The sequence below is a fragment of the Chroicocephalus ridibundus genome, chromosome 10 (assembly GCF_963924245.1).
Source record: "Chroicocephalus ridibundus chromosome 10, bChrRid1.1, whole genome shotgun sequence".
NCBI classification, from domain to species: domain Eukaryota; kingdom Metazoa; phylum Chordata; class Aves; order Charadriiformes; family Laridae; genus Chroicocephalus; species Chroicocephalus ridibundus.
In genome coordinates, this window is record NC_086293.1 from 1,428,715 (window position 1) to 1,498,631 (window position 69,917).

At 50.4% G+C, this 69,917-nt stretch overlaps 2 protein-coding genes and 1 long non-coding RNA gene across 7 annotated transcripts; 2 read left to right on the forward strand and 1 right to left on the reverse strand.

The window, feature by feature from the left end:
- Positions 1-5,887: 5,887 nt before the first annotated feature.
- Positions 5,888-10,007, reverse strand: LOC134521519 (uncharacterized). Its single transcript, XR_010072800.1, has 3 exons — positions 9,625-10,007; positions 6,939-9,498; positions 5,888-6,489 (listed from the first exon to the last, which is right to left on the reverse strand). It is a non-coding gene; the product is annotated as an uncharacterized LOC134521519 (long non-coding RNA).
- Positions 10,008-11,938: 1,931 nt separating this feature from the next.
- PTPDC1 (protein tyrosine phosphatase domain containing 1) lies at positions 11,939-36,188 on the forward strand. 5 transcript variants are annotated; one of them, XM_063348076.1, is made up of 10 exons: positions 11,939-11,983; positions 24,515-24,607; positions 27,340-27,511; positions 28,319-28,399; positions 28,622-28,740; positions 29,521-29,658; positions 30,338-31,533; positions 32,272-32,457; positions 34,429-34,539; positions 35,375-36,188. In XM_063348076.1, exons 2-10 carry the CDS (start codon positions 24,523-24,525, stop codon positions 35,489-35,491), a joined length of 2,205 nt encoding a protein of 734 aa, XP_063204146.1. In that variant the 5' UTR covers positions 11,939-11,983; positions 24,515-24,522; the 3' UTR covers positions 35,492-36,188. The 5 variants fall into 5 exon arrangements, with proteins under 5 accessions (XP_063204146.1, XP_063204147.1, XP_063204144.1 ...); XM_063348077.1 differs by lacking the exon at positions 11,939-11,983 and adding an exon at positions 12,065-12,288; XM_063348074.1 differs by lacking the exon at positions 11,939-11,983 and adding an exon at positions 18,585-18,770.
- Positions 36,189-49,622: 13,434 nt separating this feature from the next.
- Positions 49,623-53,535, forward strand: LOC134521477 (protein tyrosine phosphatase domain-containing protein 1-like). The gene is made up of 3 exons (XM_063347987.1): positions 49,623-49,804; positions 51,776-51,886; positions 52,722-53,535. The coding sequence occupies exons 1-3, from the start codon at positions 49,694-49,696 to the stop codon at positions 52,836-52,838; spliced, it is 339 nt and encodes a 112-aa protein (XP_063204057.1). The 5' UTR covers positions 49,623-49,693; the 3' UTR covers positions 52,839-53,535.
- Positions 53,536-69,917: the final 16,382 nt, after the last annotated feature.

A 69,917-nucleotide genomic window follows, 5' to 3' on the forward strand; every position in this document is an offset into this window, starting at 1 on the left:
CAGGGATGGGGCCTCCACCCCCTCTCTGGGCAACCTGGGCCAGTGTCTCACCACCCTCAGTGTAAAGAACTTCTTCCCAATGTCCCATCTAAACTTGCCCTGCTCTAGTTTAAACCATTGTCCCTCGTCCTATCACTACCTGCCCTTGCCAACAGCCCCTCCCCAGCTTTCCTGTAGGCCCCCTTCAGGGGCTGGAAGGGGCTGGAAGGTCTCCCTGGAGCCTTCTCTTCTCCAGGCTGAAAACCCCCAGCTCTCTCAGACTGTCCTCACAGCAGAGGGGCTCCAGCCCTTTGATGATCTTTGTGGCCTCCTCTGGACCTGCTCCAACAGGTCCATGTCCTTCTTGTGCTGAGGGCTCCAGAGCTGGACACAGTGCTCCAGGTGGGGTCTCAGGAGAGCAGAGTAGAGGGGCAGAATCCCCTCTCTGGATCTGCTGGCCACGGTTCTTCTGATGCAGCCCAGGATGCCATTGGCCTTCTGGGCTGCAAGCTCACATTGTTGGCTCATGCCCAGCTTTTCATCCACCAGGACCCCTAAGTCCTTTTCCGCAGGGCTGCTCTCTATCACATCATCCCCCAGCCTGTATTGGTAACGAGGATCATGTAGTAATAGCTTAGCCTTTAACTACTAATCACAGAATCATAGAACCGTCCAGGTTGGAAGGGACCTTTAAGATCATCAAGTCCCACCATTAACCTTATGCTGCCAAAACCACCACCAAACCATGTCCCTCAGCACCACGTCTGCCCGGCTTTAAATACCATTGAATACCTCCAGGGATGGTGATTCCATCACTTCCCTGGGCAGCCTGTTCCGATGGCTGACAACCCTTTCTAATATCCAATCTAAACCTCCCCTGGAACAACCTGAGACCGTTTCCTCTTGTCCTAAACTAAGTATTAGCCTGCGGAACAAGGGGAGATACACAGAAGAGCAAACTCAAAGCATGTTGCCAGGAAGGCAAGCGCAGAAATGCCAGCAGGTGACGGCTGGGCCCCAAAGCCACGCAGTAGGGCAGCGGCAGGTGGGGACTGACCTTTGTGTCTCCCGTTCTACAGATGGTTTTACAGATTTGGTACGCTTCTCACCGAGAGCCAGATCAGCCTAAAGCCTGCCAACTGCCGGGCGCTTGTACTCACGCAATAGAGCTGAACACCAAAGTCACCAGGAAAAAAGTACAAGCGCTGTAACATTAGAGACACATTCAGCACTACAACACTACACCACTATTAACACAAACATTTCGACTAGTTTTAAGCAGGGAATTAGGCCCTTGGCTTACTCAGAAAAAGCAGCTGTAGATCCTTCTTATTCCCTTCACGTCCCAAATAAAGTTCTAGCAACAGGCTTTTTTTTTTTTTTTTTTATTAAGTCGATAACATCACAAGATTTTGGTTCAGAAAGGGAAAGCTCTACTTAACATATTTCAATGAATGGCAACATGAACACACAAAGGCTGCGATTTTAGCAATGAAATCATTGGGTTTGGGAAGGTTTTGCACAGTTTGGAAGGTTTTCAAACTGGAAGAAGGAATATTTAGATGACATCTCAGGAAAAAATTCTTTGGTGTGAGGGCGGTGAGCCCCTGGCCCAGGTTGCCCAGAGAGGTGGTCAATGCCCCATCCCTGGAGGGGTTCAAGGCCAGGCTGGACGGGGCTTGGAGCAACCTGGGCTGGTGGGAGGTGTCCCTGCCCAGGGCAGGGAGTGGCACTGGATGGGCTTTAAGGTCCCTTCCAACCCAAACCGTTCTATGGTTCTATGTAACTGGCAATACCAACGAATCAGCACATCCAACAGTTCTGACATTGGCTCTGGCAGATCATCAACAGCCTTTGCAAAACAGCAGGTACGTGCCCGCACGGCCCCGCTCAGCAACGAACCTCCTGCTTGGCTCCACAGGCCTCGGTGTACGCGGGGGCCGAGAGCTGATGCTTCAGCCCCGCAGCAAGCAGGATGCCGTGAAGGCCACGGGAGCATCTCCTCAACCCCACACCAGACCCTGCTTCTGCTCCCTCTTTCTTACATAGGACCTGCACACCACCTCACCCCTGTGGAGCTCCAGGTAGCATTACCACAGCACTGCCTTTCCAGTTCCGCCTCCCTCCCATCAACCGTGACAAGTAATTTTGCTCCTCCTAACTGCTACCGAGATCTTCCGCCTCAGAAGGCTGAGATCTCTCTACAACAGGCATTCCCAGGGAGATCACGTTTTGAATCGGGACACTAGTTTTCAAAGTCTTTTGTTATTTTGAAGCTCCTACGTCAACCTCAGTTCTCCTAAATATCTCTGTAGATTTAGATATTGCTGATATTTTATTTGATTCCAAGGGAGGAAGCTGCTCAGTCACCGCTGGGATGGTGCCTGATGACTTCGAAAACTCTCCCACCTCATCCTGTGACCGGGCATTGCCTTCCAGCACCTACTCAGAGCTGTCGGTAAACGGCAGAGACACAGGACAACTCCATGACTTTTAATGATTTCTCATTTGTCATGTTGCCTGTGGAAGAGCTGAGCTTTTCAACACCCTGCCGCAACGGACCGTTGCATGACTGTCAGCTGCACCACGCTCAGAGCTGCTTCATGCCGAGCTTCTAAGCCCAAACCAAACACGGGAGCGAGCAAGAGCTACGTGCTGGAGAACTCAATCATCCCACAGTCTGTTTCGCATCTTTTAAACCATGTCCAGATTTCTCTGGTCTTCCTTCAGCATGGCTGCTGCTGATGCTCTGCTGAGGGATCACGCCAGTAACTCACGGGGGGAAACTCAGGATTAGCTTTTCTCTCTGGAGGACTTCTTGAATGACTGGCTTTTGAGTCTTAAATGATAGCAATCCTCTAACAAGTTATGGAAGAGCCTTTGAGTTTGACGTTTTTATAAACACCAACCTTTTTATCCTCAGTGTTTGTTGTTTAAGGAAATCCCTTCTAGTTCTTACGCATGTATAACACATAAAACAATTGAATTAATACCATATGAGGGTAGAGGGGTGAAAAATCACGTCTATAGCCAAAATACTTCAGCAAAACCGTACAGCTGAGGTTTAAGATTGCCTATAGTGACTTTGTATTTTGTTTAGACATGGTGTTAATACTTCATATAGATTATGTGCAGTACAGATTACAACAGTATGTGCTGTGTGCTGTATAATTTATGAACTATTAAACTTAATTCTTAGGTTTTGGGGTTGTGAGTTACAACTAAACAGACTCTAAACTACCAGCAAATGAAGATAGTTTTTTTTTTGTTTTTTCACGTGTGGATTAAACTGTTCTGTGGGGCACAGGAGACATGGACCCAAAGCCAAACGCTTGCACACTCACCCTCGGCAAGCTGGAAAGCTCAAGCTTTATAAATTTAAATAGCTTTTATGTTTTGCCCATGTATAAGCTCTACTGGTGGAGTTCCAAAACAGGGGTCATCTAGCTGGCTTTGTGCTGAGAAGACGACCTCGGCAGCTGAGGAAGGCAGTGGGGAAACACTTCTGCTTCCCCTGAACTAGAGGGATGCCAGAGGAAGGGCTAATGGTTGCAGGACACAGGTAGCCCAGCAGCATTGACTACGAGTCTGCACTGCCCTCAAAAATGGAGTTGCAGCTTCTTGACTGTTGTTTTGATTGCCTAGCTCAATTAGACACCAAGAAACTTGTGACAGCATGGAGCTCAGGGGGCGTAACGCTCGCCCCGCTCCTCTCCCGGATTCTCAGCCCACGCTAAATTCCATCCACGCTGCCGCAGGTACCTACAGCTACTGCCACCGTACCCCAGCTGCGAGTCCACAGCCCCACTGCTGTGTCTGTGGAAGTAGTGGGCAGCCTGGGAATACCAGAGGCAGCTGGGAAGCATATAAGGAAATAGCTGTGCAAGTAACTAGGGGAGGGAAGAAAGGATCTTCCAAAGATTAACCTATTAATGCTGGTTTTCCTTGGTTCCCTATTGTCCTGGTTTCACCTGAGATAATTTTCATTCTAGTGGTTGCTGTGTTTTGAGATATGGTATGAACGGAATATCAATACTGCATATTGGTTTAGTTGTTGCTAAGCGATGTTTATACTAGTCAAGGACTTTTTTTCAGCTTCCCATAGAAGCTGAGAAGGAGCGTAGACAGAACAACAGAATGGCCAGTGGAATATTCTGTACCACAGACATCATGCTCAGTACGTAAATGAGGGTTGGCCGGCGGGGAGAAATCCACAGTCTCTGCTCAGGTCAGGCTGGGCAACCAGTTCACCAGGTGGTGAGAGTAACTTGTGCCTTGTATATTCTTTTACCATTATTATTATTATTGTTGTTATTTTCCTTTTCCATTATTGTTCTATTAAACTCTCTATACCTAAACTCATGAGGTTTTTTTTCCCCCTGTTCCCTCCTTTTCTCCCTCTTCTCCCTACCCTTCTGGGGTCGGAGGGAAGGGGGATGAGCGAGAGGCTACGTGGTCCTAGTTGCTGGCTGGGGTTAAACCATGACACCTACGTAGTCAATGGAGATTCTCAGGTGCAACCTGTAACTCCAAGAAAATGTCCTCCTACAACTCAAATCCTGTCTTTTGGGCTCTCTCTCTCCCCCTCAGTGGCGACAGCCCTTAGTGATAAGCAGGTCCTAGTCAGAGATGCCACGGTGCAATTAAGTTTAGAAACAGACTTCCGCTTGCAGGCAGCTGAAGAGTAGTATTTACCAACTGAAAAGGTCTTGTTGTTCCCTCATCTCAGCTCTCATATGTAAATACTACCTGCTGCTAGACTGCCCCAGACAAAGTTTTGCAGGGAAACACTTGCAGCTATTTTAGTTAATGGCCAGTATAACCAGAACCTTGCTGTCAGTCACCGCTTTGCAACAGAGCGCCAGGGACAGCTGGTCGAGGGTCTCCACTGAAGATGCTCAAATGATACTGGAGAGCTGCGTTGTTTGACTTGGGCTCGCGAGGAGGAGCGGTATTTTTCACTCCCGTGCCTGGAGTTTACACAGCAGCATTTAAACAAACAGCTTTACGGGGAGGGGAGGAAGGAGGAACCCAAATAAAGAGCAAACCTGGAAACCCTGAGGAGCTAACAGAAGGTGAGCACCGCCCTCGGGGCACGTTGGCAATGGCGGTGGACACACTCCTCCTCCAGCTGCAGACAGCTGCTGAGGTAGCAGCCACTACCTTCTCCCCTGCTTACAGCTCACTCGTCTATCCTCAGGGCTCCGGAAAAAACCCAAGTCTTGGCCAGATCAGTCTCTTATTCCTCATGGATACTCAGCGTCTGGGGCTCTATCCAGCAGCTGAATCACCATAAGGATTTTTGCAAATTACACTTTTCAATAAATTCTATTTTACTTTGACGCGTTTTATTGTTTACAAGGTTTGCTCGGGAGATGAAACAAAAGTTAATTACATCAACTGATACGTCAAGAAAACGGATTGATTTGCTATCCCTTCCAGATGGGCTTCCTTTGCGTGGCAGTGCGCATACCACATCCCAAAGCCAGGAGACAGGGGACGCTGGGAAGGCACATTTGAGCCATCAGACTGACACGTCTTTATTACAGTGTATTTATTTTTTATCATGTGCTTTGACAGAAGTCTCATAAAGTGTTATGCTCCTTCTGTAGGGTCAAAGTCTTGTGACCTTCCATGATTTTAGAGAGAAGGAACATAATTTTAGAGGGCATGTTTATTATTTCTGTAAACAGTCTGTTTTCCATGCCAAGAGAACAGTTTTTCTGTATGTACTTAGATGACAGCTCAACTTTTCTGGCTCACTTTCCTGACCATGTCTTGCCTGCCAAATGTTTTTGATCATAGTCTGGCAAACAAAACAATATTAATAGGAGAGCTGAGCAAATAATCTCCAGAAAACTGCTGATTTTTTTAAACCTCTTTTTATTGCTTCCATAATATCCCTGAATCAAATGCAGTTTCCTTGAGTTCAATTACAATTTTAAAGCACCCTATTTTTAATTAAAAACAAAGTAGCTCCGCTCCATGGAATCAGAAAAGCCGCCCGCAAAACAGTTGTGACCGAGCAGGTCCATCACGTTGTGTTGCTTACTTCCCCAAGAAACAAGTGTCCCTGCGGTTCCGGCATGAATCCACACGCTTGTCAATTTAAACTCCGGACAGACAGCTCCCAAATCTGTTGTTACTGGCACAAATGGTGGTAGACACGGTGGTAGACAAGACCACAGCCAAAACAAATTTGTTTTAAAATCTGAACAGTCCGCTTTTGCAATATATACTGATTTCTGATAAATGCACTTATTTTCCCTTCAAATGGTGAAGACGTTTTTCAAATACACCTTTCTGAATGTCCTGCATTCATGCATGACCCGATGCTTTGTTAATGAGGTTTTCGTACAATGTATGCTCCAAGTCTTTGCTCTCTGACGGTCCACAAAAACTCCTGCAGCACCCTGCAGATGTTGTGAGCCTGAAGCAAACGGACTCCTTACCTAAAGGTTTTGGGGTCTTTTGGAGTGGCACAGAGCTCACAGAATTTCTCCACGAGTACTATGTCAAGAAAGGGAGAATGACGGTACGTACATTTGGCTGTTATTTGTCAAACAGCCGCCTGGAAACCAGCACAGCTGAACACAAGACAAGCTTTAAGACAGGATGACAGTACTGATGGCACCAAGCTAGACCATGTCCTGTTTTACTCCTGTTCCTGCACAGTGAACAATGGAAGAGGGACGAGGCTTGCTACCCCCCCACAAACACCACAAACATTCAATCTCTTCTAAGGACGACTTTATTCAGGGACTTGGATGGGACTTAATGAAAAGCCTAACTAAATGCATGCAAATCACCAGGCAGCTGTAGCTGGAAGGACCCTGCTTCTTAGACAATCTGTGATACAGCTCTCTAGAAATAATAATTCCATACCTATCAAGAGCCGCCACCTTCCCTCTGGCCACCCCGCTGCAGGCGTACCAATACATTCCTATTCCAATACATACCTGCAATTCTCTTTGTCGAAGTCCGACCCCTCCTGAGGTCCCTTTGGGTTTTGCACAGTGCCTTCATGGTCAGAAACCACAAGACTTCACTTCTGCAGCTCAGTCTTCCTGATCTACGTGTTTTGCCTTCTTCCTACAGCAATCTTCTGGCGGGCAACCAAAAGGTTCACATTGACTCATTGCCTGACTCTGCTCCTTGGCCATTCCAGATGTTAAAAAGTAATTCATCTTCTTAGTCCTTATTCTTTCTTTCCTAACAAAAAAAAAAAACCAAAACCCCCCAAAATCCAACTCATCGCTTGGGTGAGTTGCTTCCATCCCTCTTCTTCCAGCATCTCCTTCAGGAAGCAGCTACTCCATTCTGCCAACGTGTTCTTCTTTGATGGAAAGAAAACTATTGTTTAGTCAATAATTGTTTCTAACCTGAGATACAGATAATACTGGCAGCACATTAGCCACTTCAGTGCACACAGTGGCCCATGGCAGCCGATCACTTTAAGAAATCGATCAAATTTTGTACAGATATGATTCTGAATTTTCACTGTCACTTATTACCTGTAGGTCAGAAACACCAATCCAACCTAATGCAGAATTCACTGAAAATCCCCTTCAATTGAAGACTTGTGATGTAAAAAGAAAAAGCTATAGACTGATAAGCTTTAAATATAAAAGAAAATTACCACTAGAATTACGACCAAAATGAACTACATCTCACTTAAGATATTTCTTACTAATGCTCGAGGCAGACTGGTAAGAGTGTATGGTTTAAATTAGCTCCCCGCAAACTTACAGCTGCTGTGTATGCTATTAAAATTTATTTTCCTCCATTGTGGCTCGTATTAATTTGCAGCTATAGAGCTGCACGTAACTTCAACCATTACAGGCTTTATAACATGAAAAATACATAAGCATTTGTTTTAGAAAGTAAAATGGTTACACACATTTTGCGTGTAATGACAAATGATGAAAAGAGATTATTGAAATAAATGCAGCAGGTTACACCTTCAGCTACTGCAAAGTTATTTCTTTAACATCTTTCTGGAAGAACACAGACCGCATGAGAGGGGAGAAGAGGGTCTCAATGTCCCTGTATTCCCTACCCTGATCTGGGAAAGAATTCACCATAGTCAAAGCTGTAGACTTTGGCTATCAAATTTCTTAATCATCACTTTAAAGTATAGCCACTCGAAGCCCAGGACACTCAGACCTTTCCCTTTACCTGTGCTGTTGTAAAACGGGGGGCAGCTATTAGCTCTATGCTGAGGTATAGTTATTATTAAAAAAATTCCTTTAATGAAAAATGTGGGTAAGGTAAACTACAGAAATACCTACCCTTTTGTGACAACAAATTTACTTGGAACAACTTTTCACTTGACTTACCAGGCTACCGCAACTATAAAGGCCAAAGTACAGTCTTAAGGTCTTGAAGCTAAGAAATGTAAAGCACATAAAAACTGAAAAGAGAAGTAGAAGGAAATTCAATACAAAATCCCATTAAAAAAGTCAATTAAAAAAAAAAAAGCAGTGAGAATAAGAAATCTCTACAGAACAGGGAAAAGACTGGTTACATGGCAGAGAAACACATCTTTCTAGAAGAAATAGGAACCAAGTCCCCACAAAACCAAATGAAAGGACATGAAACGGGCATGACGGGAAGCAGAAGAGTATCTGCTGTGCTTGTCCCGCTCTGAAACCAAACCCAGCTCGCAGTGAGGGGTTTCCAGCCTCACGTTGTTGTGTGCAGGTCAGGAGGGAAGAGCGGGAGGTGTCACCAACACAGTACCCAGGCAAAATGTCTTGGAAAACCTGCGGCAGCAGGCATCACTCGTCTTTTCCAAGAAAAGGCAGAAAGTTAAAAAGATGGATGAGTTCCAGCAGAATACTCAGTATCTAGAAGATCCACCGGCTCCAGTGAATCTGCATATACCACATCCCACTGAGGACTCTTCTAACCCCAGAAGCTGCCTCTCCAGCTATTTTCTCTTGCCATTGGCATTGTTTCATTGCATCTGCTGATTATCCCTCCTAGTCTTTTGTTCCCTTCCCATCACGCTGACGCTCATCGCCAACAAGACAGATATTGTACAACGCGTGATGTGCCTGCATAAACAATGCAAATGAAAGGCTCGTAGTGAACACCGAAATCATCTCTGTAAAGGCTGTGTTTACGCTGGAAAGGAACACTGCTATCCCCAGCGAGCAAGTGAGATGTCAGAAAGCAAAAAGAGGCATACAGCATTTAAATCCAGTGCTTGTGCAAGAGAGGTAAGCACCACGAACAATTTGGATGGAGACATGAAGGTAAAAGGTTAAAGGTAAACGTTCCACGTTCTTTACGATACCTTACTTTACGGATTATCCCCATACGGTTATTCTTCAGCCAGCTGCTCGCTTGGAATCGGAAAGCGCTGAGAGCACCTTGCTGAAACGGTTGGCCTAACATCCAGGTGCAAAATACCACCGTGTTGAACAGGTGGGGGTTACAACAAAGCAGGAACTTCGGAGATGAAACCCGTCTTGCCCCCACAGCAATCCAAGGAATATAAAGAGAGGGCAGAACCTTAATAAAGAAAAAAAGTGGTTTAGAGAGCTGGAAAAAGAGCAGATGCACCACGTTAATTTGCCACAAGGTGGCATGTGCAGATCTAAAATAAGTTCCAGTCAGGTAAAATCTGTAAGGTCTAACCAGCAAAACTCCGATGTGGGGTGAGGAGGTTCAGCTTCACCGGAGTTACTCCATTTGCGTCAGGTTTGAACTCGGCCCTATGGTATTAGAGAATCTCATCATATCCCTAGGATTACCACCGAACTTGATTTCACACTTCCTCCTGGAAAAGCAAAAAGTTTCATTTTCTCCGTTTCGCCCCTTATATTCTAGAGTTGCTCTAAGCAAAACCAACCTTTTCCTGGCTGTATCTGGGCACCCGTATCTCATGTTCAATCTCCGTGAGTTTTCTGCTGGTTCTGGTTCATTCTCTGAACCAAAAAAGAAACCCCGTATCTTTCAAAATACGACATTTCTGAGTACTCCTGCAGCACGGATTTCTCTGTGCTGCGGGACTGAGGGGGCCCTTCATGGTCCAGCCTGCGGAGAGGCACAGTGACGGAGGCGGACTCGTTCCCTCCACACCACCGTGCTGGCACAAGTGTTTATGCCGCTCCACCACGAGCCGGACTGTGGACGTGGGGTGGGGAAAACCAAACCTTTTTCCTTATTTCAGACAGAAAGGAGCAAAGCCAGCGTTTATTTTCAAGAAGTGCGGTATGCCTCTGTGGTTGTATCTTTTCAACAAAACAAAGAAAACGTTAAGCTTTCCTCTGTGAATTTTATAAATTCTTTCTGAAGTGCACAGGAAATTTGTTTATTCGTGTAATTATGTAATGATAAACACAAATTTTGGGAACAGATATCACATGGCGTGCTCACAGCTCAGCATTCCAGCCCTGAGCCAGCAAAACCCTAAACACATGAGAATGATAATCGATGGCAAAGGCACAAATCACACGCAGCGGGACTGAACACTAAATGTGTGTCCTGTAGTTAATTTAAAAAATGAAACTTGTAAACTTTAGCAATAGTTTCTGACAGGTAAACACAGGAAGGGAAACTGCATTGGAATCTTTTAAAGGGAGAGAGAGGTAAGAGTCACACTGCCATTTTTTTGCTTGTTTAGAAATCACCGTTATTGTAGGAAATGCGGTACGCTAATGCTGTCAAAAACCAAGACACGTTTAAGACACTTCAGTACGAATAAGACTGACAGGTTTTAAGAAGCAAGCCCTGTCTCTCCAACACTGACAGCTCCTTTAGCTTAGGAGAAAGAAAAAGAGCAAGAGAGATCTCTTCAGTGCCTCCACCAAGTTCCCGAAACAGTTTTTATCTTTAAAAAAACATAACTTGAAAATTATATATGATATACTACAGACACTAATTCTCCAAGCTAATTTACTAATGTGGCTAATGAGACAGACACGTAATACTGTCAAAAACCTGCAAGTATTTTGATAACCACAACTTAACTTCACAAGTGTGTTACAAGGACACTCGCTCCAAAAATACCCTTATTACCCAGCAGACAGATGTTTCGGCCTAGCAGCACACAGGTTTACAGCTCTTATTACTCCTTTAATCAGGAACTGTGTATTCAACTCTAATATTAAAACAAACCATTACAAAGCTATTCTGCTCTGTGTCCAAGACCCAACCACCTTTTATGTCTGTTAAAAATGCTAAAAAAAAACCTAACTAAGCCTCTCAAAACCCTAACCGATGTCTGTTTGGCATCTCTTTACCACCGGCACCTTTAATGAGTAAAATATAAAACAACCAAGAGAGCAGTTAGCTGGAGCTGAAACCCTTTGGGGTATAAATGTGGCTAATTCACCCCCCCACCCTCCCCCCCCAGCCCCATCAGCTGTAGGCACAATTTACCTCCATGGAAAGAAACTTTTGAAAATTTTCAATGAAGTCCCCAAATTTTAACCACTAAGAAGAATCCACGAGTCACGATGATGCTAAAAACATTAAGCCGTGCCAGTGAATTTATTCGCTATTGTTTTGTGTACTTCTCGGTGCGGGGCAGCTACAGGAGGCCCGAGCCTGGCTGCCGGGCCGGGCTGCGGGCGGCGGCCGAGGGCGACACCGACCCCTTGCCATCCCCGACCTGGAAGAAAACGAACAAGGAGACACCTCTGACAGCGCGGGTGCCACGCTGCGGCTGTCAGCGGGCGGCAAGTTCTCCCTCGGGCAACCCTCCTCTGCCAGAGGAGGCCTGTGCTCCCCCGGCTTGGTGCCACGCCGCCTCAGCGCCTCTGAGGCCGCCATGAGGAGGCGGCTGCGCGGGGAAGGCTAAGGACAGCAAGGGCGTCTGGGACCGGGACAAGCCCCTGCCAAACCGCCGCCCTCCCCTCAGCCCTCAGCCCGCCGCCATCGCCATCGCCCGCCCCTCAGCCCGCTCCCTCACAGCGGCGCATGCGCCCTCCCCCGCCACCGCCTTCCCCCCATGTCGGGCGGCGGAGCGGCGGCCTGAGGCGGCGGGAGCCAGGTGGGTCCAGTGCCGTCCCCACGCCCCCCGCCCGCAGCGGCGGCCGCCGCCGGCGGGGAGCACCGCCCCGCTCACCCCTTTCCCCCCCGGCCCGTCAGGGTCGCCCCGCTGCCGCCGTCCCTCGGGGCCCGCCCCCGTCGCCATGGCAGCGCGGCACGCCCGGCGGCGGCCCCTCGGCGGGGCGGCGGCCATTTCCCGGCCCCGAGGGTCCCGCTGCGCGGTGGGGGCCCGGCTGCTCGGGCGCTCCCTCTCCCCCAGGCCTCGCCCCCGGCCGCGGGGGGCTGTCCCCTCCCGCCCCCGCTGAGGTAAGCGACTGCAGTGTGCTCAGCACGGGCAGAAAAGCTTTAAAATACGCTTCCTTAGCTAGCGACTTTAAGTTCTCCAGCAGCTCCACGTTTTCTGCTCGGTGACACCCAGAGCAGAAGCCCTCCGTTAAGGAACAGAGACCCCCAGACGCCCCTCTCTGCCCCCCGAGGGGGTGGGAGCTGCCCTGCTCCCTCCGGGGGGCTCGCCCGGCACCCGCAGCTCAGCGCAGCGGCCTGTGCCCCCCCCTCGTTGGTAGCACTGCGGGGTAATCCAGCCCTTCCTGCCAGCCTTTGCTAAATTCCGCGGGGTTCAACCTCCGCCCAAGGCGTACGCCTGTCAGGGACTGAGAGGGCTGCGGATGAGGGCAGGGGAGCGCGGCTTCTGTAGGCGATACCTGCGACGGAAAAGGGACTTGGCAGCAGCGTCTGCGTGTTTGGTGGCCGTTATACCCTACCTCTAATCGTCACTTCGTCACCTTCGGAAAAGGCAGCTCATCCAGTCCCCTTTGGAGTTGAAAAGGCAGACGTGCCTATGGCATATTCTTCAAACGCAGGATACTAATTTTTAGATGTAGCTATTGCTGCTTTTGCCAACAGACTGTAACTATGCTCTTCAGTATCCCGAGAAACAATTACCTGCTATATTAGTAATCTAGACTTAAGTATTTCCTTTTTGCACAGCTCCCTTGCTTTTCTGTTCTTCGAAAGAGCCGTGTTTTCAGGAGGCCTGCACCTCGATTAGTAAAACGGAGCACCACATCTGTGGAGTAATTAATCCCAAAAGAACACGTACAAAATAAGTATTTGCAACTACGTATCGCCTGAAAGCATCTTCCCGTCTCTTGTTTTGATCAGTAGTTTGTGTACCACATGTGTGTTACTTCCACGTAGGAGCCACACGTGCAAGACAACAAAGACAAAATAAGTTAGGGAGAGAGTCTTCAGGGCCAGATACTGTAAGAGTATAACCTCTGTGATATAATTAGCAATGTAATCCTCTCTCGTTATGTGACTGCTTGGGTGGCAGCATAAACGGATCTGAATAGATTTCTTCCCCATGTTTGAGTAAATACTTTATTCATTGTAAATCCAGTTATACCACTATGAGTATTTTTTGTAACAGTAGTAAAATCACAAATGAAAGCCATGAGTAGAAATTGTGAAATCTGACATGTGAAGCTAGTTGCTGGGAAGGAATGTGCTACAAATACTATAAAAAAAATGGATTGCAAGTGCTCAGATAAGGTGCAAGATTGCTTGTATCTTTTTGGATTTTGCTAGCTGGCAAATACATTCCCTCTTTCTGGCAATATATTCCTACTTTTCTGAATGGAGAATACAGTTTGCTGGCTTACTTTAGTGTTTCTTTCTCCTAGTATGTAATTCAGAATTAAAGGCTGACTTGTTTAAAGAGACTCAGTTCAACTAGGCAAGGTAAGTTTCTCATTTACTTCAGCGGGTGACTCAGAAGAGTCCCTGGTTGGGTATTTTTCTGCCTTGCTGCAGAGGCTGCTCAGCTGCTGCCTCCCAGAGCTGTTGCAGACTGCCACCCTCAGCCAGTTCACCTGTACAGGAAAATTAATACCTGTGGCTCCTTAAAATAAGTACGTTTCAAAAGGAACTCAGTCTTCTCTTGTTACAGCCACGTACGGTTAAAGACCACCTGCCTACTCTAAGCGGTTCATTGAAGGTCCTTTCCCGCTGTGTGAGGAAGGGTCCTGCCCGCAGCGGAGCTCTGTGGGAACCCCGAGCAGCTCCGAGGTGCAGCGATCTTCTGCCGTCAGCAGGGACACAGTGACGCCCTGCTCCTTCCTCAGACACGTTGCCTAGGCATAGGTTTTCCGTTTCTTTGTGAGACAAGATTCAGGCTCCAGCACTGCTTAAGCAAATGTACAACAAAACGCCAATTATGCCTGACCTTGTATTCTGTAGTTGTTTTTCCAAGAAAATACAGAAATTTGTAAACATTTTTACTCCTGATCTCGGGTAGCTTGTTATTGCTGAAAATGATGAAAACATAAAAACATATCCATTTCCTCAGTTTTCTCTCAACGCTGGAGTTTTTCTTGGATTTAATTCTGTCACAGGAACACGAGGGAGATAGAGCCACCTGCAACTCTTGATCTCTGGCTACTTGGATTAAATTCCCTTGACCTTTTTGGTTCTTTAACTCAAACAGTTCCCTGTGTTACGGAGCTTGACCATTTTGTTCCTTAGCAAAAAGCACATGATAAAATGCCTGAAAGGACTGTCTGCCTTAGTGCTGCTTATTTTTCTTAACATTTCCTCGTTTCTTTTACTTAGTCTGCTGTTTTTGAACAGCTCAGTTTTATTGTGCATAAACTCGACAACCGTTCTGCATACCCACAGCAGGTCCAGTGTTTCTTAGAGACGATATGTACGTTAAACAGTGCTTTTGCAAAGGTCATCACAAATGGCCTTCATATATGGTAGCTCTTCAGAAGTTCTAAAATTTGGGAAAGGATTTCTTCCTTACTTCTCTGTTTTCCAACAGCCTGACGTGTGACGGCTATTTCAAAGGCAGAGCTACCAACCCCAAGTAGACCGTTGCTGGACGAGGGCTTTGCAGCCGCACGGGTACCCCTGTGTCAGATATTGAGAGAATGAGCTCTCGCAAAGCAGAGCTAGGCAGGGTTGCTACAGCTCTCCTTTCCTTTTTATGGCTATATCTAGTTTAAGTTGTGAATTTTTCTTTCATTTGAAAGACTGTGGCTACAAAGAGGTTCTAGACTATTTTCCTAGCCTTGCAGTCACCCTCTGCGTTGCAAGTCCATTGAATGACCTGCAAGTAATACCCGATAAATGTCTTCAGTTTTAGAACTGGCTTTTGAATCGAAAGCTTCGTATTGCTATGCTGCCTTTACCTAACATTTCACTATCTTTCCATTTTATCATTTATTGGCAATTTTAGCTAACAGGGGAACAAACAGAAAAAGAGAGACTGTCAGAATTACAGAGGATGAAAGAGGATAGGGATCCCAGGTGGGCTGCTGCTCTGGGATCTCATTAAGCAGCTAAACATGTATATTTATCTCACAACTGTAACACTGCCGCTGTAGTCGAGGTCTGCCAAAGATAGGCTGTGACCCTGCTTTTCTGTTTGCTTTGCAGTGGTACTGCATGATGCTTTAGGGGCAAAAATAAATGTCTATATGTGTATACGTATAAAATCTAAAAGCAAAACTTACAAAAAGTCTTTAATAACATTTCATACAGTTTTAAAGTTGCACAAAACTAAAGCATTGCCTGCAGTATTTCAATACAAGCTGAAAGTAAAGCCACATTGAGCGATTTTTATTATCCAAACCATGAGAAGAGCAAAAAGCAAAAGGCAAAGCTGGAAATGTCCAAAGCCAGCTAGGAATCTAAGTACATAGTTTGTACTAAATTAAAAATAACCTTAATGTAAATTAGGTTTGAGTAAATTTTTTTAGAATAGTTTTGATGTTTTGATTCTGTCTACGTACCAGTGAAAACAGTGCAGCCTAAGCAATGGTCAAACATTTTAATTGCATCCAGCTCCTTATGAGACGATTTAGAGAGTTTTCTACCTGCCTAATCTGATAAATTAGTACCTGAGGTCGCGGGACAGGTGGATTTGCTAAGTCTGCTGTAAAGTAGCCATGAGGCAGCCCATGCAGTGCAAGAGGAATAAGCTGCCAGAAGCCTAGTGATCCCGTTCTACTTACCTAAAAAGCTTGTTAGTGTCTTTAAACGACAGTCACAGTTCAACAGAATTTTCCAGAGGATTTGGGATTCTTCATTTTGTTTAAACAGGAAAATGCCGAGCGCAGCGAGATGAAGATTATTAGTTTAGTCACTAGCATCCCACCTACTGTGTGTATTCTTTCCTTGGAAATGGCAAATTATTTCAACCTAATGGTTAACTCCCCCAAAAAGTCATCTCAGTTAGCGCAAAGCCTTGTCTTGACAAAAATATGATGTTTGAACAAACATGTTTGGCACCAGTTCCTGGAACTAGCTAAACTTTGCAGATCACTAGAAAAAATTAGTTCTTTAGCTGAATAAACTGCCATTAATACCAAAGAGTACAAATGTAGGAACAGATATAAGGGGCAACCCAGCAAACCTCTTAACACCTACAAACTGGTACAGCAGATTGCACCGAGAATCCAAACCGTCCAAGAATTACCCCCCTCTGGAATCAAATAGGTAAATAGTGTTATTTTATTATCCATATGAAAAGAAACACTAAGTATGTAACAGCTTCTCAAATGTGAGCATTTAGAATGCTCCCCAGAAGAGTATGCTTATATTAAGAATGTAATTTAATTAATATTTCTTAGTTATCCAAAGCTGCTCTTTGTTCTTTAGTCAACTAAAAAAAAAAATGCTAACCTCCTCCATGTCCTCCTACAAAATGTAGGATGCTCCGTTTGTTTAACACATTTTTTTGTGTGCTGACACTTGAAAAATGCATGCGCCCCTTTACTCTCATTTCTTAGATTCTGATTTCTAGAACCACTTCTGTAATGACTACGAACGATGCGTGATGAAACCAAGAAGCGATGCTGCTGTCGGGGAGATCTTCAGAGAGGGAATCTGCCAGTGCTTGATCTGAGTTGGGAGTCAGCCCTGCCTTGAGCAGGATGTGGGACTAGCTGACCTCCAGTGCTTTCTGCCCTACATTTTCCGTGATGCTAATACAGGTTCCTACGGAATTAAGTCCCAGGAAGTCGACAGTGCGTTCTGCTGGGCCTCTAAAGCAGTGACTTTGGTTACTGCTTGGGGTCCGCTCTCACAAATACCTGAGTGAACGCCTCATTCGTGTGCTCACAGCCCGGGGCTGGGGCAGTAGGGCTGCTCACCAGTTCTTGTGACACTGGGACCCGCGAGGACCAGGGTTGGGGAGGCTTTGAACCCTCCAGTTCCACCTGCAGGCTGGGGGAGCTGCGGGTGCTTGGCACCTCTGGAACCCAAACGTCTACCACTGTACTAAAGAAAGATGTGCAACCGAGGATTTTAGGCTCCACAACCTGTTCGGGTTTTTAATTACTGAAGGCGTGTTGTTTTCCAAAATTGTGTACAAATCTTTTGAAGCCCCATTAAAGGTTTTTTCTTCGTACGAACATCCATACATGTATCTAAAAATGATATTTGCTGCTTACTAAAACGACTGGGTGAAGTTTAGTTCACTTTATTTTTTATTGTCCCTGCAAGATTAGTAAGAAACTGGGTGTGTAATTTTAAGGATTACTTTGTTAATTTGTCTCTGTTCTCAGTAAATTACCTTTTTTATAGAAAAGAAGTTGGATTCTTCTTCCTTCCGATTTTTATTAGCAGTATACGGCAAAAACCTGACTACAAAATTGTTTCTGAAAATTAACAAAAACAGTTTAGTCCTGTTATATGCTCCATCTTTCTATTAGCCAAAATTAAGGCAAGTGTTTAGCCAAGATGATATTTCTGGAATTAATAAGGTTGAGTTGTCTCCTGTAGCTTGCTCTCCTTGCTTGTTTAAATAATACACATCCACAGAAGCTTGCACAAATATTTTGTTTCTAAACAATTGGGAGACATTTTTAATGATGAGCAGTGAGTACTGCTTAATTAATGCTAGGGATTTTTTAATAAGACGTGCAGGGAAAGTGATGGAAATAGTTGAAAGCCTTTTTTTTTTTTTATTTGTCAGCTAATAGTTAGTGGTTGAGATTGATTTAGTAAGATAGAATAAAATATTGCATCCTATTTTATTTAGCTTGTTTTATTATTTTATCTGGTATTTACTGAAGTCGTCAAGGTCTTTGCTTTGGTTTTTAGTAGATTACATCCTTTACGTTCAGATGAACTTATTTTTGTTACGGTTTTGAGATACTGCTTTTACTGCAGTTAATTACTACTCAATGTAAATACTTTGCTGATAATCTGTGCTTTATTGGGTGAGGAAAAACAAGGTTTTGTTCAGGGTGTAACCACAGATAACAATGAAACATTCCTCTCTGATATTCTTCTCATGGCATTTCAGAATTAATAATGTATTAGTGTAACTGTCATTAATGTACCTTCACAAAATTGTCTCTGTAGCTATGTGCTTAGTTGTCTGATGCATGTAGACACGCACATATCTATCTATACTGGGGGTTGATAGTAGGAAAATGAGGTGAACAGAAAAAAAGAGGCGGAAGAGTCAGTTATTAAAACAGCAGCTTGACGTGGCCTGTTTGCCTCAATCCCTTGAAAATCTAGGCACACCCAGAAAGCAGTTTATGGGATGATTATCTGCAGAGTCCGTAAGGCACTCTTCATACAGTCTTAAGAAAAGATAGTTACTGGCTCCTCCCAGATTACCATCACGAATCCAATTAACTACAGGAAATACCGCGGCAACATCATCCACCTTCTCTTCTGTAAAATGTGAACTCCCTGCAACGCGCTTCTTGGGGGCGATACCGCAACAATGAAGGGGTCAACAATCACTTATTCTTTTTGCAGGGTAACAGGTAAGGTATTAAATTGAAATTATTGAAACTCTGTTAAAACTCACGTAAAGTTGCTGTGGTTTTGACTATAGGAGATTTAAAAATAATTCCTCTTAACTTGCAGAGTTCTTTTTTAAACTTTTCCGCTTCTGAAAGCTGTTAAAATGCATTATGGACAATGCTTCATTCTTTTGTATGTAGTCAGTCTTACAAGTCTGATAGCCTCTTAGTAAACATGATATTCATGATCAAGAGTATCTGAGTCACCAGTTTTGTTTGCAGAACAGTTAATATATTCATTTTACACCATCTCCTTTATAATTCTCAATAATAATTACTGGCTGCCAGCCTGTTCAAGGTAGTTTAAAATAACTTCTGTTAACTATTGGGTTAACGCTACCAAGGAAAGCTGAATTGACTTAAACAACATGAATCAAGTCAATTGGTAGAGCTGTCCATCACTTTAGCATGCCATTTCTTGCTATTTATGTCAAAAAAATCTATGAATAGCAAATACTGACTCACCAGAGCAACACCTACATAATCTTCTAATGAATTATATTCTTTTGTCTCTTTAGGACGTGAAAGCACTTACAGTCCTTCTTAAATATCAAACTTAATGATTAAATGACATTCACCTTTTACTAAAACAGATGGGGAATATTTTTTTCCCGAAGGGGGAAAAAACACATGCAGAAATAACAAATCCGTTCTGGTTGTGGTCCCAGTGCAATCACTGGAGTTTTACAACAGCCGTAGTATTGTTCTGCTCCGTGAATTACATCTCACTAAACTACCTGGTCTTCTCGCTGTCCTATATCTTTGTGTTTATTTTCTTTTTCCTGTTTTGTGGCGTTTGCTTCTAGGTAGCAAACATTTTACGTTTCAAATAAGCCTTGGGAGTTGAGGTGCGTGCCTCCCGAAAGGTGTGTGCTCAGTGCTAAAACTGCCTTAACTGGAGCTTAAGTATTTGTGAAATATGTAGTATCGGCGAGCGTTTTTACTGATCTATACGTTAGAACAACAACCTTTGCATTTTGTTTCATTATTCATAATTTAACAAAACCCAGTTATCTACCATTTTTACAAAACTTTACAAATAAATGGTTGTTATTCCCGGCAATGTTAAAATTAGATAGTCTGCTGTAATTTAAAACACAATTTCCTTCACCAGTCCTTCCTGTAGAAGTGACTAACGGTCTCAGCAAATTTAGATTTTTCTTTTAAAAACTCCCGCGATCTGGCAATCTTAAAACATTGGTTTTAAAGCCTGAATTTCGAGACCACTTCTTTAAATATAAACAGTCCTCCTTACACTATCGTGTATTTGCTTAGTCTTAGTTATCTAAGTTTAGTTATGTATCTACAACGTTGTAATTAGTGCAGTTTACAGAACTTTGCGTTTTGGCAATGAAACTTTATCCCGTGTGATCTTATCTTTAGGCAGATACCCTGTGGACTTCTGTGGGGCTGCTCCCAAAAGCAAAGCTTCTCAGGGAGATACGCACCTGCGGAATCGGGCCACGGAATAAATTTTAGAGGTGTTACCTGAGTGCTTAGGTGCTGAGCTGACACGGTCCCTTACCTGCCTCTGTAGTCGGCTACCCTCCGTTAAAAACTTGGCGACCGGGTAGTTACTTACACGTGGCTGCAACAGGGAGAAAACAAATTCACTTTAGAAGACAAGAAAACAGTAAAAATAACATCAAAATCCTATGTGACAGGCATCAGCGTTTGCCTATTGTATGCATGTATTTGAGGTTTAAAATAGCGTTCCTTATACACTGGTATTTTAAAATTGAAAGCTGATCCAAGCTCTTTTTTCATGTTAACGCATAAAAGTAATCTTTTGAAATGTGTGGTCGGCTGCCGTAGCCTTGTTTACCGAATCCACACGAGTCTGGCGAGACAGGACCCCGCTGTCCGTAGGTAGTTCGGCAGAAGCGCAGCGGGGAGCTTCGCCAAGGGCATTACCCTTCCCCCTGAACCGCCCCAACTGGAACCGTTCCAGCCTGGAACGCGAGCTCTTCTCTCCCTTTCGAAAACGCGTTGTGAAGTAAAAGATAATAATTGCATTTCTTAAATAACCATCCTGACTGCTAAGGTGGAGCGGGACCAGCGTCTTCTTGTCTCATCGCTTTTTGGCTGTATAATTGTTTTCTGGCTGCTAAAACGCTAGACATTGCTCCTTTCTCTCATTTCGTTCTCGGGGCAACCTGTAACTTTACGAGAGAGGAGTGCTTTTGTTCCAGAGGAAATGCACGTGGACAAGAGTCTGCTTCCCTCCTTAAAAGAAGGTGGCTGAGCCCGCGACAGCGCGGTGTCCCTGTGCTGTCTCCTCTGCGAGAAGGTCACCTCCTTGCCCGTAGGAAGCAGTGAGTGACAGCTGTCACGTCACCAAATGCAACACGTGAATAATCAAGGGGGCACCTCAACAGGATGCAAAAAATATTACATCCTTTCTGTTAGGAATTGGTCTGCTCAATAGTGGAAAAAAATAATCCACCTCAAAAATACATAGAGACATCAAAACAAGTCTAAGATCCAGGAGCGGACCTCCTGAAATGTCCCCCTTAGTGCCTGACATCTGGCAGCATATCACGATTTCAAGACCCTTGTTCCCTCGGGCAGTGTGGTACTGCTATTTCCTTCAGTCAGCCAACAACCCAGTCGTTATTTTTACTATGTTTTGCTTCGTTAGCTGTGGTGTTTACGCACGCTTCATGACATCGCTTCCTGTGATAAAGCCTAAAGAGATGCAGCATCACCTGAGACACCGTTCCACTTCTTGAAGGGGGAAAACGGGGATTAAAAGAGCAGCTTCTTTGCTGTCATGGCGATAGAAATGTGGGCCAGAGATAAGGGAGAGGATCTGATTAAGGTGGTGTCGGGACTGCCACGAGGCACGTGACTTGGCTCCCTCACACCGCTCAGGAGGACCATGACCTGGAATAACGCTCCAGGCTTGGGTTTGTCTCCAGCAGCTATCAAGTGCTCGTGTGATGAACAAAATGCCGAAGAGGACCTTTTAAAAACTATCTGGGACATAGAAGAATCGGGAGAGAGTTGTTTCTGTTAGCCAAGCACTATTTTGACTTTCAGCACTCTTTTTTATCTGTGCAGGAATGTAATATCCCTCTCTAGTAACATCAACACCGAAATCGTACTTCCTCTCTCGAATGACAACATTTTCCATCTGTTTGAGGGAGCGCAGTACAACTCTGTGATTTGTCGCAAACTTACTTTTCTTTTCTTTTTTTTTTTTTTTTTTTTTCAGAAACCAATATAAGGGAATCGGTCACGTTGATCGCACTGTGCAATGCAAAACACCTGTCAGGGCATAAATTTAGCAAGCCGAAAGGCAGGCAGACAAAATATTTTAAGTCAATTGGAACTGCCTGGTTATACAGACCAGGAGATAGGGATTTGCTGTATCTTTGTTAATAAAACTGAGGGAAGGCTAGTTTGTTACGCAGCAAATAACCGCTTTGGTTACTTCTGCCGTTTAGAACAATCTGTGGGTGTATTATCTTCTGCCTGAATCTCCATCTCTTCCCTTTTCGGTTAAGAGGCCTCGTTTGCCTTAATTCTGATTTAAAAAAAAAAAAGAAGTTTTCGATGATAGAAATGTCTCTGATATTTCATCTCATTTTTTCTAACGCTTGAGTGCAAGGAAATAGAAAACCTAAAGAGTCATACTGGTGGGGATTCTGCTGCCCAGATAATGAGACATGTCTTTTTCAAATGCTTGTCTATTATCCGGACAAGCTATTAATACTTTTTTTTTTCCAACTCTATTAACTCTAAAAAGAATTTCTGGGGGTAAAATAAAGTTATTTCTTTAGCTACAAATTTTCCTCTGATCATGAAAGCCATCCCAAAGTCCGCTGGAAAAAAAAAAATAGAGGTTTTGGAGCTTCTCCAAATAGAATGCAATTATATGCAAGTATTCCTGCATATTTATTAAAGGATCGGCGTTTGAAAGTGCAGAGTCTAGTAGCTGAGTAAGAAATGCTCCAGATACTCTTTAATCTCTATCAAGATTCATCTTAATTCATCTTCTTCTCGATATGTTTACGTTCGAAATGCATTTCTGAGCATCACGGAAGTTCCAAAAGGCCTTTTGGCTTTCACAACCAACCGTAATCCTCGCCTCTGAGGGGGCTGATGGAGCAGCATTAGCGGGTTATTCACGTGATGTGTGTTCCCGTCCCACCTTTACGCATCTTGGACAGGGCAGAGCTGCTCTAGGTGACTTTGTGGAGTACAGCCCGCTAGCATTATTGGAAGACTAATTTATTCAAGTACGTGGTAGGTAATGTAATCTCTAAATGAATGAAATCCTATTTGACTCTATTTAAATATTTACTTTAAAAACAATTATGCAGAGTTATAGATAAAAGGTAGACAATGAGCAGCAAGCAGTTAACACCACACTTCAACGCAGCCCAGGACTGTTATACCGCCTAATCCCCACAATGCCATTTTATTAATATTTTTTTTTTTTTTTTTGGGCAAATCTGTCTTTTAAAACATTATTTGTGCTGCCGAATCCTAATACTGGTTTTGCAGAATTTGGGACCTAAGGTTTGTCTATTTAGTAAAGTTTCCATAGTTATACATACAGCAGAGACCTACTTAGTTTGGTATAAAAAATGCTTTTTTGTTATACTTGCAACTATTTTCCTACAGAGATAAGAGAAGCAGGATGGTAATCTTACACTGGGTAAGAATTTGCACTCAAGATCCATGTAAATGGTTTATTTAAACATCACCGTGACCGATTAATATGTTCACATTTTCAGCTTTCCTTTACCTCCCTTTTTGTCAGATAGAAGGTCTTCAGAGCAGGACTTACTGTGTATTAGAAATTATATTAAAGCATGAGAAAAAAAAACGTTTTCTGCTTAGACAGACTCTTGCGTTCAATTTTCTTGTTAGAGGAGAATCGTTACGTATTTGACTTCAAACTTGCCAACGGAGTGAAAACGAGGAGGGGAGGGAAGGGAGCAGAGAACGCATATAACTCATGGACAGGCTGCTTGGCAAGCGTCGACGAAAATTACAAACAGGGGGATCTAGAAATTGTGCTGCCATGCCCCTTGCAAGATTGCAGTTTGAGACCTCTGGCTGTAGGTTTACTTTCAGGAATTTGAGAAAATCAAGCTGGCATTACATGAAACGCTTTGAGTTGAGTGATTCCTGGCCATCTGAAAGACACAGTTCTGAAGCACGTAATCGGCCAAACTCTAGAGCTTGAAACACCCAATCGACTAAACTTTTAATTGGTAGGACAGTCAGAGAGGCCGTTGACTTTTAAGATGACTGCACACCAAAAAGAAAGCACAGTCCATGTTGTAGAATCATAGAATACCGTGTTGGAAGGGACCTCAAGGGTCGTCTGGTCTGACCTTTCTTGGCAAAAACACCGTCTAGACAAGGTGGCCCAGCACCCTGTCCAGCTGAGTCTTAAAAGTGTCCAGTGATGGGGAATCCACCACTTCCCTGGGGAGATTGTTCCAATGGCTGATTCTTCTCATTGGGAAAAATTGTCCTTTTGCGTCCGATCGGAATCTCCCCTGGAGAAACTTCTACCCATTACCCATTGTCTTCTCCGTGTGACTGCGCGTAAAAAGGGAGTCTCCATCTTCTTTATCTGTCCAAACCTTCAGCAACTCTCTAACCAGGTGCCAGGTACTCAGCTTTATTTCGCATTTTTGAGCTTCCGTTGTAGATTTTCAGTGAACGTATTCCTGTTTCCACAGGTACCGCCATGGCTGCAGGAGTTCTGCTGCAAAATGAGCTACCGTATTCTTCGTTGCTAGAGAGCAGTGTACATCTTGCAAATATGAGTTCAGGTAATACTTTTTCTCTGATACGCCATTCATAAAAAGTACTTAGAGAAATTCTGGGAAAAAAAAATAATATTTTCCATAGAAAATTAAAAACCCCGGAAACATTGGCCCCAATTATAAACATAAAGTGTCTCAAACCAAACGGCGTTACTTTATCATCACCACAATGTGGTAATATGTCTCTTTAACATTCATATTGTCAGATCTCTTAATTGAAGAAACTGTGTGATTTTTGTGTTCAGAAACTGCCTAGCTCTCTGAAAATAGAAACAGGCCTTCAGCAAAGTCCCCTTTCTAATAAAGCATTTAAACTCTTGTAGGATGTCATCCTCTCTTACTGTTTTGGGTGAGTACTTGCAAATCCTGCTAGATTCAGTCGGAAAATAATGATGTGCAGCATTTTATTTTGCTCATTTCTGGCCCCACTGTCATTTGATGTATCCTGAAGACAAGTTTCTGGGAAGAGAAGGAGAAAAAGCATTAAATATGAGGAAGCAATATAATTAATTAGAAAATATTTTTCACATTTCTTGGATATAGGTAGCACTTGAAATAGCCTTTTTCATCCTTTCTTCCACCCTACCCCCAAAATAAAAGCGTATTTAAATACCTCCTCGCCTCTTGCTGCCAGCTTTATTGTTGAATTAGAATAGTCAGAGTTTTGAGACAACAGCTAACAGAGTCAGCTTTAATGTTTTCCTTTTCTCTACGACATCCCTGCTGATGTTTCAGGCCCGGTATCTCCAGCAAACCTTACCGCGGCTCCTTAGGAGCTGGGGCGCAGTATTTGAAATTCAGTCACTCGGTTCCTCTTCAGTACCTAGAGGAAACAGTAGATTTTTGCCTGATGAGTTTTTATCAGAAGAGAGCTTTCTCTTAACGCAGATTCCTCTGTAAAGTTACTGGTTTTGCAGTACAAAAAGAAACAGAGTATACATATAGCTTTAGGAAAAGCAATGTGATTCATTTGCTTATTGAACAAAGTTTTGGTGGGTTTTCTTGATTTCCGCAGTCTCTCTCTTCAACGCGCAGTCTCGTGCGCAGGCAACGGGGCGACAGAGTTTATTTAGCATCGCTGTAGTCTGTTCTCCACCTAGCCGCATGGGAATTTTGCGCTCCTGAGAGCGTTGCGATCTTTCTGGCCAGCTCATTCTCCGTCTTGGCACACTGGAAGCAAAGTGGGAGGCAATTTGCCACCTAATATCTACCTTCAAAAGCCTGAAGCACTCAACTGATACGTCTTCTCCTCCCCGTCATCTGCTTTATCTGTAGGGCTAACAGCTTTGCTTAATAAAATAGCTGCGCCCTGAAAAAATATATAAAAATAAGCCTTTTGTTTTGAATAACAAATTGTGTTTTGTTAGAAGATATGAATGGTCCAGAGCGAACAGTCTACAATTCATCATGTACTGAACAATTTCAGTAGGAACACACTAATCCCAATCATTACAGAGCTAATGATGCATTTTGGAGCGACTGAGTGGAGGAGGAGAGGTGGTTATGGAATGTTAAACCAAGAGGTGGGGGAGTATAATGTACTTACAGATTCCTCAGGAAGCAGAGCCTCCAGCTACATTTTGATTGTTCTTTTGACTCTCGCATTTTGTGTCGTAGCGAGTTCTGAATGCGCGTTATTTACAACTAGCTCAATGCTCGCATTGTTTATGGAAAGCGTTTTGGTTGTTCTCAGTCCGTTTTCAAAATTATCTGCTTGAAATGCGACTATTTTCATCAAGCGGTGGTACAGTTTGTCCCAAACAGACTCGATTCCTATCGAACGGAGCGGTCCCGAGCTGGCAGCGGCGCCTGCACTGTTAGTTACTATGGAGACAGCTCAGCCCATGCTGACGAGCTGCTGGAGCGGGCGAAGGATGCTCAGCTCTCCCCAACTTCAGCGCCGAGCAACTTGAATTCCCCGTCAGTGCGTCCTCAGCAGCCTTCCCAGACGGTAGCTGGGGCTGCTCAGTCATGCAGGGTTCACCCCGAAGGCGGTCGGCAGTGAGTATTTTTAGCAACTTTTTCCAGGGTCGGAGGCATTCTTCCTCCGATCCCCTTCTTCGCATAATCCAGAGGCGCCGGAGCTCAGTCGTAGAGCTACTCTCGTCATCGACTCACCGGGTTATGGTGGCCGTATCGTCTCTGAGCCCCGAGGAGCTGGACGCAACTTTTCCTGAAAAAAAAAGTAAAGTACTTTTCCTTAAAGTTGGCAGTTCTGTGTATTTTCTTGCTATTAAATTAATATACTTTTGTTCTGTTAACTATCTTTTATATAGATATGCATAAAATACCGGGTCTTAATTTTTCCCCGTGTTTTATATTTTGTTAACTGATTCCTTATTCAAGGATTAATATATGCTTTTCACTCTACCGGCTCGGTTATAAGGAACAGATACAACAGAAGCACACGTTCACACATACACCGAGTATACGGCGAAGAAGAATTTTCCCTTTCAGGTGGAAGAGGACTGTGACCTTTTGTTCTGTTGCAAAGGATATCACACACCTCTAACGTCATCAGAAAAAACGAACTTACTCCGCGAGAAAACAACTTCTGCAGTGACGCAAGAAATTTTTTCCCCTCAGAATCCTTACTTTGTGTTGAAAAACGAGCCTGAAGTGCACGTTCCATATATTTATGCTGTTTGTAGCTTCATCAATTTAAGGTCGAACCTTTTAAGGTGGAGACGAATTTCTAAGCTTCCTTACGAAACGTGGGTTTTTTTCCTGTGTTCTAGGGAGTTCGAGGCGTCCGACAGCAAAATACACGAAAGTAGGGGAGCGCCTTCGCCATGTCATTCCTGGCCACATGCAGTGCTCGATGGCGTGTGGTGGACGTGCTTGCAAGTACGAAAACCCGGCTCGATGGAGTGACCAGGAGCAAGCCATTAAAGGCCTCTACTCTTCTTGGTAACCAGCAGCATTTAATCCCACTAAATGTAGCCACATTGATCGTGTTTATGTAAAAAGAGAATTCAAAGGAAAATAATGACCTTTTTTTCTTTTTTTTTTTAAATCAGCTACTGCTAAGTTAAGCATAAAACATAATGATGGCTTGATTCAGAATTACAGCTTAGCAGTAAACCATAATGGCTATTGTACGTAGCCCAGTAAAGATGATGAAAGATTTCTGTTGACTTACAATAAGTCTGGCTCAGATCCAAAAGAATAAATACCTGTCTGCCATGAATTATAAAAAAACAAAACAAAACAAAACCAAACCATTCCGGGTTATAGACAGTTCTTGCTAAGGTTTCAAATGCAAATTAATTAAAACATGTTCCTAATAGGATTTAAAAGTAAAAACATCTACTGAAGATGAACTAACAGAAGGTGTGTGTTCCAAAACATATTCCTGTGCAGTAATATTCACATGAAATGTATCTTTACATTCTTAACTGATTTTTTTGTAACAGCAAAAGCATACAAAACCTTACAGGGCCAGAGAGATTTCTAGTCAAAGGAATTTTTTAATATGTTCGTTGGCCTGGCATTTCAACAGTTCTAGTAATGGTCTTTTGGTATGTCCCATCTGTATCAGGTTAAGAAGGTTTATCACTAACACTAATAGAGTAGAATTTTTTCAAAAATTGCTTCTAGTTGATCAGCAAGTTATTTGTGTCTTTCTTGAATACGACATAGTATTCTTATTTTGGTAGATTCATGCCCGGGAAATTATTAATAACAACATTATTTTCTACTTTTCTAATTTCTCAGGATAACAGATAACATACTGGCTATGGCTCGACCCTCAACAGAATTAATTGAAAAATACAACATTATTGAACAGTTTGAAAGGTAACAAATTTATTCATTGTTTATTGTGGGTATTACCAGTGTAATTCCTGATCCATTTTCTCTTTCGACGTAGATCGGGATTGTTGATAAAGATCCTTTCATTTTAACAATATACAGGTAAAGATTTATCCTCCACTGAGAATAAATGTGTGTTTCAGAAAAGAAGGGATAATGAGATTTTGGCTGCATATAATACTTTGACTCATCTGTTCCTTCCTTAAGATGTGGCATAAAAACCGTAATTAACCTCCAGCGTCCTGGGGAGCACGCGAGCTGTGGGAATCCGCTGGAACAAGAAAGCGGCTTCACCTACCTTCCCGAAGCTTTTATGGAGGCTGGAAGTAAGTTCACTCCTGCTGCTGCTCCTCATTAAGTATTGATTTGGGCACTTAACGATATTCTGACTTGAATTCTTGTGCGTTAAAAGCAGCTATGCAAGAAACGTTGCACAAAATGGGACGTAAACATGAAACTTGGCAAATATAATCAAGAGTGAGTAACATATTGTTAGGATCGTGTATATGTAGGGTGAGATGGAGGGTTTATGTTCAGGTGTTTGGAATAAAGAAAGGACAACAGCTACTTCAATATTTCTTTTTCTTCTGAGTTCACAAATATATAAAACGTTAATGGTGTTTCAAATTCTGGTACAATCCATGTTTTCTTATCTAGACCATAAAAGGTTATTTCATTTGAGGACATCTGTATCGACAGTATTTCTGTATTTTCATATGACGGTGAGATGAGAAAAAGCGCCTCTCTGTAGGAAACAGCTTTTGACTGAAGAAGTGCTTTCATTTCTAAAAGGAAAAAATTACCCTCTACCTATATATAGCTCAGTAATTTCTGTGTGAATCACTCAGTTTTGTTACACCTCTTACATTCTAGCTGAACTTTAGTTTGACAAATCTTTCCTAGCTTCGTGTATTTATCAAATTTCAACAGCAAGCGTCCACTGGAATGGGAAAACCTCTTGCAAACAATACGTACTCACATTCCAAGATCCCTTGTTCGATTTTATACTATCGCTTATTATTAGTCATCTCTCCTCTGCCTATAGTCCTGAAAAACTCACATTCGGCATGGCAGAAGATAACTCTCTCTCTCTCTTTTTATTTCAGTCTATTTTTATAATTTTGGGTGGAAGGATTATGGAGTGGCATCTCTCACTACTATACTTGATATGGTGAAAGTCATGGCTTTCGCCCTGCAGGAAGGGAGGGTGGCTGTTCATTGTCACGCAGGACTTGGTCGGACAGGTATGTGCTCTACTGCATTTTGGTTTTCTAAAACTGCAAAACGGTCTCGGGTTATAAATGATTCATAATTGGTTTAGATTCTTTATCCTTGCAAGGTGTACACGTATAAAATGGTTAAAAATGCTAAACAAATCTGTGAAAATCATCTGAATGTCTAGAGGGGATCAGCTTTAGTATATTAAAAACAGAAACCCGTCAGGTTAGAACATTTTGAATCTGCGTAATAATTCCCTGTTACAAACAAATGGGACAGCTTCTTTTTGATGGGAAAAATTCCCCTAGTACACCTGCATCGTCCACTATTTGTGAGACGTTTACAAATGTGCCACTTGTCGTTAGATCAGGTGGGCTCGGTCGAGCAGCTAAAATCTCACGTACTCCTTTCAAGACCTTTTTGGCTGTGCCTTCCCGTGGAAACCACCGTTGCTCCCGCGTTCGTAAATGGTGGAACTCTTAGAGATGCTGTGGTGGGAAACCAGCTCCCACTGACAGGGTAGTGAGAATGGGTTTGCTGTCTTGTGGTCCAGCGACTACAACTATACTTAGGTAACAGCGTCGCCTAATAGAGGGTGTGAAGCCTCTATCTTTAGCTATATTATTTTTTTTATCCTATAGTTCCACCGAGTATTTGTTTTGGACTGAGAGTTCTTCAACTAATGCTTGTCTTCATATTTTCCAGGTGTTTTAATAGCTTGCTACTTAGTTTTTGCCACAAGAATGAGTGCTGATCAAGCGATTCTTTTTGTCAGAGCAAAAAGGCCTAATTCTATCCAGACTCGAGGGCAGTTGTTGTGCATCAGAGAATTCACTCAGTTTTTGGTTCCTCTGAGAAACGTATTTGCGTGCTGTGAGCCCAAGGCACACACAGTGACACTGTCCCAGTACCTGACCCGTCAGAGGCACCTGCTCCACGGCTATGAGAGCAGGCATCTCAAACACGTGCCAAAACTTATTCACCTGGTTTGCAAATTGCTGCTAGACTTGGCTGAAAACCGACAAGTGATAGAGGCGGAATTGTTAGACATACCGGATCTCTCCGCTGAAATTGAAAAGACTGTTTCTCAGCTGGTGTCCACCCAGCTAGACAGAGAACTCGCACGGCAGGACAGCGATGCGTCGGACTCCTCCCACACCCACTTGTCCGCTTTTGAGACCCAGGATTCTCTTTTCTCCCTGGGACATGAATGTGACCCTCTTTGGAAAAGAAGGAATGCTGAATGCCTCCAGCCTCTTACCCATCTGAAGAGGCGCCTAAGCTACAGTGATTCAGATTTAAGGAGAACTGAGTTTCTTCTAGAACAAGGAGAAACCGCATGGACAGTACCTGCTCAGATACTGCTGTGCAGCAAACTTAAGCAGAACAGCGGTGAGGAGGGCGAACAAAAGCCACAGCTGGATTTAAACAAAGAAGCGTTGGTGCGTAATACATGTATGTTCTGGAGCCAAGGGAAATTTAATTTGGATGGACGAAAAGACGGATCCTCACTTTACCACAGAAGGAACTCCACCAAAGAAGTACAACGCAGCAGAACCTTTTCTTCAGGTCTAGCATCTATCCACAATACCAGGGAGCCTGGAACACCAAGGCATAAGTTTGCCAATGAGGTTGGTCACAGAAAAGACCACAAGACTAACATGTATGGCAGAAGAGTCTATGTCTCCGAGGACTCTGATTCTTCTTCTTCTTCCAAAGTGAACTTTTCCATTGGATACGAAAGCCAAGGTAGCAAAGATGTGTCAGAGGCAATTCCACACATTGTTGTGCAGTCAGAATTAAGTTTGGAAGCCCGAAGAGTTTTGGCAGCGAAAGCACTTGCAGATATAAATGAATTTCTGGGAGAGGATGAAGTGAAGCAGAAGGTAGAAATGTGGCAGGTAATTTTTAACTCGATTCAATATTACGGGCTCTGCATATTTCACCTAGGCTAATTCCTAGAAGGGCAAAAATGCCACCATGTGCTTTGAAGTGGCCCGTTGGGCCACCAGTGTATACTGTTGGTTCAGTAAATGATTATATTTGGCAGTTACGGGCCAGTTCTTTCAAAGGCAAGCAGAATGCACCTACAAATTTTGGTCTCTAGCAGGAGATTAGAACATAGTTTCTGGTTGTGTTCATTCATTTACTAACTAATGACAATTGATGTAATTATCTGTGGCTGTAACTTGGCTACTGGTAGCATAAAAGTCCTAGAGATTTTAAGGTAGAGCTGTGTTGGTTTTAAGCAGAGCCGTCTCAGAAGTCATCAGAGGATTCCGCGTGTAAAAGTAAAATAATTTAGTGGAAACTTAACTGCTTATCCTCAAAACCAGATCCTCCTCGCAATGTTTGCTTTGCAGTTGGAATCCAAAGCTGTTTTATGTATTCTAGGAGATAATTGGGAGGTTCTGAGCTGCACTGTTTATGTCATGTGCAAGAATCGCTTGTATTACTGCTGATTCATGTTGATGCTTTGGAAAAAACTAGAAAAAAATTTTTTTGTGACTCTGAAGTCTTGTTTTTTTGCGGAAAGGTAAACAGCCAAATACTGCTACAGTCAAAGAGGATGTCGGCAAAATTAATAGATGATGCATTTTCAGGGTTTTCTTGTTTTGTTTTGTTTTTGCTTTTTTAAGAAAGAACTGAATTCTCGAGATGGCGCTTGGGATAAAATCTGTACCGAGAGAGATCCTTTTATCCTGTGTAGCTTGATGTGGTCCTGGATAGAGCAGCTGAAAGAACCCATTATATCCAAAGATGACATTGACATGCTGGCAAAAAATTGCACGGAATCACAGGACGCACTTTATTTACTGAGAAAGGTACATGTGTCAATTCATTCTTTAACTGCCAAGTACATTTTGTTAATGCGTGTTAAACTATTGATGTATGGCTTTTAGGCGAGGGAATTGAACTTTTAAAAGGCAACTTCGGTCTCTTTGAAAATCAGAATGAGGATTGTTTTGGTATTGAATAGTGTAAGTTGTAATCAATACTGTGACGATGAATATTAAAAGAGAAATACCAGATATGACCTTTGACCACCATTCATAGAAGCTCAACTTCAGCATATTTCCCTGCAAATTCTGCAGTTTGAGATCCAGAGGCAAAGATGAGAAACTTTTTCTCTGTGACTCCATCTATGGCTTTCATTAACGTCACATCAGGCAGCTGCGCTCAATGGTTGTGCTGTTTGCTGTGCAACCACGTTAATCCATCAGCTTTGGATGAGCTGGGGCAAGGAATAGGAAGAATTTGCCAATTCAAGGAATCAGAAGCCAGGGCAAATTATTCTACCTAATTCAGAACTGCGGCCATCTGTATTCTGAAATTCCTACGAGAAACAGGTACTTCTGATCCAAACTGTTTAATTGTGCTTTCCCCAAAGGGCTAGATGAGGGGTAAATTTAAAAAAAAAAAACAACCCCCAAACCCCCCTCTTTTCTTGATCTCTTAATTACACAAATTCATTTCCTAACTCTCTGGGAATTCTTTGTTTCCAAAGTATTTATGAGGAAAATAGGGCCCCTTTTAACAGCTTCCAGATATCCAAGAATACACCTTCAGAACTTTATGTGCAGTCACCATCTTCATGACCTGACATTCAGAATTCCCAAGTTCATCTAAAAATGTCATATTTCTTCCTGACGCCTTCTTCCTCGCTGTCGGAGTTTTAACTTTCTAATTGTATTACGTAAAAAAATAACTGCTGGACACCTGTTATAAATGAATGGGAAAGGAATAATAATTATGTTTTTTTTTTAATTTAAAATGTTCATTTTAGCTTACTTAATCTTAAGCTATATTATTTCAGAATCACAGCATAGTTGAGTTGGCAGGGACCTCTGGATATCTTCTAGTCCAACCGCCCTGCTCCAAATGGAGTCAACTAGAGCAGGTTGCTTGTGTGTTGGATGCCCCAGTCCCTTAATCATCTTTGTGGCCTCTCGCTGGACTAGTTCTAGTATGTCAACGTCCTTCTTGTACCAGAGCTGGACCTGGCACTCCAGATGTGTCACCTCAATTGGCCTCTAGTGCAGCCCAGGATGCTCTTAAGCTGCCTTGACTGCAAGGGCCCGTTGCCGGCTCGGGTTCAACTTTGTGTGCGCTGGGACACCCAGGTTCTCCCTGCTGATCCGCTCTCCAGACAGTCAGCCCCCGCTACGTACGGGTGCATATTTACCTGCCCTTCCCAGAAATCCCTCAAGTGTTAATTGAGTTTTCACTGATAAGTGAACTGCCAGCGCGGAGATCTGTCTCCCTTGGAAAAGGGCCGGGAACCAGCAGCCACAAAGATACCGTCGCTCACTTTGTGCATCCTTGCTAGCACTGCCCAGGTGTCTTTCTGCAAGCTTCCTTTAATGGCGAAGGAGATCTGGTAGGACGGAAAGATGCAAATCATCCTGTGTTAATTGGGGAAAGAGCCCTAAACACGCATAGCTTCTTGGGCTGAAAAGATCAAATCTCACTTTTTCTATGCCGATTCACATGAATGCTACTGGTTGTGTAGGGGACCTTGAAAAATAAGTCTCCAGCTGCATGCCTGACCTCCTAGAAATTTCCAGAGCAGTTTGTGGTACGCTACAAGGGAAGAGTTTCTCCCATCACGACGGAAATAATTATGTAGAGGCTCTTTAGGCTTGGGAAAATTCCCTCCCCAACTCCTGCACCTCGGGGTTTCAACACAGGAAGGCGCAGTCTGATAGTTAAACAGCGGTTAACAAAAACGGAAAGCGAGATGTTTTTCAGGAAAATATTTCTTCTAATGAGCCGCTGATCCTTTTACCCGCCAGGAACAGTGTCAGACCATCCTTTGTATTTTACACTGCGTGGTGAACTTGCAGACGCTCCCAGCCGACGTGGAGGAGGCCTTACTTGCTCGTGCTATTAAAGCTTTCACTAAGGCAAGTAACCATTTGTCCCTGACATCGCGTTTAGTTGATTTAAATCACGAAGGGTGAATCGACAGAGCAGGCCTCTGTGAGAAAAGTTGCAGTAATTCCTTCACACTTAGTGTCCTCCGGCTTATCTGTTTCGGAGTTTGCAGTTTATAACAATCGGCCTACATAAAGGATAGGAAATATTCTCACCGTAATTAAATTCTGCCACTACAGCCTTAATCTTTTAGTATCTTTTTTTTTTTTTCTGTTTCTGGATCACTGCCAATTCATGGACTTCTTCAAATTAGGGAAAAGATAATTTTTAAGCGGTGAGAATAATTAGTCACTGGGAGTAGTTTACCAAAGGCCTTGGTAGATTCTGTACTACTTGGAGTCTTTCCATCAGATTAAATCATTTCCTGAAGTTACGCTGCAATTCAAGTTATGTTTCGGGCCCTTAGTATAGGATGTGTATAAATAACTTCTGCTTTTGGAATCATTTAGTCACAGTGACAGGTGAAGCTTGCTGTTGCTCGGCTCGGAGCTGCTTTCTTCTCAGATTCGGCGGGTGAAATGATTTGAACAGCACGTTCATCCCGCTGCTTCCTAATCTCTGCCGAACCTGCAGACGTGTCACCTGTTAAAACACTCACGGCATTTCTCCTTCTGCTAGTTTGTTTTAACGTCTGGTCAGCATAAAGTTGGAAATACTTAGCGTTAAGTACTCCAGTGTGACGCGCATACTTTCTTTGATAAACCTTAAAACTTTTTTTTTTCTTTAAAATGGTGGTTATCTACTTTGCATTTTGCCGTGTGACATCTATTTAACAACTGAACTTAAATTTCTCCCTTTTATTAGACAAGCTTCGACTCTGAAAATGGACCATATGTTTACAATACCTTGAAAAAAGTATTTAAACAAACGCTGGAAGAAAAAAGAAAAAAGCTTAAAGAAGGAACAGAGAATTCCTCCTGATACCTGCACAGCTATGCCGAAGAACTAGATGGGCCTACCAAATTATTTTGCATTTTCCAGCTACTGTATTTTGTGCTGTCTGGCATGATTTACCGAACTTTAGGTAATACTAGTTATTAACAAAGTATTTTATTTTTTTAGAGGGAGTTTTAGTGACAATTGTTCTATCTACACCGTTGTAAAGAAGAGCTCCTGTGTGACCGTACTGTAGCGTTTGGGTTCAGGTACTGTGCTTTTATGTTGTGAACCGCTCTTGTGGTTTCAAATGTATTTATTGATTTAGAAACCTCTGTCATTGGCAAGCAACGTTATTTTCAAGTTACACAGTTGCCATAAGTTCAGTGCCATGCTACACAAAGGTTTAATAGATGGAGTTAATATTTATGTATCATCAAGTGCGTTTACGTTCATGTTATTTGATTTTACTTTGCAGAAAATAAACACTGACCGAACTTACTAAATTCCTCTTCCTTTTAGAAATTTTAAAATAAGACTAAGAGTAATAATGAACAGATTTTGAGGTCTCCTATTAATGGCAGATAATTTTTTCTTTTAGATCTCTTAAATAATTGTCACCAATGTGTTTCTAAAAGGTGTTGCAGTAAAGAAATACATGAAGTGTATTAAGTTATCAAAAGGCCTTAATTTAGACTTTTTTGGCTAAGAAAGCTTTAAAGTGGTTTTGACAGAATATCGATTGTGGCATTGTAAGTGATTTCAATAAGAGTAAAATTATACCTTATTAGCTAAACTTTTATAGATTTTATTTTAAGGGAGAAAAAACAATTATCAAAACTTAGTAAGGTTCTAATTCAGTCCGTACTTATGCGAAGCAAAAACTTACATAAATAAGAGTTACATAATACAACTAAAAAATAGAAAATTATGTCAAGAAAAACTGCCCATCCAGCGAGATGGCGGAGGGGGATCTGTCACCGCCCCAAGCCCCACCCTGGTGTGGCTGGCTTCAGTCCTCGCTGGTGGGACGGAGCAGGGGGCTCATGGGGCGGGGGGGCCGTCGCGGCTCGCTGGAGGGATGGAGCAGGGGGCTCATGGGTCGCGGGGGCCGTTGCGGTGAGCTCTGGGGCTGGAGGCCGCTGGGCTGGTCCTGCTGTCGGCGCGGGGTGGCCGGAGACGGGCTGCGGGGGCGTGGGGGCCCACGGGAGGGTGGCCGTGCTGGTGTTTCTGGCCACGGCGGCGGTTGCTGGCGCCGGGTCGATCGCTGCGGGCTGCCGGGGCGGCTGGTCCAGCCTTCTGGGTGCGAGGGGCGTCCGCCGGTTCCCAGGTGGGCTCTTGAAGCTGCCGAGGAGGATCTGTGGGGAGAGGAGGTTGCTGAGGCCTCAGCTGCAGATGGGACACGGGGACGCTCCTCCACAGCACGGCACGGCACGGCACGGCACGGCCCAGCGCTGGCTTCGTGGCTACAAGCAGCCATCGAAGGAAGCAGTGTGGGGAAAAATCGACGACTCACTGCATTTTCTTTCTCCGCCGCTTGATGATGACACAGCAGAGCAGTATTGTCAACGGCACGGAAACCACGACTGCTGCTGTGTCTACCATACAGCGCCTTCGCACGTCTTGGGGACAGACGACGCTTGCGGTGCTCTGCATCCTGTTAACATTTGGGATTGCCTGGCCGCCCCTATCTGGAGGAGCAATTCGGAACGTTAGTCCATCCTGCGCACCCCTGGTGAGCTTGCGGCACGTTGGATGTGGCCGGAGGGTCTCTGTGTCCCCAGTGCCGGCGCCTGGAGGCACACTCCCACCCTTTGGGACAGGGTGTCCCACCAAACAACACTCAGGAGAGCGTGGCGGGGAGCGCAGCTGCTTGACCAGTCGCTCCTTCGAGGGACACGGACAAAAGCCATCCCTGCAGCAGGCAGTGACACCCGCAACTCTCCCTCCCCGCGGACACGCTGCCACACCCCGAGGGCACGGAGTCAGGCCCTCTCAGGAGACGCTCGAGCCTTGCTCTCCCCTGCTGCCTCTTCTCCAGCACGGGCGCCGCCTGCAGCCGCTCCCAGGTTTCAGGACATGTCTCCCACTTAGGGACCCAGCCAGTCTGCTCAGTACCTGAGTCTGATCGATAAAATTCATACACGCTGCTGTGGTGGTGCTCTGCGGGCTTTGACAGCGCTGCCAAAAAGCAGAGAGGACAGGTAAAGGCTCAGCACGGCTCAGGCACAGAGGATGCAGGAGGACGGGGAGGTTCCCTCAAAGCCCCTGCCCAGGCTGGGAGTCAGGGCATCGCTGGGGCCCTCAGCTGACGGGAGGCATCCCGCCCTGAGCTGCTCCTCCGCCTTGGGCCTCCAGGGACTCCCGGACAGCTCTGGGATGCAGCTACAGCAGGAGGGACCTTTGTGCGAGAGTCACATTGCCCATCATCTGCAGAATGCGGTTCACATGCCTGGATCCCCAAAACACTTTCAGCTTTGGCTGCTGACGTGACGGGCAGGAGCGGGCACTGGGGAAGAACCTGCTGACACACGGTCATCCTCCTGGGTGACACCGGCTCACCACGGGACAGCAATTACCTGGCATCGCCTCTGATTCTTCAGCAGAGACCGGCAGGGAGCCGCTGCTTCCTTCCGGAAACGCCACCTCCTGCGCAGCCTCTTGGTCCGTCTCTTGAGAAAGAAAGTGGGACAGTTGGATCAGATGGGAGCGTTGCCCATCAGGGAGATGGCATCTTCAGGAGACAATACTTCTCAAAGACATCCATGAGGGTTGGAAAGAATGCCTGGGCTGGGGGAAAAACCATCACCCACACTTCTCGGGGAGAAAAGCCCACCAGCCCGTTGTTGAAAGGCTGCACCAGCGCCATCTGCTCACCTGCTCCCCAAGCTGGCAACGGAGCAGCTCAGGCCACCCTGATGTGCGGGGCCACCAGGAGGAAAACAACGAGGAGGAGGCGTTGGGCAGGCGCCATGGCCTCTCTCCCTCTTGATATGGAGAGAAATGGCGGATCCCGGAAGCTGTGGGTGGTGGATCTGTGTCTGTCCCAGGCTGTACCCTGGTGTGGCTGGCTCCAGTCCTCGCTGGAGGGACGGAGCAGGGGGCTCGTGGGGCAGGGGGTCCATTGCGGTGTGCTCTGGGGCTGCAGGCCGCTGGGCTGGTCCTGCTGTCGGTGCAGGGTGGCCAGGGACAGGCTGCGGGGGCGTGGGGGGCCCACGGGAGGGTTGCCATTTGGCTGCTGACGTGACGGGCAGGAGCGGGCACCGGGGAAGAACCTGCTGACACACGGTCATCCTCCTGGGTGACACCGGCTCACCACGGGACAGCAATTACCTGGCATCGCCTCTGATTCTTCAGCAGAGACCGGCAGGGAGCCGCTGCTTCCTTCTGGAAACGCCACCTCCTGCGCAGCCTCTTGGTCCGTCTCTTGAGAAAGAAAGTGGGACAGTTGGATCAGATGGGAGCGTTGCCCATCAGGGAGATGGCATCTTCAGGAGGCAATACTTCTCAAAGACATCCATGAGGGTTGGAAAGAATGCCTGGGCTGGGGGAAAAACCATCACCCACACTTCTCGGGGAGAAAAGCCCACCAGCCCGTTGTTGAAAGGCTGCACCAGCGCCATCTGCTCACCTGCTCCCCAAGCTGGCAACGGAGCAGCTCAGGCCACCCTGATGTGCGGGGCCACCAGGAGGAAAACAACGAGGAGGAGGCGTTGGGCAGGCGCCATGGCCTCTCTCCCTCTTGATATGGAGAGAAATGGCGGATCGCGGAAGCTGTGGGTGGTGGATCTGTGTCTGTCCCAGGCTGTACCCTGGCGTGGCTGGCTCCAGTCCTCGCTGGAGGGACGGAGCAGGGGGCTCGTGGGGCAGGGGGGCCATTGCGGTGTGCTCTGGGGCTGCAGGCCGCTGGGCTGGTCCTGCTGTCGGTGCAGGGTGGCCAGGGACGGGCTGCGGGGGCGTGGAGGGCCCACGGGAGGGTTGCCATTTGGCTGCTGACGTGACGGGCAGGAGCGGGCACCGGGGAAGAACCTGCTGACACACGGTCATCCTCCTGGGTGACACCGGCTCACCACGGGACAGCAATTACCTGGCATCGCCTCTGATTCTTCAGCAGAGACCGGCAGGGAGCCGCTGCTTCCTTCTGGAAACGCCACCTCCTGCGCAGCCTCTTGGTCCGTCTCTTGAGAAAGAAAGTGGGACAGTTGGATCAGATGGGAGCGTTGCCCATCAGGGAGATGGCATCCTCAGGAGGCAATACTTCTCAAAGACCTCCATGGGGGTTGTAAAGAATGCCTGGGTTTTGGGGCTCCTGCACCATGCCCTCCTGCCGTGCCCTGCAAGCCCCAGCAACGCTCACATCTGTCCCATCCCACCTACTGGTCTGCAGACGGGAAATGGAGGACAACCCCAAAAGCTGCCGCATCTGCATCTCCCCCCGACTTCCAGCACTAGGGAAGGGCAGCCAGCGTTGCCGGGGACCTCGCTCCCCCTGGCAGTGGCCCAGCGGGCGAGCAGAGCTGCGTGGGAGCTGAACACAAGTTCAGCACGTGCCAGGCCCTCCAACCTGCCCACCCACCTCTGCGCAAACAGCTCTGAGCCGCAATGGCCAAACTGGGGCAGCGGCTGCCCCTGGCGCCCGGCCTGAGCCACAACTGGCAGCGGCGGCCCTGGACCATCTCTGGGGCTCGGCAGCGCCTGCAAGGCCTGAGACCCAGCGTGGCTGCAGCCAGGCTCTGATGGAGCCCTTCCCGCTCTGCAGGCTACAGCCCGGCCAGACGGGGACTGAAAACCTCTGGTGCCCGAGTCTCGTGGCTACCGCAGAGTGAAATACACCCACCGTGTCCTCTCTCCAGTTCCTTCACAATGTCCCTGAGGACTTCATTTGGCTCCGGGGGCTTTTGTCCTCCTTCAGCTTGGTACTTTGCTCTCGGAGGACCTTAACAGAAAGCATCGGTTTGATTTCACACCACTAAAATAGAGAAAACCAGTGCACAGTCTGTGAGGTCGGCAGAGACAGACGACTCACCCCTGCGACGCCAGCCGGGCTGTAGCGCACGCTCCAGTCCAGGAGCTGGAAGAGCCTTCCCTACGGACACATCTGTCAAATAAACAGCCAGGAGAAGCCTCCGTCATCTCGTGGGATCTGCACTGGCAGAACCGAACCGCAGATGGGGTAAGGGGATCGGGTGAGGAGAGGGCACACGCCTGCAGGTCTCTGTCCTCACACCTGCAGCTCCCCAAGGGAGGAAAAAGCCGTGACGTACCCACGGGGGCCAGCAAAGAGCTTTGCAAGGCAAAGCGCCCCAGGGCACGTCACTGAGCCCGGCCCCGTCCCTCTCGGCTCTTCTCCGTGTGTGCCCATCGGCCACGGAAGGAGCAACGGGCATTTCACAGGAAAAAAAGATGGAAAGGTAGATGCTCCTTCCTCCCACTGACTTAGCTGTGGGATTGCTCTCAGGCTGGAGGACAGCAAGGGTGCAAGCAGTCAGGAAGCCGTCGGCCCTGCGAGGGTCTTCAGGAAAATTGCACCGGGATAATCGCTTGCCGCAGTGTCAATGTTTCTGCTTGCAAGGAAAGGGACATGGAGAACTTGCCTGCAGGATGCCCTAAGGGCTCCAAAGCAACGTCCAGCTGAGAAGCAGAATAACCATTGCCACCATCCTCATCTAGAAGCAAGCACAGAGGAGGAATGTTTCCATTGCACGTTGGGACCCACTTCTGCCTTAGGGACCTGCTGGCACTGGAAGGAGCTGGGCTCCCCAGGTGGGAGCCAGACGGAGGTGGAGATTACAGAAGCTGCAGATGGGGCTGGGGAGCTCTTGGCTGGCTCCTGGCACCTCTCCAAACACTCCTTCCAGGCCATGGGCAACAGCCCTTCAGGAGCCGGTGGACCAACATACGGCCCCTCGGGGTGTTCTTCCCGGGAGAGCTCACGCACACAGAGGAAGCCCCTGATAAAGCCCTGGGGGACAAACCATCACCCACACTTCTCGGGGAAAAAAGCCCACCGGCGTGTCGGTGAAAGGCTGCACCAGCGCCATCTGCTCACCTGCTCCCCAAGCTGGCAACGGAGCAGCCCAGGCCACCCTGATGTGCAGGGCCACCAGGAGGAACACTACGAGGAGGAGGCGTTGGGCAGGCGCCATGGCCTCTCTCCCTCTTGATATGGAGAGAAATGGCGGATCCCGGAAGCTGTGGGTGGTGGGTCTGTGTCTGTCCCAGGCTGTACCCTGGTGTGGCTGGCTCCAGTCCTCGCTGGAGGGACGGAGCAGGGGGCTCGTGGGGCAGGGGTCCATTGCGGTGTGCTCTGGGGCTGCAGGCCGCTGGGCTGGTCCTGCTGTCGGTGCAGGGTGGCGAGGGACGGGCTGCGGGGGCGTGGGGGGCCCACGGGAGGGTTGCCATTTGGCTGCTGACGTGACGGGCAGGAGCGGGCACCGGGGAAGAACCTGCTGACACACGGTCATCCTCCTGGGTGACACCGGCTCACCACGGGACAGCAATTACCTGGCATCGCCTCTGATTCTTCAGCAGAGACCGGCAGGGAGCCGCTGCTTCCTTCTGGAAACGCCACCTCCTGCGCAGCCTCTTGGTCCGTCTCTTGAGAAAGAAAGTGGGACAGTTGGATCAGATGGGAGCGTTGCCCATCAGGGAGATGGCATCCTCAGGAGGCAATACTTCTCAAAGACCTCCATGGGGGTTGTAAAGAATGCCTGGGCTTTTGGGGCTCCTGCACCATGCCCTCCTGCCGTGCCCTGCAAGCCCCAGCAACGCTCACATCTGTCCCATCCCACCTACTGGTCTGCAGACGGGAAATGGAGGACAACCCCAAAAGCTGCCGCATCTGCATCTCCCCCCGACTTCCAGCACTAGGGAAGGGCAGCCAGCGTTGCCGGGGACCTCGCTCCCCTTGGCAGTGGCCCAGCGGGCGAGCAGAGCTGCGTGGGAGCTGAACACAAGTTCAGCACGTGCCAGGCCCTCCAACCTGCCCACCCACCTCTGCGCAAACAGCTCTGAGCCGCAATGGCCAAACTGGGGCAGCGGCTGCCCCTGGCACCCGGCCTGAGCCACAACTGGCAGCGGCGGCCCTGGACCATCTCTGGGGCTCGGCAGCGCCTGCAAGGCCTGAGACCCAGCGTGGCTGCAGCCAGGCTCTGATGGAGCCCTTCCCGCTCTGCAGGCTACAGCCCGGCCAGACGGGGACTGAAAACCTCTGGTGCCCGAGTCTCGCGGCTACCGCAGAGTGAAATACACCCACCGTGTCCTCTCTCCAGTTCCTTCACAATGTCCCTGAGGACTTCATTTGGCTCCGGGGGCTTTTGTCCTCCTTCAGCTTGGTACTTTGCTCTCGGAGGACCTTAACAGAAAGCATCGGTTTGATTTCACACCACTAAAATAGAGAAAACCAGTGCACAGTCTGTGAGGTCGGCAGAGACAGACGACTCACCCCTGCGACGCCAGCCGGGCTGTAGCGCACGCTCCAGTCCAGGAGCTGGAAGAGCCTTCCCTACGGACACATCTGTCAAATAAACAGCCAGGAGAAGCCTCCGTCATCTCGTGGGATCTGCACTGGCAGAACCCAACCGCAGATGGGGTAAGGGGATCGGGTGAGGAGAGGGCACACGCCTGCAGGTCTCTGTCCTCACACCTGCAGCTCCCCAAGGGAGGAAAAAGCCGTGACGTGACGTACCCACGGGGGCCAGCAAAGAGCTTTGCAAGGCAAAGCGCCCCAGGGCACATCACTGAGCCCGGCCCCTTCCCTCTCGGCTCTTCTCCGTGTGCGCACATCGGCCACGGAAGGAGCAACGGGCATTTCACAGGAAAAAAAGATGGAAAGGTAGATGCTCCTTCCTCCCACTGACTTAGCTGTGGGATTGCTCTCAGGCTGGAGGACAGCAAGGGGGCAAGCAGTCAGGAAGCCGTCGGCCCTGCGAGGGTCTTCAGGAAAATTGCACCGGGATAATCGCTTGCCGCAGTGTCAATGTTTCTGCTTGCAAGGAAAGGGACATGGAGAACTTGCCTGCAGGATGCCCTAAGGGCTCCAAAGCAACGTCCAGCTGAGAAGCAGAATAACCATTGCCACCATCCTCATCTAGAAGCAAGCACAGAGGAGAAATGTTTCCATTGCACGTTGGGACCCACTTCTGCCTTAGGGACCTGCTGGCACTGGAAGGAGCTGGGCTCCCCAGGTGGGAGCCAGACGGAGGTGGAGATTACAGAAGCTGCAGATGGGGCTGGGGAGCTCTTGGCTGGCTCCTGGCACCTCTCCAAACACTCCTTCCAGGCCATGGGCAACAGCCCTTCAGGAGCCGGTGGACCAACATACGGCCCCTCGGGGTGTTCTTCCCGGGAGAGCTCACGCACACAGAGGAAGCCCCTGATAAAGCCCTGGGGGACAAACCATCACCCACACTTCTCGGGGAAAAAAGCCCACCGGCGTGTCGGTGAAAGGCTGCACTAGCGCCATCTGCTCACCTGCTCCCCAAGCTGGCAACGGAGCAGCCCAGGCCACCCTGATGTGCAGGGCCACCAGGAGGAACACTACGAGGTGGAAGCGTTGGGCAGGATCCATGGCCCTCTGCACTCCGATCGTGCTGCTGCACTGGGGACCGTGGGCGCAGCGCTCAGTACTTAGGGCTGGCGCGGCACCGCGGGGCTCTGTGACCTCACAGCCGAGACGTGATCTCACAGCCGGGCCGAGGCTGCGTGGGGACGGCTCTCAGTGCACTCATGGAGAGCTGCTGGAGCTCGGCTGGGGGAGCTGCCCTCCCGGGGAGTGGAGCACGTCCCATCGGGCAGCTCCGTCCAAGGGCAGGGACACAGCCCCAGCCGGCGCTGAGCCCGCAGCTCTGCCCTTTTTTGAGGGCATTGAGGCAGCGAGGAGCTCACAGTGCCCCGGCACAACAGGAAAACACAGCCAAGGGATTTCCGACCTCCTCGCGTGCTGCCGTCATGAGGTTGAAGAGTGAGTGATTTCAGTCTGGAGACAAGTGCAAGATCCCCTCCTGTAGGCAGCTCCGCGAATGGAGCCCACTCTTCTGCCTTGGGGGAGCCCAGGGCTAAGGAGTCACTTTTGCTTTATGGGAAGGAAGGACAAAGCCTTTTCTTTTCCATTTCTTCTTCATGTGAAATTGAAGGGCCTACTTTCTGTCAGGGTCCTCAAAGAGCAAAGTCAATCAATAAAACAGAAAAAACCATTCTCTTCAAGCATTTGACATGCAAAAGGAAACCTTGAGAGAGCACACGTTGGCTGTATGCTTCCTGACGAACCTAGTGGCCTTCTAGGATGGAGTGACTCCATCAGGGGACAAGGGCAGAGCTGGGGATGTCATCTCTCTGGACTTCTGTAAGGCCTTTGACACAGTCGCCAACAATATCCTTCTCTCCAAGCCGGAGATGATTTGATAGGTGGACTCTTTGGCGGATGAGGAACTGGTTGGATGGCTGCATCCAGAAGCTATTGGTCAACGGCTCAATGTCTGCATGGGGACCAGTGATGAGCGGTGTCCCTCAGGGTTCTGTATTGGGACAGTGGGATCGAGTGCACCCTCAGCAAGCTTGCGGACAACACTCACGGTTCTCGGGGTGAAACACCCACCGGCCCGTTGGTGAAAGGCTGCACCAGCGCCATCTGCTCACCTGCTCCCCAAGCTGGCAACGGAGCAGCCCAGGCCACCCTGCTGTGCGGGGCCACCAGGAGGAAAACAACGAGGAGGAGGCGTTGGGCAGGCGCCATGGCCTCTCTCCCTCTTGATTTGGAGAGATATTGCGGATCCCGGAAGCTGTGGGTGGTGGATCTGTCTCTGTCCCAGGCTGTACCCTGGTGTGGCTGGCTCCAGTCCTCACTGGAGGGACGGAGCAGGGGGCTGGTGGGGCGCGGGGGCCGTTGCGGTGTGCTCTGGGGCTGCAGGCCGCTGGGCTGGTCCTGCTGTCGGCGCGGGGTGGCCGGGGATGGGCTGCGGGGGCGCGGGGACCCACAGGAGGGTGGCCGTGCTGGTGTTTCAGGCCGCAGTGGCGGTTGCTGGTGCTGGGTCCATCTCCACAGGGCGCTGGGGCAGCTGGTCCAGCCTTCCGGGCACAAGGGGCGTCTCCCGGTTCCCAGGTGGGCTCCTGAAGCTGCCGAGGAGGATCTCTGGAGACAGGGGGCTGCTGAGGCCTCAGCTGCAGATGGCACACAGGGACACTCCTCCACAGCACGGCCCAGCGCTGGCAAGGCTCACCACCGCGGGCTGAGCTGCTGGCACCGCTTGGCCCAGGTGGACACCTGCACCTCCTGGCACCACCGAGCAGGGCCATTCCTGTGGGCAGGGTCACCGGTCAGAAGCGGGCGCTGGTGCGAGTGTGGCTTTCTAGGGCTGTCTCATGCCCTGCTCTGTCTCCTCCTGACCGTGCTTGGCCTGTGCCCGTCCTCCTGGGGGCTGCTCTTGTCCAGGCCGAGTCCCCGTTCTGCTTTGGTCCCTGGCACAGAGGCAGGCTGGGTCTTTTCTCTTACATGGACCTTAGCTGAGGCTCTTGCCTGGTTTTTATCCCGTGGGGTGTGCGGGGTGGGACACGGGGATGCTCCTCCACAGCACAGCCCGGCGCTCGGGACACAAGGTGGGAGCCAGACGTTGGTGGAGGCTGCAGAAGCTGCTGAGGGGCCTGGTGAGCTCTTGGCTGGCTCCTGGCAGCTCTCCAGACACTCTTTCCAGGCTATGGGCAACAGCCCTTGAGGAAATGGTGGACCAACGTACGGCCCCTCGGGGTTTTCTTACCAGGAGAGGTCCATGCGCGCAGAGGACGCCCTCGCTACAGCCCTGCGGAGAAAACCATCACCCACAGTTCTCGGGGAGAAGCTTTAAAACCCTCTCCCCCTCCATACTTTGACACCTTGCTGGGAATAGGAGCTGCCGTCGGAGCCAAGGCCTCAGAACTAACAACAGGCCCAGCCTCCCTTGAGCCTCAAAAGCCACGTGCTCGCTGTTGTAGCCCTCAAAAGCTGCCTTCTCTGTACTAACGAACGGCCTTGCTTGTCAGCATGTGCTTGGCTTCGGTGTTCTGGGAATAGTGGCCACAGCCATAGCACCACGTCTGCCCGTCTTCTAAATCCCTCCAGGGATGGCCATTCCACCACTGCCCTGGGCAGCCTCTTCCAATGTTTGATAACCCTTTCCATGAAGAAATGTTTCCTAATAGCCATCCTAAACCTCCCCTGGCGCAACGTGAGGCCCTTTCCTCTTGTCCCGTTGCCTGTTCCTTGGGAGAAGAGACCGACCCCCCCTGGCTACCCCCTCCTTTCAGGGGGTTGCAGAGAGCGAGAAGGTCTCCCCTCGGCCTCCTTTTCTCCAGGCTGAACACCCCCAGCTCCCTCCGCCGCTCCTCACAGGACTTGTGCTCCAGACCCCTCACCGGCTCCGTTGCCCTTCTCTGGACACGCTCCAGCACCTCAGCGTCTTCCCTGTGGTGAGGGGCCCAAAACTGGACACAGCCCTCGAGGTGGGGCCTCTCATCAGTGCCCAGCACAGGGGGACCATCACTTCCCTAATCCTACTGGCCACACTGTTCCTGACACAGGCCAGGATGATGCTGGCCTTCTTGGCCACCTGGGCACACTGCTGGCTCATATTCAGCCGCTGTCGACCAACGCCCCCAAGGCCTTTTCGCTCAGCACGCTCTGCCCCAAGCCCGTAACGCTGCATGGGGTTCTGGTGACCCAAGTGCAGCACCCGGCACTTGGCCTTGCTGAACCTCACACCATTGGCCTCGGCCCATCCATCCAGCCTGTGCAGATCCCTCTGTAGAGCCTTCCGACCCTCCAGCAGATCAACACTGCTGCCCAACTTGGTATCCTCTGCAAACTTACTGAGGGTGCACGCGATCCCCTTGTCCAGGTCATTGATCACAGAATCGTAGAATGTGCTGGGTTGGAAGGCACCTTAAAAGTCATCTAGTCCAACCCCCCAAGAATCTCGATAAAGATATTAAACAGAAGCGGCCCCAATACCGAGCCCTGGGGAACACCACTTGTGACCGGCTGCCAACTGGCTTGAACTCCATTCCCCACCACTCTTTGGGCCCAGCCATCCAGACAGTGTTTCACCCAAGCCAGGAGCAGCCAGCTTCTCCAGGAGAATGCTGCAGGAAACAGTGTCAAAGGCTTTACTGATGGCCAGGGAAACAACATCCACAGCCTTTCCCTCATCCACTCAGCGAGTCACCTTGTCATAGAAGGAGATCAGGTTTGTCAAGCAGGACCTGCCTTTCATGAACCCATGCTGACTGAGCCTGAACACCTGGTCCTGCATGTGCCATGTGATGGCACTCAAGATGATCTTCTCCATGACCTTCCCAGGCACCAAGGTCAGACTGACAGGCCTGTAGTTCCCTGGATCCTCCTTCCCGCCCTTCTCGTGGATGGGCCTCACAATTGCTAGATGTCAGTCAACTGGGACCTCCCCGTTTTCTTTGCCAGGACTGCTGGTCAATGATGGAAAGTGGCTCGGTGAGCACCTCCACCAGCTCCCTCACACCCTCGGGTGCATCCCATCTGGCCCCATAGACTTGTTTGTCTTAGTGGCGTAGCAGGTCCCTCACCATTTCCCCTTGGATTATGGGGGCTCCATTCTGCTCCCCATCCCCGTCTTCTACCTCAGGGGGCTGGGTACTCAGGGAACAGCTGGTCCTACGGCTAAAGACTGAGGCAAAGAAGGCACGAAGTACCTCAGCCTTTTCCTCATCCTTGGTCACCATGTTTCCCCTCCCCTCCCCATCTAATAAAGGATGGAGATTCTCCTTCGTTCTCCTTTTATTGCTAATGTCTTTATAGAAACATTTTGATTGTCCTTAACGGCAGAGGACAGATTAAGTTCTCGTTGGGCTTTGGCCCTTCTCATTTTCTCCCTACGTAGACTCGTAGCATCTTTGTGGTCCTCATGAGTGGCCTCCCTTTCTACCAAAGGCCACAAACTCTCCTTTTTCCCCTGAGTTGCAGCCAGAGCTCTCAGTTCAGCCAGGCCGGTCTTCCTCCCCGACAGCTCGTTTTTCGGCACATGGGGACGGCCTGCTCCACCGCCTTGAAGACTTCCTTCCTGAAGTTCGTCCAGCCTTCCTGGACTCCTTTGCCCTTCAGGACTGCCTCCCAAGGGGCTCTCTCAACCAGGCGCCTGAAAAGATCAAAGTCCGCCCTCCAGAAGTCCAAGGTGGCAGTTCTGCCGACCCCTGGCCTGGCTACTCCAGGCATCAGTGATGTCTATCGTTTCATGATGGCGATGCCCAAGACGACCTGCAGCCCTCATATCCCCCAGAGGTCCTTCTCTGTTCACAAACAACAGGTCCGGCAGGTCGCCTTCCCGAGTTGGCGCCCTCACGCTGAATGCTCCAGCCAGCCTTTCACCACGCTGCTGGAGCAGTGGGATGGGCTGGTCACCGCTTTGTTGCTCCCAGGGCAGTAAAAGCCTGGCCCAGGGAGCGTCTTAACAGGAGCCTCAGCACCCAGGTGTGGAGATACTTTGCAGCACCCCCAACTGGTGATGGCCTGTTCCCGTAGCCCATGGACCCTCACCAGTCTGCGTGAGTGGCCAGGTCGGGCTGCCGTCACCACCTGCCACAGCAAGCGTCGGTCAAGTTGGTGTCGCTGTCGGTGTCTGGCTGCGGCCATGGGCTCCCCCAGCCCCTGGGAACCCACCGCTGGTTGGAGGAGCCCCGTGCCTGGCTCCTGCCTGCCAACACAGTGGCCATGCATGGCTGCGCCTGGGAGTGGAGCTCAGCCAGTGCTGGTGCCTCGCCGGGTTTGCTCTTGGTACCACCCAGACACTTGTGTGGCTGCTCTGTCCCTCTATTTCTGGAAAAACTGCCCATCCAGCGAGATGGCGGAGGGGGATCTGTCACCGCCCCAAGCCCCACCCTGGTGTGGCTGGCTCCAGTCCTCGCTGGTGGGACGGAGCAGGGGGCTCATGGGGCGGGGGGGCCGTCGCGGCTCGCTGGAGGGATGGAGCAGGGGGCTCATGGGGCGTGGGGGCCGTTGCGGTGAGCTCTGGGGCTGGAGGCCGCTGAAATTTTTTTGTGACTCTGAAGTCTTGTTTTTTTGCGGAAAGGTAAACAGCCAAATACTGCTACAGTCAAAGAGGATGTCGGCAAAATTAATAGATGATGCATTTTCAGGGTTTTCTTGTTTTGTTTTGTTTTTGCTTTTTTAAGAAAGAACTGAATTCTCGAGATGGCGCTTGGGATAAAATCTGTACCGAGAGAGATCCTTTTATCCTGTGTAGCTTGATGTGGTCCTGGATAGAGCAGCTGAAAGAACCCATTATATCCAAAGATGACATTGACATGCTGGCAAAAAATTGCACGGAATCACAGGACGCACTTTATTTACTGAGAAAGGTACATGTGTCAATTCATTCTTTAACTGCCAAGTACATTTTGTTAATGCGTGTTAAACTATTGATGTATGGCTTTTAGGCGAGGGAATTGAACTTTTAAAAGGCAACTTCGGTCTCTTTGAAAATCAGAATGAGGATTGTTTTGGTATTGAATAGTGTAAGTTGTAATCAATACTGTGACGATGAATATTAAAAGAGAAATACCAGATATGACCTTTGACCACCATTCATAGAAGCTCAACTTCAGCATATTTCCCTGCAAATTCTGCAGTTTGAGATCCAGAGGCAAAGATGAGAAACTTTTTCTCTGTGACTCCATCTATGGCTTTCATTAACGTCACATCAGGCAGCTGCGCTCAATGGTTGTGCTGTTTGCTGTGCAACCACGTTAATCCATCAGCTTTGGATGAGCTGGGGCAAGGAATAGGAAGAATTTGCCAATTCAAGGAATCAGAAGCCAGGGCAAATTATTCTACCTAATTCAGAACTGCGGCCATCTGTATTCTGAAATTCCTACGAGAAACAGGTACTTCTGATCCAAACTGTTTAATTGTGCTTTCCCCAAAGGGCTAGATGAGGGGTAAATTTAAAAAAAAAAAACAACCCCAAACCCCCCCTCTTTTCTTGATCTCTTAATTACACAAATTCATTTCCTAACTCTCTGGGAATTCTTTGTTTCCAAAGTATTTATGAGGAAAATAGGGCCCCTTTTAACAGCTTCCAGATATCCAAGAATACACCTTCAGAACTTTATGTGCAGTCACCATCTTCATGACCTGACATTCAGAATTCCCAAGTTCATCTAAAAATGTCATATTTCTTCCTGACGCCTTCTTCCTCGCTGTCGGAGTTTTAACTTTCTAATTGTATTACGTAAAAAAATAACTGCTGGACACCTGTTATAAATGAATGGGAAAGGAATAATAATTATGTTTTTTTTTTAATTTAAAATGTTCATTTTAGCTTACTTAATCTTAACCTATATTATTTCAGAATCACAGCATAGTTGAGTTGGCAGGGACCTCTGGATATCTTCTAGTCCAACCGCCCTGCTCCAAATGGAGTCAACTAGAGCAGGTTGCTTGTGTGTTGGATGCCCCAGTCCCTTAATCATCTTTGTGGCCTCTCGCTGGACTAGTTCTAGTATGTCAACGTCCTTCTTGTACCAGAGCTGGACCTGGCACTCCAGATGTGTCACCTCAATTGGCCTCTAGTGCAGCCCAGGATGCTCTTAAGCTGCCTTGACCGCAAGGGCCCGTTGCCGGCTCGGGTTCAACTTTGTGTGCGCTGGGACACCCAGGTTCTCCCTGCTGATCCGCTCTCCAGACAGTCAGCCCCCGCTACGTACGGGTGCATATTTACCTGCCCTTCCCAGAAATCCCTCAAGTGTTAATTGAGTTTTCACTGATAAGTGAACTGCCAGCGCGGAGATCTGTCTCCCTTGGAAAAGGGCCGGGAACCAGCAGCCACAAAGATACCGTCGCTCACTTTGTGCATCCTTGCTAGCACTGCCCAGGTGTCTTTCTGCAAGCTTCCTTTAATGGCGAAGGAGATCTGGTAGGACGGAAAGATGCAAATCATCCTGTGTTAACTGGGGAAAGAGCCCTAAACACGCATAGCTTCTTGGGCTGAAAAGATCAAATCTCACTTTTTCTATGCCGATTCACATGAATGCTACTGGTTGTGTAGGGGACCTTGAAAAATAAGTCTCCAGCTGCATGCCTGACCTCCTAGAAATTTCCAGAGCAGTTTGTGGTACGCTACAAGGGAAGAGTTTCTCCCATCACGACGGAAATAATTATGTAGAGGCTCTTTAGGCTTGGGAAAATTCCCTCCCCAACTCCTGCACCTCGGGGTTTCAACACAGGAAGGCGCAGTCTGATAGTTAAACAGCGGTTAACAAAAACGGAAAGCGAGATGTTTTTCAGGAAAATATTTCTTCTAATGAGCCGCTGATCCTTTTACCCGCCAGGAACAGTGTCAGACCATCCTTTGTATTTTACACTGCGTGGTGAACTTGCAGACGCTCCCAGCCGACGTGGAGGAGGCCTTACTTGCTCGTGCTATTAAAGCTTTCACTAAGGCAAGTAACCATTTGTCCCTGACATTGCGTTTAGTTGATTTAAATCACGAAGGGTGAATCGACAGAGCAGGCCTCTGTGAGAAAAGTTGCAGTAATTCCTTCACACTTAGTGTCCTCCGGCTTATCTGTTTCGGAGTTTGCAGTTTATAACAATCGGCCTACATAAAGGATAGGAAATATTCTCACCGTAATTAAATTCTGCCACTACAGCCTTAATCTTTTAGTATCTTTTTTTTTTTTTCTGTTTCTGGATCACTGCCAATTCATGGACTTCTTCAAATTAGGGAAAAGATAATTTTTAAGCGGTGAGAATAATTAGTCACTGGGAGTAGTTTACCAAAGGCCTTGGTAGATTCTGTACTACTTGGAGTCTTTCCATCAGATTAAATCATTTCCTGAAGTTACGCTGCAATTCAAGTTATGTTTCGGGCCCTTAGTATAGGATGTGTATAAATAACTTCTGCTTTTGGAATCATTTAGTCACAGTGACAGGTGAAGCTTGCTGTTGCTCGGCTCGGAGCTGCTTTCTTCTCAGATTCGGCGGGTGAAATGATTTGAACAGCACGTTCATCCCGCTGCTTCCTAATCTCTGCCGAACCTGCAGACGTGTCACCTGTTAAAACACTCACGGCATTTCTCCTTCTGCTAGTTTGTTTTAACGTCTGGTCAGCATAAAGTTGGAAATACTTAGCGTTAAGTACTCCAGTGTGACGCGCATACTTTCTTTGATAAACCTTAAAACTTTTTTTTTTCTTTAAAATGGTGGTTATCTACTTTGCATTTTGCCGTGTGACATCTATTTAACAACTGAACTTAAATTTCTCCCTTTTATTAGACAAGCTTCGACTCTGAAAATGGACCATATGTTTACAATACCTTGAAAAAAGTATTTAAACAAACGCTGGAAGAAAAAAGAAAAAAGCTTAAAGAAGGAACAGAGAATTCCTCCTGATACCTGCACAGCTATGCCGAAGAACTAGATGGGCCTACCAAATTATTTTGCATTTTCCAGCTACTGTATTTTGTGCTGTCTGGCATGATTTACCGAACTTTAGGTAATACTAGTTATTAACAAAGTATTTTATTTTTTTAGAGGGAGTTTTAGTGACAATTGTTCTATCTACACCGTTGTAAAGAAGAGCTCCTGTGTGACCGTACTGTAGCGTTTGGGTTCAGGTACTGTGCTTTTATGTTGTGAACCGCTCTTGTGGTTTCAAATGTATTTATTGATTTAGAAACCTCTGTCATTGGCAAGCAACGTTATTTTCAAGTTACACAGTTGCCATAAGTTCAGTGCCATGCTACACAAAGGTTTAATAGATGGAGTTAATATTTATGTATCATCAAGTGCGTTTACGTTCATGTTATTTGATTTTACTTTGCAGAAAATAAACACTGACCGAACTTACTAAATTCCTCTTCCTTTTAGAAATTTTAAAATAAGACTAAGAGTAATAATGAACAGATTTTGAGGTCTCCTATTAATGGCAGATAATTTTTTCTTTTAGATCTCTTAAATAATTGTCACCAATGTGTTTCTAAAAGGTGTTGCAGTAAAGAAATACATGAAGTGTATTAAGTTATCAAAAGGCCTTAATTTAGACTTTTTTGGCTAAGAAAGCTTTAAAGTGGTTTTGACAGAATATCGATTGTGGCATTGTAAGTGATTTCAATAAGAGTAAAATTATACCTTATTAGCTAAACTTTTATAGATTTTATTTTAAGGGAGAAAAAACAATTATCAAAACTTAGTAAGGTTCTAATTCAGTCCGTACTTATGCGAAGCAAAAACTTACATAAATAAGAGTTACATAATACAACTAAAAAATAGAAAATTATGTCAAGAAAAACTGCCCATCCAGCGAGATGGCGGAGGGGGATCTGTCACCGCCCCAAGCCCCACCCTGGTGTGGCTGGCTTCAGTCCTCGCTGGTGGGACGGAGCAGGGGGCTCATGGGGCGGGGGGGCTGTCGCGGCTCGCTGGAGGGATGGAGCAGGGGGCTCATGGGGCGCGGGGGCCGTTGCGGTGAGCTCTGGGGCTGGAGGCCGCTGGGCTGGTCCTGCTGTCGGCGCGGGGTGGCCGGAGACGGGCTGCGGGGGCGTGGGGGCCCACGGGAGGGTGGCCGTGCTGGTGTTTCTGGCCACGGCGGCGGTTGCTGGCGCCGGGTCGATCGCTGCGGGCTGCCGGGGCGGCTGGTCCAGCCTTCTGGGTGCGAGGGGCGTCCGCCGGTTCCCAGGTGGGCTCTTGAAGCTGCCGAGGAGGATCTGTGGGGAGAGGAGGTTGCTGAGGCCTCAGCTGCAGATGGGACACGGGGACGCTCCTCCACGGCACGGCACGGCACGGCACGGCACGGCACGGCACGGCACGGCCCAGCGCTGGCTTCGTGGCTACAAGCAGCCATTGAAGGAAGCAGTGTGGGGAAAAATCAACGACTCACTGCATTTTCTTTCTCCGCCGCTTGATGATGACACAGCAGAGCAGTATTGTCAACGGCACGGAAACCACAACTGCTGCTGTGTCTACCATACAGCGCCTTCGCACGTCTTGGGGACAGACGACGCTTGCGGTGCTCTGCATCCTGTCAACATTTGGGATTGCCTGGCCGCCCCTATCTGGAGGAGCAATTCGGAACGTTAGTCCATCCTGCGCACCCCTGGTGAGCTTGCGGCACGTTGGATATGGCCGGAGGGTCTCTGTGTCCCCAGTGCCGGCGCCTGGAGGCACACTCCCACCCTTTGGGACAGGGTGTCCCACCAAACAACACTCAGGAGAGCGTGGCGGGGAGCGCAGCTGCTTGACCAGTCGCTCCTTCGAGGGACACGGACAAAAGCCATCCCTGCAGCAGGCAGTGACACCCGCAACTCTCCCTCCCCGCGGACACGCTCCCACACCCCGAGGGCACGGAGTCAGGCCCTCTCAGGAGACGCTCGAGCCTTGCTCTCCCCTGCTGCCTCTTCTCCAGCATGGGCGCCGCCTGCAGCCGCTCCCAGGTTTCAGGACATGTCTCCCACTTAGGGACCCAGCCAGTCTGCTCAGTACCTGAGTCTGATCGATAAAATTCATACACGCTGCTGTGGTGGTGCTCTGCGGGCTTTGACAGCGCTGCCAAAAAGCAGAGAGGACAGGTAAAGGCTCAGCACGGCTCAGGCACAGAGGATGCAGGAGGACGGGGAGGTTCCCTCAAAGCCCCTGCCCAGGCTGGGAGTCAGGGCATCGCTGGGGCCCTCAGCTGACGGGAGGCATCCCGCCCTGAGCTGCTCCTCCGCCTTGGGCCTCCAGGGACTCCCGGACAGCTCTGGGATGCAGCTACAGCGGGAGGGACCTTTGTGCGAGAGTCACATTGCCCATCATCTGCAGAATGCGGTTCACATGCCTGGATCCCCAAAACACTTTCAGCTTTGGCTGCTGACGTGACGGGCAGGAGCGGGCACTGGGGAAGAACCTGCTGACACACGGTCATCCTCATGGGTGACACCGGCTCACCACGGGACAGCAATTACCTGGCATCGCCTCTGATTCTTCAGCAGAGACCGGCAGGGAGCCGCTGCTTCCTTCTGGAAACGCCACCTCCTGCGCAGCCTCTTGGTCCGTCTCTTGAGAAAGAAAGTGGGACAGTTGGATCAGATGGGAGCGTTGCCCATCAGGGAGATGGCATCTTCAGGAGACAATACTTCTCAAAGACATCCATGAGGGTTGGAAAGAATGCCTGGGCTGGGGGAAAAACCGTCACCCACACTTCTCGGGGAGAAAAGCCCACCAGCCCGTTGTTGAAAGGCTGCACCAGCGCCATCTGCTCACCTGCTCCCCAAGCTGGCAACGGAGCAGCTCAGGCCACCCTGATGTGCGGGGCCACCAGGAGGAAAACAACGAGGAGGAGGCGTTGGGCAGGCGCCATGGCCTCTCTCCCTCTTGATATGGAGAGAAATGGCGGATCCCGGAAGCTGTGGGTGGTGGATCTGTGTCTGTCCCAGGCTGTACCCTGGCGTGGCTGGCTCCAGTCCTCGCTGGAGGGACGGAGCAGGGGGCTCGTGGGGCAGGGGTCCATTGCGGTGTGCTCTGGGGCTGCAGGCCGCTGGGCTGGTCCTGCTGTCGGTGCAGGGTGGCCAGGGACTGGCTGCGGGGGCGTGGGGGGCCCACGGGAGGGTTGCCATTTGGCTGCTGACGTGACGGGCAGGAGCGGGCACCGGGGAAGAACCTGCTGACACACGGTCATCCTCCTGGGTGACACCGGCTCACCACGGGACAGCAATTACCTGGCATCGCCTCTGATTCTTCAGCAGAGACCGGCAGGGAGCCGCTGCTTCCTTCCGGAAATGCCACCTCCTGCGCAGCCTCTTGGTCCGTCTCTTGAGAAAGAAAGTGGGACAGTTGGATCAGATGGGAGCGTTGCCCATCAGGGAGATGGCATCCTCAGGAGGCAATACTTCTCAAAGACCTCCATGGGGGTTGGAAAGAATGCCTGGGCTGGGGGAAAAACCATCACCCACACTTCTCGGGGAGAAAAGCCCACCAGCCCGTTGTTGAAAGGCTGCACCAGCGCCATCTGCTCACCTGCTCCCCAAGCTGGCAACGGAGCAGCTCAGGCCACCCTGATGTGCGGGGCCACCAGGAGGAAAACAACGAGGAGGAGGCGTTGGGCAGGCGCCATGGCCTCTCTCCCTCTTGATATGGAGAGAAATGGCGGATCGCGGAAGCTGTGGGTGGTGGATCTGTGTCTGTCCCAGGCTGTACCCTGGCGTGGCTGGCTCCAGTCCTCGCTGGAGGGACGGAGCAGGGGGCTCGTGGGGCAGGGGGTCCATTGCGGTGTGCTCTGGGGCTGCAGGCCGCTGGGCTGGTCCTGCTGTCGGTGCAGGGTGGCCAGGGACGGGCTGCGGGGGCGTGGGGGGCCCACGGGAGGGTTGCCATTTGGCTGCTGACGTGACGGGCAGGAGCGGGCACCGGGGAAGAACCTGCTGACACACGGTCATCCTCCTGGGTGACACCGGCTCACCACGGGACAGCAATTACCTGGCATCGCCTCTGATTCTTCAGCAGAGACCGGCAGGGAGCCGCTGCTTCCTTCCGGAAATGCCACCTCCTGCGCAGCCTCTTGGTCCGTCTCTTGAGAAAGAAAGTGGGACAGTTGGATCAGATGGGAGCGTTGCCCATCAGGGAGATGGCATCTTCAGGAGACAATACTTCTCAAAGACATCCATGAGGGTTGGAAAGAATGCCTGGGCTGGGGGAAAAACCATCACCCACACTTCTCGGGGAGAAAAGCCCACCAGCCCGTTGTTGAAAGGCTGCACCAGCGCCATCTGCTCACCTGCTCCCCAAGCTGGCAACGGAGCAGCTCAGGCCACCCTGATGTGCAGGGCCACCAGGAGGAAAACAACGAGGAGGAGGCGTTGGGCAGGCGCCATGGCCTCTCTCCCTCTTGATATGGAGAGAAATGGCGGATCCCGGAAGCTGTGGGTGGTGGATCTGTGTCTGTCCCAGGCTGTACCCTGGCGTGGCTGGCTCCAGTCCTCGCTGGAGGGACGGAGCAGGGGGCTCGTGGGGCAGGGGGTCCATTGCGGTGTGCTCTGGGGCTGCAGGCCGCTGGGCTGGTCCTGCTGTCGGTGCAGGGTGGCCAGGGACGGGCTGCGGGGGCGTGGGGGGCCCACGGGAGGGTTGCCATTTGGCTGCTGACGTGACGGGCAGGAGCGGGCACCGGGGAAGAACCTGCTGACACACGGTCATCCTCCTGGGTGACACCGGCTCACCACGGGACAGCAATTACCTGGCATCGCCTCTGATTCTTCAGCAGAGACCGGCAGGGAGCCGCTGCTTCCTTCTGGAAACGCCACCTCCTGCGCAGCCTCTTGGTCCGTCTCTTGAGAAAGAAAGTGGGACAGTTGGATCAGATGGGAGCGTTGCCCATCAGGGAGATGGCATCCTCAGGAGGCAATACTTCTCAAAGACCTCCATGGGGGTTGGAAAGAATGCCTGGGCTTTTGGGGCTCCTGCACCATGCCCTCCTGCCGTGCCCTGCAAGCCCCAGCAACGCTCACATCTGTCCCATCCCACCTACTGGTCTGCAGACGGGAAATGGAGGACAACCCCAAAAGCTGCCGCATCTGCATCTCCCCCCGCCTTCCAGCACTAGGGAAGGGCAGCCAGCGTTGCCGGGGACCTCGCTCCCCCTGGCAGTGGCCCAGCGGGCGAGCAGAGCTGCGTGGGAGCTGAACACAAGTTCAGCACGTGCCAGGCCCTCCAACCTGCCCACCCACCTCTGCGCAAACAGCTCTGAGCCGCAATGGCCAAACTGGGGCAGCGGCTGCCCCTGGCACCCGGCCTGAGCCACAACTGGCAGCGGCGGCCCTGGACCATCTCTGGGGCTCGGCAGCGCCTGCAAGGCCTGAGACCCAGCGTGGCTGCAGCCAGGCTCTGATGGAGCCCTTCCCGCTCTGCAGGCTACAGCCCGGCCAGACGGGGACTGAAAACCTCTGGTGCCCGAGTCTCGCGGCTACCGCAGAGTGAAATACACCCACCGTGTCCTCTCTCCAGTTCCTTCACAATGTCCCTGAGGACTTCAGTTGGCTCCGGGGGCTTTTGTCCTCCTTCAGCTTGGTACTTTGCTCTCGGAGGACCTTAACAGAAAGCATCGGTTTGATTTCACACCACTAAAATAGAGAAAACCAGTGCACAGTCTGTGAGGTCGGCAGAGACAGACGACTCACCCCTGCGACGCCAGCCGGGCTGTAGCGCACGCTCCAGTCCAGGAGCTGGAAGAGCCTTCTCTACGGACACATCTGTCAAATAAACAGCCAGGAGAAGCCTCCGTCATCTCGTGGGATCTGCACTGGCAGATCCCAACCGCAGATGGGGTAAGGGGATCGGGTGAGGAGAGGGCACACGCCTGCAGGTCTCTGTCCTCACACCTGCAGCTCCCCAAGGGAGGAAAAAGCCGTGACGTACCCACGGGGGCCAGCAAAGAGCTTTGCAAGGCAAAGCGCCCCAGGGCACGTCACTGAGCCCGGCCCCTTCCCTCTCGGCTCTTCTCCGTGTGCGCACATCGGCCACGGAAGGAGCAACGGGCATTTCACAGGAAAAAAAGATGGAAAGGTAGATGCTCCTTCCTCCCACTGACTTAGCTGTGGGATTGCTCTCAGGCTGGAGGACAGCAAGGGGGCAAGCAGTCAGGAAGCCGTCGGCCCTGCGAGGGTCTTCAGGAAAATTGCACCGGGATAATCGCTTGCCGCAGTGTCAATGTTTCTGCTTGCAAGGAAAGGGACATGGAGAACTTGCCTGCAGGATGCCCTAAGGGCTCCAAAGCAACGTCCAGCTGAGAAGCAGAATAACCATTGCCACCATCCTCATCTAGAAGCAAGCACAGAGGAGAAATGTTTCCATTGCACGTTGGGACCCACTTCTGCCTTAGGGACCTGCTGGCACTGGAAGGAGCTGGGCTCCCCAGGTGGGAGCCAGACGGAGGTGGAGATTACAGAAGCTGCAGATGGGGCTGGGGAGCTCTTGGCTGGCTCCTGGCACCTCTCCAAACACTCCTTCCAGGCCATGGGCAACAGCCCTTCAGGAGCCGGTGGACCAACATACGGCCCCTCGGGGTGTTCTTCCCGGGAGAGCTCACGCACACAGAGGAAGCCCCTGATAAAGCCCTGGGGGACAAACCATCACCCACACTTCTCGGGGAAAAAAGCCCACCGGCGTGTCGGTGAAAGGCTGCACCAGCGCCATCTGCTCACCTGCTCCCCAAGCTGGCAACGGAGCAGCCCAGGCCACCCTGATGTGCAGGGCCACCAGGAGGAACACTACGAGGAGGAGGCGTTGGGCAGGCGCCATGGCCTCTCTCCCTCTTGATATGGAGAGAAATGGCGGATCCCGGAAGCTGTGGGTGGTGGATCTGTGTCTGTCCCAGGCTGTACCCTGGCGTGGCTGGCTCCAGTCCTCGCTGGAGGGACGGAGCAGGGGGCTCGTGGGGCAGGGGGGCCATTGCGGTGTGCTCTGGGGCTGCAGGCCGCTGGGCTGCTCCTGCTGTCGGTGCAGGGTGGCCAGGGACTGGCTGCGGGGGCGTGGGGGGCCCACGGGAGGGTTGCCATTTGGCTGCTGATGTGACGGGCAGGAGCGGGCACTGGGGAAGAACCTGCTGACACACGGTCATCCTCCTGGGTGACACCGGCTCACCACGGGACAGCAATTACCTGGCATCGCCTCTGATTCTTCAGCAGAGACCGGCAGGGAGCCGCTGCTTCCTTCTGGAAACGCCACCTCCTGCGCAGCCTCTTGGTCCGTCTCTTGAGAAACAAAGTGGGACAGTTGGATCAGATGGGAGCGTTGCCCATCAGGGAGATGGCATCCTCAGGAGGCAATACTTCTCAAAGACCTCCATGGGGGTTGGAAAGAATGCCTGGGCTTTTGGGGCTCCTGCACCATGCCCTCCTGCCGTGCCCTGCAAGCCCCAGCAACGCTCACATCTGTCCCATCCCACCTACTGGTCTGCAGACGGGAAATGGAGGACAACCCCAAAAGCTGCCGCATCTGCATCTCCCCCCGACTTCCAGCACTAGGGAAGGGCAGCCAGCGTTGCCGGGGGGACCTCGCTCCCCCTGGCAGTGGCCCAGCGGGCGAGCAGAGCTGCGTGGGAGCTGAACACAAGTTCAGCACGTGCCAGGCCCTCCAACCTGCCCACCCACCTCTGCGCAAACAGCTCTGAGCCGCAATGGCCAAACTGGGGCAGCGGCTGCCCCTGGCACCCGGCCTGAGCCACAACTGGCAGCGGCGGCCCTGGACCATCTCTGGGGCTCGGCAGCGCCTGCAAGGCCTGAGACCCAGCGTGGCTGCAGCCAGGCTCTGATGGAGCCCTTCCCGCTCTGCAGGCTACAGCCCGGCCAGACGGGGACTGAAAACCTCTGGTGCCCGAGTCTCGCGGCTACCGCAGAGTGAAATACACCCACCGTGTCCTCTCTCCAGTTCCTTCACAATGTCCCTGAGGACTTCAGTTGGCTCCGGGGGCTTTAGTCCTCCTTCAGCTTGGTACTTTGCTCTCGGAGGACCTTAACAGAAAGCATCGGTTTGATTTCACACCACTAAAATAGAGAAAACCAGTGCACAGTCTGTGAGGTCGGCAGAGACAGACGACTCACCCCTGCGACGCCAGCCGGGCTGTAGCGCACGCTCCAGTCCAGGAGCTGGAAGAGCCTTCCCTACGGACACATCTGTCAAATAAACAGCCAGGAGAAGCCTCCGTCATCTCGTGGGATCTGCACTGGCAGAACCCAACCGCAGATGGGGTAAGGGGATCGGGTGAGGAGAGGGCACACGCCTGCAGGTCTCTGTCCTCACACCTGCAGCTCCCCAAGGGAGGAAAAAGCCGTGACGTACCCACGGGGGCCAGCAAAGAGCTTTGCAAGGCAAAGCGCCCCAGGGCACGTCACTGAGCCCGGCCCCTTCCCTCTCGGCTCTTCTCCGTGTGCGCACATCGGCCACGGAAGGAGCAACGGGCATTTCACAGGAAAAAAAGATGGAAAGGTAGATGCTCCTTCCTCCCACTGACTTAGCTGTGGGATTGCTCTCAGGCTGGAGGACAGCAAGGGGGCAAGAAGTCAGGAAGCCGTCGGCCCTGCGAGGGTCTTCAGGAAAATTGCACCGGGATAATCGCTTGCCGCAGTGTCAATGTTTCTGCTTGCAAGGAAAGGGACATGGAGAACTTGCCTGCAGGATGCCCTAAGGGCTCCAAAGCAACGTCCAGCTGAGAAGCAGAATAACCATTGCCACCATCCTCATCTAGAAGCAAGCACAGAGGAGAAATGTTTCCATTGCACGTTGGGACCCACTTCTGCCTTAGGGACCTGCTGGCACTGGAAGGAGCTGGGCTCCCCAGGTGGGAGCCAGACGGAGGTGGAGATTACAGAAGCTGCAGATGGGGCTGGGGAGCTCTTGGCTGGCTCCTGGCACCTCTCCAAACACTCCTTCCAGGCCATGGGCAACAGCCCTTCAGGAGCCGGTGGACCAACATACGGCCCCTCGGGGTGTTCTTCCCAGGAGAGCTCACGCACACAGAGGAAGCCCCTGATAAAGCCCTGGGGGACAAACCATCACCCACACTTCTCGGGGAGAAAAGCCCACCGGCGTGTCGGTGAAAGGCTGCACCAGCGCGATCTGCTCACCTGCTCCCCAAGCTGGCAACGGAGCAGCCCAGGCCACCCTGATGTGCAGGGCCACCAGGAGGAACACTACGAGGAGGAGGCGTTGGGCAGGATCCATGGCCTCTCTCCCTCTTGATATGGAGAGAAATGGCGGATCCTGGAAGCTGTGGGTGGTGGATCTGTGTCTGTCCCAGGCTGTACCCTGGTGTGGCTGGCTCCAGTCCTCGCTGGAGGGACGGAGCAGGGGGCTCGTGGGGCAGGGGTCCATTGCGGTGTGCTCTGGGGCTGCAGGCCGCTGGGCTGGTCCTGCTGTCGGTGCAGGGTGGCCAGGGACTGGCTGCGGGGGCGTGGGGGGCCCACGGGAGGGTTGCCATTTGGCTGCTGACGTGACGGGCAGGAGCGGGCACTGGGGAAGAACCTGCTGACACACGGTCATCCTCCTGGGTGACACCGGCTCACCACGGGACAGCAATTACCTGGCATCGCCTCTGATTCTTCAGCAGAGACCGGCAGGGAGCCGCTGCTTCCTTCTGGAAACGCCACCTCCTGCGCAGCCTCTTGGTCCGTCTCTTGAGAAAGAAAGTGGGACAGTTGGATCAGATGGGAGCGTTGCCCATCAGGGAGATGGCATCCTCAGGAGGCAATACTTCTCAAAGACCTCCATGGGGGTTGGAAAGAATGCCTGGGCTTTTGGGGCTCCTGCACCATGCCCTCCTGCCGTGCCCTGCAAGCCCCAGCAACGCTCACATCTGTCCCATCCCACCTACTGGTCTGCAGACGGGAAATGGAGGACAACCCCAAAAGCTGCCGCATCTGCATCTCCCCCCGACTTCCAGCACTAGGGAAGGGCAGCCAGCGTTGCCGGGGACCTCGCTCCCCCTGGCAGTGGCCCAGCGGGCGAGCAGAGCTGCGTGGGAGCTGAACACAAGTTCAGCACGTGCCAGGCCCTCCAACCTGCCCACCCACCTCTGCGCAAACAGCTCTGAGCCGCAATGGCCAAACTGGGGCAGCGGCTGCCCCTGGCACCCGGCCTGAGCCACAACTGGCAGCGGCGGCCCTGGACCATCTCTGGGGCTCGGCAGCGCCTGCAAGGCCTGAGACCCAGCGTGGCTGCAGCCAGGCTCTGATGGAGCCCTTCCCGCTCTGCAGGCTACAGCCCGGCCAGACGGGGACTGAAAACCTCTGGTGCCCGAGTCTCGCGGCTACCGCAGAGTGAAATACACCCACCGTGTCCTCTCTCCAGTTCCTTCACAATGTCCCTGAGGACTTCAGTTGGCTCCGGGGGCTTTAGTCCTCCTTCAGCTTGGTACTTTGCTCTCGGAGGACCTTAACAGAAAGCATCGGTTTGATTTCACACCACTAAAATAGAGAAAACCAGTGCACAGTCTGTGAGGTCGGCAGAGACAGACGACTCACCCCTGCGACGCCAGCCGGGCTGTAGCGCACGCTCCAGTCCAGGAGCTGGAAGAGCCTTCCCTACGGACACATCTGTCAAATAAACAGCCAGGAGAAGCCTCCGTCATCTCGTGGGATCTGCACTGGCAGAACCCAACCGCAGATGGGGTAAGGGGATCGGGTGAGGAGAGGGCACACGCCTGCAGGTCTCTGTCCTCACACCTGCAGCTCCCCAAGGGAGGAAAAAGCCGTGACGTACCCACGGGGGCCAGCAAAGAGCTTTGCAAGGCAAAGCGCCCCAGGGCACATCACTGAGCCCGGCCCCTTCCCTCTCGGCTCTTCTCCGTGTGCGCACATCGGCCACGGAAGGAGCAACGGGCATTTCACAGGAAAAAAAGATGGAAAGGTAGATGCTCCTTCCTCCCACTGACTTAGCTGTGGGATTGCTCTCAGGCTGGAGGACAGCAAGGGGGCAAGAAGTCAGGAAGCCGTCGGCCCTGCGAGGGTCTTCAGGAAAATTGCACCGGGATAATCGCTTGCCGCAGTGTCAACGTTTCTGCTTGCAAGGAAAGGGACATGGAGAACTTGCCTGCAGGATGCCCTAAGGGCTCCAAAGCAACGTCCAGCTGAGAAGCAGAATAACCATTGCCACCATCCTCATCTAGAAGCAAGCACAGAGGAGAAATATTTCCATTGCACGTTGGGACCCACTTCTGCCTTAGGGACCTGCTGGCACTGGAAGGAGCTGGGCTCCCCAGGTGGGAGCCAGACGGAGGTGGAGATTACAGAAGCTGCAGATGGGGCTGGGGAGCTCTTGGCTGGCTCCTGGCACCTCTCCAAACACTCCTTCCAGGCCATGGGCAACAGCCCTTCAGGAGCCGGTGGACCAACATACGGCCTCTCGGGGTGTTCTTCCCGGGAGAGCTCACGCACACAGAGGAAGCCCCTGATAAAGCCCTGGGGGACAAACCATCACCCACACTTCTCGGGGAAAAAAGCCCACCGGCGTGTCGGTGAAAGGCTGCACTAGCGCCATCTGCTCACCTGCTCCCCAAGCTGGCAACGGAGCAGCCCAGGCCACCCTGATGTGCAGGGCCACCAGGAGGAACACTACGAGGTGGAAGCGTTGGGCAGGATCCATGGCCCTCTGCACTCCGATCGTGCTGCTGCACTGGGGACCGTGGGCGCAGCGCTCAGTACTTAGGGCTGGCGTGGCACCGCGGGGCTCTGTGACCTCACAGCCGAGACGTGATCTCACAGCCGGGCCGAGGCTGCGTGGGGACGGCTCTCAGTGCACTCATGGAGAGCTGCTGGAGCTCGGCTGGGGGAGCTGCCCTCCCGGGGAGTGGAGCACGTCCCATCGGGCAGCTCCGTCCAAGGGCAGGGACACAGCCCCAGCCGGCGCTGAGCCCGCAGCTCTGCCCTTTTTTGAGGGCATTGAGGCAGCGAGGAGCTCACAGTGCCCCGGCACAACAGGAAAACACAGCCAAGGGATTTCCGACCTCCTCGGGTGCTGCCGTCATGAGGTTGAAGAGTGAGTGATTTCAGTCTGGAGACAAGTGCAAGATCCCCTCCTGTAGGCAGCTCCGCGAATGGAGCCCACTCTTCTGCCTTGGGGGAGCCCAGGGCTAAGGAGTCACTTTTGCTTTATGGGAAGGAAGGACAAAGCCTTTTCTTTTCCATTTCTTCTTCATGTGAAATTGAAGGGCCTACTTTCTGTCAGGGTCCTCAAAGAGCAAAGTCAATCAATAAAACAGAAAAAACCGTTCTCTTCAAGCATTTGACATGCAAAAGGAAACCTTGAGAGAGCACGCGTTGGCTGTATGCTTCCTGACGAACCTAGTGGCCTTCTAGGATGGAGTGACTCCATCAGGGGACAAGGGCAGAGCTGGGGATGTCATCTCTCTGGACTTCTGTAAGGCCTTTGACACAGTTGCCAACAATATCCTTCTCTCTAAGCCAGAGATGATTTGATAGGTGGACTCTTTGGTGGATGAGGAACTGGTTGGATGGCTGCATCCAGAAGCTATTGGTCAACGGCTCAATGTCTGCATGGGGGCCAGTGATGAGCGGTGTCCCTCAGGGTTCTGTATTGGGACAGTGGGATCGAGTGCACCCTCAGCAAGCTTGCGGACAACACTCACGGTTCTCGGGGGGAAACACCCACCGGCCCGTTGGTGAAAGGCTGCACCAGCGCCATCTGCTCACCTGCTCCCCAAGCTGGCAACGGAGCAGCCCAGGCCACCCTGCTGTGCGGGGTCACCAGGAGGAAGACAACGAGGAGGAGGCGTTGGGCAGGCGCCATGGCCTCTCTCCCTCTTGATTTGGAGAGATCTTGCGGATCCCGGAAGCTGTGGGTGGTGGATCTGTCTCTGTCCCAGGCTGTACCCTGGCGTGGCTGGCTCCAGTCCTCACTGGAGGGACGGAGCAGGGGGCTGGTGGGGCGCGGGGGCCGTTGCGGTGTGCTCTGGGGCTGCAGGCCGCTGGGCTGGTCCTGCTGTCGGCGCGGGGTGGCCGGGGATGGGCTGCGGGGGCGCGGGGACCCACAGGAGGGTGGCCGTGCTGGTGTTTCAGGCCGCAGTGGCGGTTGCTGGTGCTGGGTCCATCTCCACAGGGCGCCGGGGCAGCTGGTCCAGCCTTCTGGGCACAAGGGGCGTCTCCCGGTTCCCAGGTGGGCTCCTGAAGCTGCCGAGGAGGATCTCTGGAGACAGGGGGCTGCTGAGGCCTCAGCTGCAGATGGGACACGGGGACACTCCTCCACAGCACGGCCCAGCGCTGGCAAGGCTCACCACCGCGGGCTGAGCTGCTGGCACCGCTTGGCCCAGGTGGACACCTGCACCTCCTGGCACCACCGAGCAGGGCCATTCCTGTGGGCAGGGTCACCGGTCAGAAGCGGGCGCTGGTGCGAGTGTGGCTTTCTAGGGCTGTCTCATGCCCTGCTCTGTCTCCTCCTGACCGTGCTTGGCCTGTGCCCGTCCTCCTGGGGGCTGCTCTTGTCCAGGCCGAGTCCCCGTTCTGCTTTGGTCCCTGGCACAGAGGCAGGCTGGGTCTTTTCTCTTACATGGACCTTAGCTGAGGCTCTTGCCTGGTTTTTATCCCGTGGGGTGTGCGGGGTGGGACACGGGGATGCTCCTCCACAGCACAGCCCGGCGCTCGGGACACAAGGTGGGAGCCAGACGTTGGTGGAGGCTGCAGAAGCTGCTGAGGGGCCTGGTGAGCTCTTGGCTGGCTCCTGGCAGCTCTCCAGACACTCTTTCCAGGCTATGGGCAACAGCCCTTGAGGAAATGGTGGACCAACGTACGGCCCCTCGGGGTTTTCTTACCAGGAGAGGTCCATGCGCGCAGAGGACGCCCTCGCTACAGCCCTGCGGGGAAAACCATCACCCACGGTTCTCGGGGAGAAGCTTTAAAACCCTCTCCCCCTCCATACTTTGACACCTTGCTGGGAATAGGAGCTGCCGTCGGAGCCAAGGCCTCAGAACTAACAACAGGCCCAGCCTCCCTTGAGCCTCAAAAGCCACGTGCTCGCTGTTGTAGCCCTCAAAAGCTGCCTTCTCTGTACTAACGAACGGCCTTGCTTGTCAGCGTGTGCTTGGCTTCGGTGTTCTGGGAATAGTGGCCACAGCCATAGCACCACGTCTGCCCGGCTTTTAAATCCCTCCAGGGATGGCCATTCCACCACTGCCCTGGGCAGCCTCTTCCAATGTTTGATAACCCTTTCCGTGAAGAAATGTTTCCTAATAGCCATCCTAAACCTCCCCTGGCGCAACGTGAGGCCCTTTCCTCTTGTCCCGTTGCCTGTTCCTTGGGAGAAGAGACCGACCCCCCCTGGCTACCCCCTCCTTTCAGGGGGTTGCAGAGAGCGAGAAGGTCTCCCCTCGGCCTCCTTTTCTCCAGGCTGAACACCCCCAGCTCCCTCAGCCGCTCCTCACAGGACTTGTGCTCCAGACCCCTCACCGGCTCCGTTGCCCTTCTCTGGACACGCTCCAGCACCTCAGCGTCTTCCCTGTGGTGAGGGGCCCAAAACTGGACACAGCCCTCGAGGTGGGGCCTCTCACCAGTGCCCAGCACAGGGGGACCATCACTTCCCTAATCCTACTGGCCACACTGTTCCTGACACAGGCCAGGATGATGCTGGCCTTCTTGGCCACCTGGGCACACTGCTGGCTCATATTCAGCCGCTGTCGACCAACGCCCCCAAGGCCTTTTCGCTCAGCACGCTCTGCCCTAAGCCTGTAACGCTGCATGGGGTTCTGGTGACCCAAGTGCAGCACCCGGCACTTGGCCTTGCTGAACCTCACACCATTGGCCTCGGCCCATCCATCCAGCCTGTGCAGATCCCTCTGTAGAGCCTTCCGACCCTCCAGCAGATCAACACTGCTGCCCAACTTGGTATCCTCTGCAAACTTACTGAGGGTGCACGCGATCCCCTCGTCCAGGTCATTGATCACAGAATCGTAGAATGTGCTGGGTTGGAAGGCACCTTAAAAGTCATCTAGTCCAACCCCCCAAAAATCTCGATAAAGATATTAAACAGAAGCGGCCCCAATACCGAGCCCTGGGGAACACCACTTGTGACCGGCTGCCAACTGGCTTGAACTCCATTCCCCACCACTCTTTGGGCCCAGCCATCCAGACAGTGTTTCACCCAAGCCAGGAGCAGCCAGCTTCTCCAGGAGAATGCTGCAGGAAACAGTGTCAAAGGCTTTACTGATGGCCAGGGAAACAACATCCACAGCCTTTCCCTCATCCACTCAGCGAGTCACCTTGTCATAGAAGGAGATCAGGTTTGTCAAGCAGGACCTGCCTTTCATGAACCCATGCTGACTGAGCCTGAACACCTGGTCCTGCATGTGCCATGTGATGGCACTCAAGATGATCTTCTCCATGACCTTCCCAGGCACCAAGGTCAGACTGACAGGCCTGTAGTTCCCTGGATCCTCCTTCCCGCCCTTCTCGTGGATGGGCCTCACATTTGCTAGATGCCAGTCAACTGGGACCTCCCCGTTTTCTTTGCCAGGACTGCTGGTCAATGATGGAAAGTGGCTCGGTGAGCACCTCCACCAGCTCCCTCACACCCTCGGGTGCATCCCATCTGGCCCCATAGACTTGTTTGTCTTAGTGGCGTAGCAGGTCCCTCACCATTTCCCCTTGGATTATGGGGGCTCCATTCTGCTCCCCATCCCCGTCTTCTACCTCAGGGGGCTGGGTACTCAGGGAACAGCTGGTCCTACGGCTAAAGACTGAGGCAAAGAAGGCACGAAGTACCTCAGCCTTTTCCTCATCCTTGGTCACCATGTTTCCCCTCCCCTCCCCATCTAATAAAGGATGGAGATTCTCCTTCGTTCTCCTTTTATTGCTAATGTCTTTATAGAAACATTTTGATTGTCCTTAACGGCAGAGGACAGATTAAGTTCTCGTTGGGCTTTGGCCCTTCTCATTTGGCCCCAAGATCACTCGTAGCATCTTTGTGGTCCTCATGAGTGGCCTCCCTTTCTACCAAAGGCCACAAACTCTCCTTTTTCCCCTGAGTTGCAGCCAGAGCTCTCAGTTCAGCCAGGCCGGTCTTCCTCCCCGACAGCTCGTTTTTCGGCACATGGGGACGGCCTGCTCCACCGCCTTGAAGACTTCCTTCCTGAAGTTCGTCCAGCCTTCCTGGACTCCTTTGCCCTTCAGGACTGCCTCCCAAGGGGCTCTCTCAACCAGGCGCCTGAAAAGATCAAAGTCCGCCCTCCAGAAGTCCAAGGTGGCAGTTCTGCCGACCCCTGGCCTGGCTACTCCAGGCATCAGTGATGTCTATCGTTTCATGATGGCGATGCCCAAGACGACCTGCAGCCCTCATATCCCCCAGAGGTCCTTCTCTGTTCACAAACAACAGGTCCGGCAGGTCGCCTTCCCGAGTTGGCGCCCTCACGCTGAATGCTCCAGCCAGCCTTTCACCACGCTGCTGGAGCAGTGGGATGGGCTGGTCACCGCTTTGTTGCTCCCAGGGCAGTAAAAGCCTGGCCCAGGGAGCGTCTTAACAGGAGCCTCAGCACCCAGGTGTGGAGATACTTTGCAGCACCCCCAACTGGTGATGGCCTGTTCCCGTAGCCCATGGACCCTCACCAGTCTGCGTGAGTGGCCAGGTCGGGCTGCCGTCACCACCTGCCACAGCAAGCGTCGGTCAAGTTGGTGTCGCTGTCGGTGTCTGGCTGCGGCCATGGGCTCCCCCAGCCCCTGGGAACCCACCGCTGGTTGGAGGAGCCCCGTGCCTGGCTCCTGCCTGCCAACACAGTGGCCATGCATGGCTGCGCCTGGGAGTGGAGCTCAGCCAGTGCTGGTGCCTCGCCGGGTTTGCTCTTGGTACCACCCAGACACTTGTGTGGCTGCTCTGTCCCTCTATTTCTGGAAAAACTGCCCATCCAGCGAGATGGCGGAGGGGGATCTGTCACCGCCCCAAGCCCCACCCTGGTGTGGCTGGCTCCAGTCCTCGCTGGTGGGACGGAGCAGGGGGCTCATGGGGCGTGGG

Bases quoted from the DNA above. Each gene is read 5' to 3' on its own strand.
- PTPDC1 (XM_063348073.1), top strand. From the start codon at position 26,573: ATGCAGGGTTCACCCCGAAGGCGGTCGGCAGTGAGTATTTTTAGCAAC. The intron at 29,659-30,337 runs GTATGTGCTCTA...CATATTTTCCAG, and splicing joins CGCAGGACTTGGTCGGACAG to GTGTTTTAATAGCTTGCTAC. The intron at 31,534-32,271 runs GTAATTTTTAAC...TGCTTTTTTAAG, and splicing joins AGAAGGTAGAAATGTGGCAG to AAAGAACTGAATTCTCGAGA.
- LOC134521477 (XM_063347987.1), top strand. From the start codon at position 49,694: ATGTGGTCCTGGATAGAGCAGCTGAAAGAACCCATTATATCCAAAGAT. The intron at 49,805-51,775 runs GTACATGTGTCA...TTTACCCGCCAG, and splicing joins CACTTTATTTACTGAGAAAG to GAACAGTGTCAGACCATCCT. The intron at 51,887-52,721 runs GCAAGTAACCAT...CCCTTTTATTAG, and splicing joins CTATTAAAGCTTTCACTAAG to ACAAGCTTCGACTCTGAAAA.